This window comes from Prunus avium, chromosome 3 (assembly GCF_965620075.1).
Source record: "Prunus avium chromosome 3, drPruAviu1.hap1.1, whole genome shotgun sequence".
Taxonomy (NCBI): Eukaryota; Viridiplantae; Streptophyta; class Magnoliopsida; order Rosales; family Rosaceae; genus Prunus; species Prunus avium.
Window position 1 is genome coordinate 2,494,476 of NC_142286.1, and position 64,405 is coordinate 2,558,880.

The following is a 64,405-nucleotide window of genomic DNA, read 5'->3' on the forward strand; positions in this document are numbered from 1 at the left end:
ATTAGTGCTTTGTTTGGAATTATGCTTTGTTTTTAATTATGCTTTATTTTGTGTGTGGTGTTTTTTTGGAATTATGCTTGTTTTTATTATTATGCTCTTATGTATGGTTTGTTTTGTGTGTTGTTTGCAATAAATTAAGGTGTGTTTTTAATTAATCTTTGTGTTGATGCTCAAAGGTTTTTAATAAATAGTCATATTATTTAATGCTTTGTTTATTGAATAAAAAGGAAACAATACAACAAATTAAAGGATAATACAACAATACAACAAATTAAAGGATAATACAACAATACAACAATACAACATATGGCAAAGGTGTTTCAATACAACCTACAACCTAATGGTTTTCATCATTTAACCAATCCGTATTGCTAGGTCCGTCGTCTTGGAAAAGTTTTCTTCTCATCACATCCCTTCGTCTTAGCTTCCAATAGGCCTTTGTTTCAGGAGACATATGGCTCGTATCCATGGCCATGATTTTCATCTCTCTATCATCCATGTCTTTTTCTTGTGCCTGTTGTTGTTGAATTGCAAATGCTTCCTCTCGTGCCATGTCCAATGCATCTCTTTTCAAGTCTCTCTCAATTCTTAGTGAGGTGTTCTTAGCTATTTGCTCCAATAATTGTACACATTCATTGTTTGAAGTGCCACCTCTCTTGGCCTTTGCCGCCTTTCTCCCAATAGGTCTTGGCGGACGTGGGAGTGGTGACTCTGTTTCCATTGGGGAGTCCAATGGCGAATCGGTTGATGGCGAATCGTGGAGCGGCGTCTCATTCAACACAACTGGCGGACCGGTGGGAATAATTTTGAATCTCGAACAATCCTTCACAACTTCCCAACATTGGAAATGCACAAAACTTTTTTTGCCTTGCCCCATGGCACCGAACCACATTTGTGCTTGTATGATCTATTAAAAATAAATAATTGGAAGTGCAAGAAAAAAAAATTATTATGCAAGAAAATATAAACTATTTTGAAATGCAAGAATAAAATTGATTATGCAAGAAAATATAGACAAATTGGAAATGCAAAAAGAAAAAAAAAAGATTATGCAAGAAAAAGAAATAGAATATGCAACAAAAAAAAGTTACATTAAATTGATTAAAATGGCAATTATAAAGATTTTACCTCATCGGATAGATTTTGACCGCTTCGAATGTTCTCCCTTGCTTTTGTCAACGCATTTCTCCATTTCCCTAACTCTTTATTTAGAAGTTTCCATCTACTAGACAAGGCCATTTCGGTCAGAATGGAACCCGATCTTTGACAAAATTCTCCATGAATTTTGCTCCACATATCATGGAACTTCATCTCATTGCCCGTGATAGGGTCATGACTAACGTTCACCCAAGATTGACACAACGCAATATCTTCCTGAGTTGCCCACGAGCCTCCGGTTTCGACAGAGGATGCCATTTGTTTTTATTTTTTATTTTTATACAAATGGAAAGTAGTAGAAAAATTTGAGTGGAGAGTAAAAAATATTGGAAGGAGAAGAGTTTGTATGGAGAATTGGTGTGGAAAGTGAAAAATGTGAGTGGAGAGTAAAAAATATTGGAGGGAGAAGAGTTTGTATGGAGAATTGGTGTGGAAAGTGAATAATGTGAGTGGAGAGTAAAATATATTGGATGGAGAAGAAATTGTATGAAGATTTGGTGTGGAAAGTGAATAAAATGGATAGGTATTTATAGGGGAAAAATACAGACTTTTTTGATATTTTTTTAAAAAAATTTCAGATTTTTTTCGATTTTTTTTGCAATTTTTTTAGCCCAAAAAACGAGGACCGTTGGATTCCTGCCAAAAAACCCATCGGAGAGCCCCGGTTGCGACACCTGGCGCATGCGCTGAAGTCAAATTTTTTTTACTGTTGGCGCGTGTAACTCACGCGCCAACGGTAAATTTTTTTTTGAATTGCCACGAGCTGACGTCAGCCCTGATGTCACAGCCCTCGGGCTGAAGCCCAGGCGAAACTTGCCCTTGGGCTTGCCCGGGCTGGTGGGACCCACGCCAAACCGGGCTGCAGGCTGCAGCGCTGGAGCTGCCTTGTGCTGTTGAGGGGGCCCTTTTGCCCGGGTTTGGACCTGCGGTGGAGTTGCTCCTATACTCCGTATTTTTTTTCAAATTAATAGCATAGCCGCGCGGCTATACTATTCAAATATAAACATTAGGTCAGATATCTTCTTCTTCCCAGCATCGCCTTCTCCTTCCTCTCTCTCTCTCGATCTCTCTCTCTCTCCGTCTTTCTTCCTAACAAGCAGCGGATCCTGCGCGCTTCAACCGCCCTTCATCCACGCCTCAACGGAAAAACGCCCGCCCAGACCCTCCTAGAGCTGCCTAGGGCGCCTAGAGCCGCCTAGACCCTCCTAGAGCCGCCTAGAGCTGCCTAGACCCTCCTAGAGCCGCCTAGAGCCATCTAGGGCAGCCTAGGCCGCCTAGAACCGCCTAGGGCCGCCTAGAGCCGCCTAGGGTTCAGGGTTTTGTGTATAGAACTCTATGGTTGCAGGACAGTCCGACCGAGGACGTACTAGTATCTTATATGATGTTTTTGATTACTTTGAACAAGGAGGAAGAGTTTTTGTTCATTGTTGTCAAGGGGTATCTCGGTCCACCTCATTGGTGATTGCGTATCTTATGTGGAGGGAAGGACAAAGTTTTGATGATGCATTTCAGTATGTGGAAGCAGCAAGAGGCATTGCTGATCCGAATATGGGTTTTGCTTGTCGGTTGTTACAGTGCCAAAAGAGGGTCCATGCTTTTCCTCTTAGCCCGAGTTCACTATTGAGGATGTACAGAATTGCTCCACATTCACCCTATGATCCTTTGCATCTTGTCCCAAAAATGTTGAATGATCCATCACCTTCTGCTCTGGATTCTAGAGGTGCATTTATTGTTCATATACCGTCTGCCATATATGTTTGGATTGGTAAGAATTGTGAGGCCATCATGGAAAGGGATGCAAGAGGGGCTGTTTGTCAGATTGTATGATGTTAGTTCATACAGCTAAAAATAATTCATCAGCATCCTCTTCTTCTTCACCTCTATATCTATCACCAGATTCCATATCTTCTTAATCGAGCACTAGTTCGAAGTACTTTTCAGAATCCTCTATGGATTCTCCATCAGCAGCTTCATGCTCTCTTCCAGTCTCTTCAACATTGTCAAATGATTCTGACATGTCTCTCCTCTCATCTAAATCTTCTGATCAACCCATGTCTAACAGTGCAGAAAACGTTGTTTCCAATTGTAGTTCACAGTCCTATTCTCGATCAACCTCGTTACCATCTAAAAAGTTATCTCCTCTTGCAGAGCGCAGAGGTAGTTTGTCTCTCAAGTTGCCTGTGATGAGTGATAAGATGAGGCTGATGAGTACTTCCTCAAAATTTCTTTCCACTAAAGAAGATGGTGTTAGGATAAACGACAGTACTTGTTCTGTAGGTCACATAGATGATATTGACAAGGTATTAGAGCCAAAGGATGGTGTTCAAAATGGAGGGGAAGATTCAAGACAACAGTGCAACATATGCCAGAAGGAACCTTCTTTTATCAAACATTCTGCTGAACCTTGGAAAAATTGCTCTTTGGAAGAAGGTGCAGGATCCTCTGCCTCAAAGGAGACTGGGGAAAGTTGTCCAGCACAATGTAATTTTATGCAACCTTTTGTATGCCGCTGGCCCAGTTTAGAGAAGATTGCTACATTTGGTGTGAGGGAACTAGATTCTAAATCTGCTTTCACTATTTACTCACCAAATACAGGTGTTGGAAAAAGTGAAGACAGTGTTTTGTATCTTTGGGTAGGAAGATTTTTTCGCTGTGGTAATTTTCCGATTCAATTAGATAGTGGCAGAGAGAGAACTGATGTAGAAGAGACTGACTGGGATCAAGTTAGCTGTGATGTCCTTATCCAAATGGGTTTCTGTTACTATCTTCTATATGATTGTTGAGTTTTGACAGCTTTCAGTGTTTTTTTTGGTGGAGTTTGTCATCTGTAATTGTTTGCTGTTGGAGTTTAGATTTATTGTGACTTATTTTGCTACCAAACTCAGTAGTCATTACTCTTATTTATTAAACCGTTGTCATTACTCAGCAGTGACTAGTTATATTTCTGGAAGTACTAATGTGTTCATTTATGGCTTGTTTGGGGTTTAAGGTATCTATGTCGATTTCTTTGCGTTCATCCATTCTGTATTTCTTCAAAGTATCACTTTCTATTGGATTAAAGCCTGTGGAATGCACGCTTGTCAATTGTTGGTAAATCCGACAGGGTTTCTAACTGTGACCACTGAATGCTGTATCTGAACAGATTGTTAAAGAAAATGAAGAACAAGAGGAGTTTCTCGAATTGTTGAGTCCAACATTTTAGCGCCAGTGCAAATGAGGAGAGATCTATAGTCCCATTGCTCAAATCAATTTTCTGTTTCTTCACATGGCTTAATTTGCAGTCCAACATTTTTAGGCATCAGGATAAACTCCAGTGGCAAACACCATTGAGGTAATGAAGTTGATGGTAACCATTGTTGAACTAATTTCCTCCATATATATGACATGCTAATGCAGTATTTTTAGGAACTGCGAGTGGGATAGTAACTCTAGATGGCTATTCTGTTTAGACAAATGCACCGGTTATCATTATGCCACATCCTGGAAGGGTACCTCTTGGTGTACCGGAACTGACTTAAATTGGTTCCAAATTGAAAGATAATGAGCTTTTTGTTGGAGTGGAATTAGGATTACACTGTTTTCACAGTCATGTGGCAGGTCACTAGTGAATCAACCTTCCTAGTCTGATGATCTTGTACTGAAATACTAACTAAAAGGGTGCATGCAACCTTAGGCCATTTCACTTGATTTTGTTCCATCTCCTGCATTTAAACATGTTTTTGCTTATGCACTTTTTATCTTTGAAGTTGCTGAATCACTTGCTATAAGGAACCAGACCTTATTTGCTATTATTTTGGGCCAGCTGCAGTAGGTGCCCCTTGAAAAGTCTATTAATGTCTCCATTTATATTAAAAATCCCCAATTAGAAGTGAATTTTAATTGGATGGTAGTGTCTGATACCGCTAGCAAATCATCAAAACCCAAACCAAGTAATATAAAAAGAGTTGAGGTAAATGGAAAAAGTTCCATTTGAAAATGCTTCAAAATATTTTCCTTGATGTCATCTTTCCTAAGTAAATTAAAAAAAGAGAAGATAGAGTTTTCAAATACGATTTTGAATAGCTGGATCCATATTAATTCCAATCAGGATTGTTGACCTTTATTTTCCCTGACGAGTCTTCAGTTTGCTGTGTTCTTCAAATCCTGACATAATGTGTTTTGGACTTTGCTGTGTACAGGAGGAGGAGGATGATGCTGGTCTCTAACTGCCTCGTTTGTTGCTAATCAACTGGTTGTACAGTGCTGTAACACCCTGGTAACTCATAATCAGATTTTTCTTGTATATTCACTAATACAAGGACCAATTCCTGAATGCCTTTTCAGGCCAAGCAATTTATATTAAACGTTCCATTCTTAATGCTCTCTCTCTCTCTCTCTCTCACGATGTACGCGGGCTTAGATTTCAATAGCATTCCCAACTTAAAAAGAATGATAAGTGAAAATGGTTGTAAGTTGTAACAGTTTGATTCCATTGAGCACTCTCATCAAAATCAGGGAGAATATTTGATTAATCAGTTTTGTCTGGTTTAGGATGCGTTAATGGATTTGATCAATACAATTTATAATTAAATTGAGCTATTAAGATCCATGTTTAGTCAGTCCAAGATCTAAATCCCAGTCATATGAATGAAATAAATCTTATAACCCAGCTAGCTGTTCTCTTCTATACGGATTATCATTTGTGAAATAAGGAATTCTCATATTCAAAAGCAGCCTTATAATGATCTATTAGTCATGTAATTATTGAAGATAAATCTTGAAACAGAGGATGATAATTAATGAGATAAAAACAACAATCCTAGTTGTGGGGTAAAGATATTATCCGTCAATCGGTATTCACGACCAGTTCACTTCAGGCTTTTCAAATAAAATTATTGATCAGTCTTCTTGACGGCATCAATGGCAATCGCCAAAATTAAGTACATGTAAAAAGGCCACAAAGTTCTGTTTGCTGAAGGGGGAAAGCACTTTTGTGGATTTGCTTTTTAGTCTTGTCTTTTGCCTCTAGGCATTGCCACTAAACTCGTCTCTAACAAGGATGACATGGGTGGAAGCTTAGTCAAACTTTACAAGAGCATTGAAAATCTCAGTGACACATACTACAACCTGCTACTAACAAGGAGGAGGCCTTGCTGAAACCTACGACACTTTCTGCTGAGCTAATGTCCTTCGGATTTTGACCACCGATGATCCAAAGTCCCGCCGAACAGTTCTGTTGTGCAACCAGTTGTTGGTATGTCTCAGACAACCCTAAGCTATTTGTCCACGCTGCAGAGGAACTATAGTCCCACAAGATGAATATTGCTTCACCATCAGCAACTATAAGGCAACCCTTGAGATGACAAAAAGAAATTGGAAATGTAGCTTAGTTGATGGAAATGTTATATTGGTAATAAAGACACATTTATTCACTCATCTGTAACCCTACATATAGCTGAAGTAAACTTGCTCATCTACACTGCTCCACAAGGATAAATGTGGACTTTATGAAGCACTGATTCTCTATGGCATTTGCACTGTTTTGTTTTTCGTTTTTCTGTTGATTTTATGTTTTGGGCCTCCATTTCTTCGATTCTTTTCGGCATGATCAAATCTCAAACCAGTTGGCAGGAGACCAACTTTTATAACAGTTCTCTGTTTTTCCCCCCATTTGGGCAGTTTTATGAGTTCTTAGGATTCAGTAGCATTGATTCAGTTTGAATTGCTGTTGATGGTTTCTAAGGCTTGTCTAAGCTTATACATAGGTCTTTCTAAGGCTATTTAGACATATTATACGCCTGTCGTCCTTCTCTGTCCTCTTTGCACACAAAGTTACAAGCAAGCAAATAAGTTTTCTTTTCACTCTTCTACACCTTGCAACTCAAACCCTTGTCATGTCACACAAATTCTTACTTCAATTTCTAAACACACCAAATGTAGTTTTGTTTCTGAAGTGGCAGTTTGCAAGCTTATAAAAGCTTTTTGATGTCTTGCATTACAGCTCCTCCTATTTTTCACACCAGATTAATTCATCCATACTCATGCGAACATGTGACAAAATTACATGTTCTAGTGATCTATTATCTTCTCTCTCTTTACCTATCAAATTTCTCTCCTCTTACTTGATCTATGAAGTTCATCATCCATTCCAAACAATATACTCCTAGTCCATGTAATTATGGATCAGTCTTCTTGACGTCATCAATGACAATCGTCAATGACAATCACCACATCTCACTCAACCCCTAAAAAAGCCATTTTTGAATAATTTTGAATCTAGGATACTTCTTTTATGAAGCTTATAAAATAGGTCTTTGAAGGCTTAAGCACATGCTCATTCTTCTCTGTCCTTAATATCCCCTCAATGGCTACCACCAACAGCGCTAGCGTGAGTTTGAAGCTTCTGATTGACACAAAAAAATAGGCCCATTTTAATACAATGTTTAAGGCCATTTTACAAAACCCAACCCGTTAGTTATATTAAAAATTAGGTCAGATATCTTCTTCTTCCCAGCGTCGCCTTCTCCTTCCTCTCCGTCTCGATCTCTCCCTCTCTCTGTCTTTCTTCCTAACAAGCAGCAGATCTTGCGCGCTTCAACCGCCCTTCGTCCACGCCTCAACGGCAAAAGGGCCCCCTAGACCCACCTAGGCCGCCTAGAGCCGCCTAGGGCCACCTAGGGCCGCCTAGAGCCTTCTAGAACCGCCTAGGGCCGCCTAGAGCCTCCTAGAACCGCCTAGGGCCGTCTAGAGCCGCCTAGAACCGCCTAGGGCAGCCTAGAGCCGCCTAGAACCGCCTAGGGCCGCCTAGAGCCGCTTAGGCTGCCTAGTGGAAATAAATACATATTTATTCACTCATCTGTAGATTATATTCCCCATGTATAGGTAATGACAGATTTGTATATGTAGAGTTGCTTTGTGGTCGACTGGCCCTCTTGATCCGTTCACCATTGCCATTTTTGAAAATTTGAATTTAGGATACTTTTTTTGTGAAGGTCTGTCCTTAATATCCCCTCAATGACTACCACCAACAGCGCTAGCGTGAGTTTGAAGCTTCTGATTGACACAAAAAGCCACAAAGTTCTGTTTGCTGAAGCAAGCGATGAAGTTGTTGATTTCCTTTTCAGTTTTCTGTCTTTGCATGTTGCAACTGTTACTAGGCTCCTCTCAACTGATGGTATGGTTGGTTGCTTAGGCAACCTTTACCAGATTGCCGAAACCCTTAGTGTCAACTCATACTTGCCACGCAATCTTAAGGACACCCTGCTCAAACCCAAAACAACAATTTCTGCTGCCAATATCCTTCAATTGCCATTGCCGACCAACAATGACTAGAATCTTTCTAAATTGTTCTACATTTGTGTGAGGTGCAGTAACCGTATTTCTGAGAGCTATGGAATCCCTTGTCCACAGTGCAGATCATGTAACATTTCCACCCCGGTGTCTTATATGTTTCTCCTCCTACTGGAGCAACCTCCAGCAATATTAAGGCAAGCTATGTCAAGGGTGGTGTTATTTACATGATAATGGATAATTTGGAAGTGAAGCCAATGACCACCAAATCAAGTGTTGCAGTGCTTCAAAAGTTCAATATGAAGGGGATCGATGCACTTCAAGTTAAGGAGGTTTCATGTCCTATACATTTCTCTAACTCTTATCAGTGGCTTGTTGATCTATTTAGAGAGCTAAATGTCTTACGTGTATATTTCTCTCTTGTAGGGTTTGAAGTTGGTGAAGGCATCATTGGAGTCAAATACCGCTCTTACCAATGTGTTCCTTGGAAAGAAACAGCACAAACTTTTCAACTTTGGTACTCTAGCGACATTGAGCTTTTGGGGTTTCATTTTGGTTTGTGGATTGGGATTTCTATTCTATTACTTTGGATCATGTAAACTTTGGTCCATTGATTCTATTGGTTTCATTCATTATATCTCGAATCAAACGGTCATCCGCCATCGCAACAATCATTCAGCTTTATCGTTGATCCAGAACAAATAAGGAGGCCAATTTTGTACTGAGGGAGGTTGAAGAAATCAAGCTCATCTATATATACTGATTCAAAACATCTGAAGAAACGGATGAATTGTCGAAGCCTATCCTCCTGATTGACACAAAGAGCCATCTGAGTGCAGCCGTTTCTCTACGATTGCATTTTAACTTTAATTTCACAACATATCAAATGCAGCTACTGCGTATATTTTAGAATTGAACTCAAACAATTTGGCCTGGTTTGTGTAGATTTATATTAAATGAGTATTGCCAACCGGCTATACTATTAATTGGAATAAAAATTTACATTAAAAACCGTACAGCCGCTCGGCTATACTCCGTTTTTATTTTTTTCTTGAAGTTATTAATAGTATAGCCGAGCGGCTATACTCCGTGTTTTTAAAACGTTTTGAATAGAATATATTAAAAGAATATGACGGCTGTATTAAAGAGTATAGCCGCCCCGCTATACTCGGGTCCCTTTTTTAATAATAAATACTACAGCCGAGCGGCTATACGTGGTTCATTGAACACCACAACAGCCTTATTGATGAATTAGTCGAGAATGGGATCACACCCTATTAGGCCTCATCATTTGGCCCGCGGGCTCATGGGCCGATGGGGGCTCGCCCGGCCCGGCCCGTTATGGGCTTTGAGATGGCCCGGCCCGCCTTGGGCTAGGCTAGGCTTGGGCTTGAGTGTTTGAAACCCGGCCTGGCCCATAGGCCCGGCCCGATTAGGCCCAAGAAAGCCCGGCCCGGCCCGCCCACAAAAGTCCGGCCCGTTAGGCCCGCATACATATATAATTATGTATAAATAAGAGTTAGGATTAGGATTATATCACTTAAATCACATATATAATTTGTTTCATTTCATTTACTTTTCTTTACTCATTCCTAGTTTATAATTGGATGATTAGCACATTAATTTAATTTGTGTCAATTATTAATACAACAATTATATATATATATAAATAAGATGAACAACGTATCATATCACAAAATATAATCATATCACGAAACAAAATCGTAGCACCAAATATAATTATGCTTTTCTTGAGCACATCATCAAACATTTGCATATTTATTCATACCATCCTTTAAAATAAAATAAAAAATTTATACTTATTATTTTTAAAAATTATTTCTTAAAAGGTATTACGGTCTAATTATGTAATAACCTCAAAAATAATACTTGGTTTTATTATTTTTGTAGAAAATCTTATTAAGTTGTGTGACTTTATTAGGTGTTTTATGAATTTGGTTTGATGTGAAAATATTGGAATTAAGTGAGTTTAATCTCAAATTTGGACTAAAATACCCTTATGATTAAGTTTATGATTATTTTCGATTGAAGTAGGCCCGTTTTGGCCCGACCCGGCCCGATGGGCTTTCTCAAGCCCGCCCCATGGGTCGGTCTTGGGCTTTGAATTTTCTAAAAAAACCCGGCCCGGCCCGCTATTTTCTCTCTCCTCTTTAAAACCCGGCCCGGCCCGGCCCATTGACGAGCCCTACACCCTATGTGACCTTATTGCACTTTGACCTACCACATGGTTTGGAAGACAAGTACTTAGGACCTTTGAACCGTTCCTTTGTGGATAAGTACTTACACTGAAATCTGTTTTAGAACATTCGGAGATAAGGTCAAAAATTGGATCACGATCAACGAGCAGTTGATCATAGCCAAATTTGGATATGACTTTGGAATTGCTGCGCCAGGAAGGTGTTCTATTTCAGCAGGGTTTCCATGCATAGCGCCGGCAATTCAGCCACTGAACCTTACATTGTGAGCCATAACCTTCTCCTAGCCCATGCCACTGTTGTTGAGCTTTACAGAGAGAAGTTTCAAGAGAAACAAGGTGGACAAAGTGGACTTAGTCTTGTAGGACGGTATGTTGAGCCTTACTCAGAATCCGCAGAAGACAGAGCTTCAATGCTGACTGAAAACAAAAAACGGAGATCCTATTGGTCCTCAGGCTAAAGGAAACTCGATCCTCTACATTATTTATCCACAAGGTGTGAAGAAACTATTGGAAATAATGCACATCCACATTATTTATCCACATTATTTATCCACTTGATGATGCACATCCTCATAGAATTGAAAATAATCTGAGGCATCCCCTTCTTCATAAAAAAAATAATCTGAGGCATTTGTACTGGATGAACAGGGCAATGAAGAATGGAGTGAACTTGAAAGGATATTTCCACTGGGCTCTGTTTGATGACTATGAATGGGGTGATGGCTATACCTTAAGATTCGGGCTTTACTACATCGATTACAAAAACAATCTCACGCGCATTCCCAAAGAGTCTGCTAAGTGGCTCCCTAAATTCCTCGAAGGGTGAGAGAAGAGAATAGAGATCAAGCTCTAGATGCATGTTGATGAAGACCAAGTTCCAATGTTGAGTTTCATTGGCACAATGCCCTGTACTATGATACACAATGTTGAGTTTCACTGCAATAAAGGCAACGTACGTTTGAGCGCTTCAATTAACAACTATAATTAGGCAATACAAAAATAACATTGGCATACAATTATTATTAAGGAATATATATAGCCGCATATAGTTCCCCTGTCTTCCTCACCACTAGTTCAATATGGCAGCAACCTCCAACGTTTGTGTGAGCTTGAAGCTCCTAATAGACACTAAGAACCACAAAATTTTGTTTGCTGAAGTGAGCAAAGAAGTTGTTGATTTTTTCTTCTCTTTGCTGTCTTTGCATGTTGGCACCATCATTAGGCTACTCCCTGAGGATGGCATGGTTGGTTGCTTATGCAAAGCTCTACGAGAGCCTTGAAAATCTTAGTTACACATACTTGCAACCAAATCTCAAAAAGAAATCCAGTGAAGCTCTATGGTTTTTTGTTTGATGGTCAAAATAAACTATGGAAGAAGCCCAAAATGGAAGCTAAAAAAAATGCAGATAAAATCTTAATTAAACCAACACAAGGAGTTCGAAAAGGCAAAGCCTAGTTTCAAAGAAATGAATGACAAATAATAATTGTTTTCCCGTGATTTTCATCATCAACGTCAACCATTAATTCGAAAAAATAAATACCATGCCAGTAGTTTATTATGCTAACCCTCCGCCTTCTTGGTCCATGTGAATCGTGATTCTTCAGTTCCGATCAATAGAGGTTTAATCTCCATTGATCACGTGATTCTTCAGCTTCGAACTTTGGTCTCTTAAATTCCTAGTGTTTAATTTCCATAAATTGTGCACACGTTATTATACTATCTCCACTCCAGTAAATTATGTTGCTCTGATGCAAGCACCTAGTAGCACTGTTGAAACGGCGACGTCCAGCGAGGGAGGGTATGTGAAGGGTGTTGTTACATATATGATCATGGACAATTTGGAAGTGAAGCCTATATATGTCTACCATTTCTGGTATAACCATGCTTAAGGGGTTAATCTTGGCATGGAGGAGGTCTGAATTCCTTTATATATATATCATCTATATACTTCCATATTTTAATTACTAATTTTCTATTAATAATTTCAGACCAAAAAATTTCTTATTAATAATCAATTAACCAATTAGACCAGTTAGTCAATGCAGTGTGTCCGTCCCTTTCTCAAATTTGATATCATCCTATACATGTAGAATATAGTTTAGAATATCGTTTTGTCAAGGAAAAAAAAACCAATTAGAATTCTTTTTCTTTTTTGAACTAAGATTCGTATTGCTTTAGCAAAATGTCGTTTTGGGAGACTTCTTTAATTTGGATTTCAATTAATGAACTGCCTATTTTTGTTCCTGCAACTAGTTGATTATTTTGATTGATGAGCTAGCTAGCGCATGCACGCTTCAAATTAAATGAAAGGTCACGCATGTAATGGCAAGTTCTAACGTTTAAAAAATAGGTCAACATTTGCTTAGATAATGGCAAGTTATAATTAATATGGAATAACTTGAATCTTCAAATCCCTTCACCGTAGGGTTTGGAAAATGCCATGCACGCATTCCCATTTTTTAATTTTTAGCAGATTTGTTGCATATTTTTATGATTAAATAGGGTTTTCTCTTCTGTACGCCTATAAATTACAGGTCTTCCTCCTAAGCCTCAAACATTGCATCAATATGGCAACCTCCAACACCACAAGCGTGAGCTTGAAGCTCCTGATCGACACAGAGGGTCGCAAAGTTTTGTTTGCAGAAGCAAGCAAGGATGTTGTTGATTTTCTCTTCACTCTCCTGTCTCTGCCTGTTGGGACTGTGATCAGGTTCCTCTCTAAGGACTAAATGGTTGGTAGCTTGGGCAAACTTTATGAGAGTGTTGAAAATATTAGCCACATATATTTGCAACCCAATCTCAACAAGGACACATTGCTGAAACCAAAGGCAGCAGTTGCTGGTTCCAATATCCTTCTTTTGCTGACCAACGACATTGACTCGAATGCAAAACAGTTCTACATTTGTACAAACTGCAATCGCCGTTTTTACGATGTGTCTGGAACCTTTTGCCCATGTTGCAGGTATGCCATGTCCACTCAGGTGACTTATGTTTGCCCAAAAGCTTCTTCTACTGTGGCGGCGGCGAGGGAGGGTATGTCAAGGGCGTAGTGACATACATGATCATGGATAACTTGGAGGTGAAGCCAATGTCCACCATTTCAAGTATTGCCATGCTGAACCAGTTCAATGTGAAGGAGGTTGGTGCTCTTGAGGAGAAGGTGGTTGATCTTGGCATGGATGAGGTTTGAATTATTCCTCCCACATTTCCGACGTTTCTATATATACATTATTAGTTTTGTCAATCTTACTTTACCATACTATCGGGCAACTTAGGTTCACTAGCATCATCAATTTTGTTTGTACCCTTTGAAGTTATAATATATAGTTTTTTTAGTCATTTTGCTTCTTGCATGTCATAATGTCATTTTCTTCGCTTCTTGCATGGACTCTAGCTCATGACTACCTAACTTAAAGCTTATAATTTGACATATATTGTATGTTTTGTTTTTTCTCTTGGTAGGGTTTGAAGCTATTGAAGGCATCGTTGGAGTCTAGTACAGTCCTTACTAATGTGTTCCTGGGTAATAAGAAGGCCTAAACATTTGTGCTTAGTGAAATGACATTCGTATTTTATGATGTCAATTTGGAGGTTTCCTTATTTTGGATTTATGTAATTACTATTTCGGATTTCAATATTTTCTCATTTCCCTTTGAATGAAGAAATTGTTTGCTTAATTTGATTGGTTAGCCTTCACCCCCAAGGTTCGAGAATGAATATCCTGCAACATCTCGTCACCCATGAATAAAAAATGAAATGTCAAGCTAGGTTATCCCATAAAGATAATTAAATAATCTATCCCAAAAAAGAAGTGGATTTCCCCCAAAATGACAATTAAAAAACGTAAAATTTCTATAAGGTCCATCCAAATGACAATTAAAAAACGTTTCAGTTTCTCAAAAGTAGTGGGTCTACAAATAAGAAGGTCCTTAATAATCTTGTTTACTTCTCCATATATATATATAGTTGCGCTGCGCATGTCCTCTATCTCACTCACTCTGCCTCAATGGCCCCCTCCAAATCCAAACCCAAAACCAAATCAATCTCTACTTCTCCAGCTAGTTTGAAGCTCCTCATCGACAAAAAGCATAAAAAAGTTCTCTTCTCCGAAGCTGGCAAGGACTTTGTTGACTTTCTCTTCACCCTTCTATCTCTACCTGTCGGCACTATGATCAGGCTCCTCTCTAAGAAACGCATGGTCGGTTGTTTAGGCAAACTCTACGGCAGCTTAGAACACCTAACACATACTTGCAACCCAACCTCAACAATGATCATGTTTGGGGTCATTCTCAATTTGGACTATAGGGTTTCAATTTCATCAATTTACACCCTAATGTTTTAAGATTCGATCAATTTACACATTCCGTTACTTTGACTGTCTACGCTTATGTTAAATGGGTGATGTGGCAAGTGAGGGACCCACATTTGTGCTAATGTGTCAATAAAAATTATATAAAAAAAAAAATCCTTAAAACATCAATATTATTTTTAAAAGCTTTTAAAACATAACTATAAAATAAAAAAATAAAAAACATTCTCTGCCTCAGCCACCTTCTCCAACCCACAACCCTTCGCCGACCTACTCTCTTCTTCTCTCCTTCTCTTCCTCCCTCTACCCCTCTCTTCGTCAACAACCCAACATTCATGAGGCTCTTGATTGTTAAACCCAAAATTGCGATTCGACCGTTCACTCTTTCGCTATACAAACTGAATCCAAAATACACCTTCAACTACTCGACGCTGGCTCCTTAAGTGGCACCGGTGGAAGATGGAAATTGGACCTGGACTCGCTTTTCGACTTCATGGTCTTCTAGGGCTCCACTTTCTTGCCGGTTACGCTTTGGTAACGGTGTCGGACTTGGCTCAGAAGAGTTCTCCGAGGGGGTGTTTCCGAGTCGGTGGCTCGGATGGTGAAGGAAAAGAGGGGTTTGGGAGTGTGTGGTTTGGTTAATGAGGATGCAAGAGGGAATGGGTTCAAGAGTTGCAGAGATTCAACTGTTGACGAAGTGGGTTTTTTGTGTATATTATGATGGGATTGGATGCTACAAGAATGGATTTTTATTTGTCTTTCTGGGTTGGATTTGGTTGACTTATGTAATCATTTGTATGGACAGAAGAAGTAAAGGCTTCAACCAACCTCAGTCATTGGGTATGGAAATTTCATTTGTAGAGCATGTTTGATATGCTTCTAGCGGCTAGATCAATTTTGTGGGTGTGTGATCACTACTACAAAAAATGAAATAGACGATGGGGATCTACCGTCGTTGTAATGCTTTGAAAACCGTCGTTAAATCGACCGCCATCTTTTTGGGTGTCAAACTACGACAGCTTTTCACCGTCGTTGTTTATCTGTAAAGACGACGGTTTTTAAAGAAAATCGTCGTTGTTTAGAGGTAAAGATCGTTAATTATAGGAGGAATGACGATGGTTTTATTAAAACCATCGTGGATTGTAGGTTAAGATGACGGTTTTTTATGAAAACCGTCGTGGATTGTAGGTTAAGACGACAGTTGTTTTATAAAAACCGTCGTTAATTATCTATAAAGCCAACGGTTGGTTTATAAAAACCATCGTTAATTATCTGTAAAGACCATGATTTATTATGAAAACCGTCGTCTAATAAATTCCCAAACTGCTACATTTTAGTTCTTTTTTATTTCATATGATGCTATACAACGATTTTAACTGGAAAACCAACCATAATGCTTTATTAATGAATATATACACTCAAAAATAGTTACTTTCATAAAAAATGAAGATTCAATAGTTATTACATAGTTAACCAATCTTTATTCTACAACAAACATAATTCCTACCAATTAAATATAAATATTCAATTGATACATATGGTAATTAAGTAGTACAATCTTTTCCTAATAGGACCTACGTACTCCTTATCGAAGCCTTCCTCATCCAAACATACAAATGATGCACAACTGAAGTCTCCTCCATCATTCCTGTAAATAAATCAAAATGACAGAGAGAGAAAAAAACCTAAGATTATAAACATATAAAATTAGGTGGAAGAGAAATTTTACCATTGGACCATATTTCCATAGAAAACTTGTAAAATGAGCATAAAAAATACCATCGAGAACCTGCAAAAGGAAAAATATATAAATAAAATGATGGTGAAAAGAGAAGGTAACAAATTTTCAACAACAAAAAAGCATACGACTCACATAGAAAACCTGCAAAAGAAAAAGTTATAAATCTGAAAGCTTCCTCCTCATCTCCTGAGAACCAAATCAGAAAATCTAAAAAGAAACCAGAAATAAAAAAAATATGTAAACAAACCAGACAAATTAAGAGAGACAGAAAATATGAAATCAGGGAGACAAAGAACATACCAGAAACGCAAAGAGACTAATCCAAAATTCACTAGCAAGATATAGAAGGGTATTGAGAGATTAGGTGACTTTCAAATCAAACCTTTCATGAGGGTGTTTTAGAGAGCTCAGGAGGGTTTCAAGGAGGAAGAGATAAGGTTTTCAGAGACGGGGGAAAATCTGAAAGTCGAGCGCGAATTCACTTAAGCGGCCTTTCTTTAGCGTGTTTTAAAAGACGACGCTTATTAATGAGAGATAAGGTTTTCAAAGACGGGGGAAAATTTGAAAATTTGTCGAGCGCGAATTCACTTAAGCGGCCTTTTTTTAACGTGTTTTAAACGACGACGCTTTTTAAAAAAAAACTGTCTTCTTTACATATAATAAAAAACCGTCATCTTTACATATAATAGACGACAGTTCTTTCAAAAAAACCGTCGTCTTTACAAAGAAAAGGCCACTTGATTTTTAAAAGACAACGCTTGTCACTAACAAGCGTCGTCTTTTAAAAATCAAGTGACCTTTTTTTTGTTCAGCGTATTTTAAAAGACGACGCTTGTAACAAGCGTCGTCTTTTAAAAATCAATCTAACGATAGTAGTATATAAGATGATATATCATGACGGTTTTAAAAACACCGTCGTCTTTTAAAACATAACGAAGGTTTTAAGATGCACCGTCGTCTACTTTGTGTCGTGGTTTAACTATTTTGTAGTAGTGGATTAGATCAGTTCTATAGTGGTTGTAAAGGTTTCCTTTCTTTTTCTTGTGGGAAATTTTGAGTGAATGACTTGGGTATGTATGTTTGTTGCCTGTATTCCGTTTTATGTTTTAGGGTTTAACTAGATCTTCATTCTTGACTGTCGATGAAGAGAGAGGGAGAGGGACAAAGAGAAGGAGAGAAGAAGAGAAGGAGAGAAGGAGAGAGTGGGTTGGGGAAGAGCGGATCTGTGGGGGTTGGGTCAAGGTCAAGAAGGGACTGTTGGGGTAGGTCGGAGAACGTGGCTGGGGGAGAGAGTTGGTTTTTTTTTGGGTTTGTTTTAGTTATGTTTCAAAAATATTAGTTTTTAAAAAGAAGAATATTAATGTTTTATTATTTTAAGGATTTTTTAATAATTTTTATTGACACATCTGTACAACAGTGGATCCCTCACTTGCCACATCATCCATTTAATAGAAGACTAGATGGTCAAAGTAACAGAATGTGTAAATTGATTGAATCTTAAAACATTGAGGTGTAAATTGATGAAATTGAAACCCTAAAGTCAAATTGAGAATGACCCAAAACTTGAAGGTGGTGTTTTGACGTTAGCCCTAAAATATTTAATTCTAATTATTCACTAAAGAAATAATAATTAAAATGTAATTACTAATGAAAGTCTTTAAATAAGGCTAAGATATTATTTAATTAATAAAAAAGAAAATTCTACAGAAATAAAATATTTTAAAAGTATAGCCGTGCGGCTAAGCGTAAAATAGAATATTTTAAAAGTATAGCCGCGCGGCTATACCGTTTAAGTAGCATAATATGAATTTCTCTTTTTTAATTACTTTAATTAGTAGTTATGTTTTAGTGATTATTTACTTAGTGAATTATTAGTATTTAAATATTTTATTAAAGAAAAAATAGAAAAATTTAATTACTATTGATTAAGTAAAATAATTCATGAAGTTAATTAAAATATTTAATACTAATTATTCACTAAAGAAATAATAATTAAAATATTATTACCAATTTAACTAATTAAATAAGGCTAAGAGCATATTTAATTACTAAAAATAAAATTGAAAAAAATTAATTAACTTATAAAATTGAATTGAAACACAGGAAAAGATGATACAATACAGAGCTAAACAGAACGTACTAGCTAGAATGGCAGCTATCAGGTTTCAAATCTATATCCTGGCTTTCTGCGCAGGCCTTGTTATTCAAAGCAGCTACTGCAATGGCCATTCTGGGCTTCAGAAAAAACGTGCAGCCCTGTTCGTCTTTGGTGATTCACCATATGACGCCGGAAATAATAACTACATAAACACTACCACTGAATTCCAGGCAAATTGGTTGCCATATGGTGAAACATTCTTCAGGTACGCAACTGGTAGATTTTCTGATGGGCGTACAATCCCAGATGTCATTGGTAAGAATAATGCAGGGAGTACTGTTGTTATTTTCCACATCACACTTGTTTCAGTCATTTCCTGAAAGTTGAAACACCTTAATTTGGTGCAGCTGAATATGCTCACACTTTTGTTTTCTCAATAATTTGATGGGTTTTTATGTTTTATGATTCATGTTCTTTTGTTATTTTAGTTTAATAGAATTACCATAATTAACCCAAAAACAAAATACATACATGTGCATAATTTTTTTTTCTTGTTAAATTATGATAAAAGGGTCTCAATTTAATGGGTAAATTACTCAAATGGTCCTCAAATTTGTACTCAATTTACATTTTGGTCTATAAACTAAATTATTCGTTCAAATGGTCCACCAACTCTTTAATAATTGGCGCTTTGGTCATATCGTTACATTTTCTGTTAAACTTAGTCATGTGAGCAGCACATGCTACATTTGTGGGGGTAAATAAGACTTTTGACCTATGTATCACCTATTTATCACCACTGTATCACCTATGTATCACCACTGTATCACCTATGTATCACCACTTTATCACTTATTTGGGGAACATAGGACGGTTATGGACGGTTTTACCCTTACATTTGACGGCAATATTAACATAATTTAACAGTAGAATCAATGGAGCGATTAATATAGAGTTGATGGACCATTTGAATGAATAATTTAATTGAATGACCAAAATGTAAATCGGGTATAAATTTGAGGACCATTTGAGTAATTTACCCCAATTTAATTTATGCCCCTAGGCCACTCAAAAGTCAGGGCTGGCCCTGAAAGCCTTCAATTTGGTGTAATTACATGTGCTGCTGTGCATGCTATATACATGGTGAATAAGCAAATTACTTTTACTTTTGGCTTGAATATTCGTCCTTCACTATTGTTTTCAATCACTTTACGTATGTGGTTAGCGCAGCAACTTTGTTTTCAATCACTTTACGTATGTGGTTAGCGCAGCAACTTTATTGTACTGCACAATTTTCCGATGGTTTCTTTTTCCACAAGCAAATCAACAAGACCCATATATAGGCGTGAAACAGAAGAGAAGATTATACAAAGCAAACCAGAACCAGAATGGCAAGTTCAAGGCTTCATATATTCGTCCTGGCTTTCTGTGCAAGCCTTCTTTTTCCAAGCAACTGCAGCCATGGCGATTCCAGGCTTCAGGAGAAACGTGCAGCGTTGTTCATCTTTGGTGATTCACTATTTGATGTTGGAAATAATAACTACATTAATACTACCATTAGCTTTAAGGCAAATAACTGGCCATACGGAGAAACCTTCTTCAAGTACCCGACTGGTAGAGCTTCCGATGGCCGTCTAATCCCTGATTTCATTGGTAAGATGTTGTAAACAATACTAAAAGTTTTATATATGTTCTTCAACACTAGTGATCATGCACATCTCTGATTGCTCAATTTTCCATTAATGATGCAGCTGAGTATGTAAAATTGCCATTCATACCACCATATTTACAACCTGGCTTCAACAACTACACTTATGGGGTGAACTTTGCATCTGCTGGGGGTGGTGCTCTATCTGAAACTCATCAAGGATTTGTATGTGATCCGCCTTATATATCAGAATTTTGATTTTAGGTTTGGAAAAGCATGTTGCATTGTCCATATACGGGGCTGTACAAGGTGTGAAACCAAAGTTGAGGGCACCCTTTGGAAGCCATGACTTGCTGACTTGGTCAATCTCTTCTGAGGAAGGAATTATTGTCGCAATTTAAATTCTACATGAAAAACCATACATTCTGTTTGGTGGACTCTGCCCCCAAACAGAAGAGACTTCAAAATGTATACATTTATCTTAAAATATTGTACATGTAATGAAGCAACTTCATGTATACATTGTATATTCTCTCTCTCTTTATTAGCATAACTATAATTTCTTGTTTTCAGGTGAAAGACCTTAAAACTCAAGTGAGTTATTTCAAGAACGTCGAGAAGCAGTTGAGGCACAAACTAGGTGATGCCGGAGCCTACACATTTCTATCAGAAGCTGTTTACTTGATTAGCATTGGAAGCAATGATTATTATACCCCAGTCCTAACAAATTCAAGTTTGTTTGCGTCCCACTCACATGAAGAATATGTTGGCATGGTGGTTGGCAACCTGACAGATGTGATCAAAGTAAATACATTTCTGTCTGCTTTCTCAAGAATATACAACACGCATGACATGTTTCGATACTATTCTTCTTCTTTCTAAATTTCGGATGAGTTACTTTATACACATTATTTCAGGAAATATACAAGAAAGGAGGAAGGAAATTCGGGTTTGCAAACGGGGTTCCTCTCGGTTGTATACCTTCCATGAGAATACTTAAACCAGAAAACATAGGTGACTGCGCGGAGGAAGTTACTGCCCTGGTGAAACTACACAGCAGAGTAGTTGCTAAAGCCCTCCTAAAGCTGAAGAGCCAACTGCATGGATTCAGATATTCAAATGCAAACTTCTACACTCCCTTAACTGATACAATTAATAACCCATCAAAATATGGTATAGACAGAGCACCTTCTCCTTTAGTTTAAGCTTCTGTTATTTGTTTTAATGTTCCTTTTGTTATTGTCGTTATGTTGTAAAGGTTTCAAGGAAGGAAAGATGGCATGCTGTGGTTCTGGTCCATACAGAGGAATTATGAGCTGTGGTGGGAAGAATGGTTCAGAGTTTCAGTTATGTGACAATGTTACTGAATATGTCTTTTTTGACTCTGCCCACCCAACAGAGAGGGTTTACCAGAAAATATCCAAGTTATGGTGGAGTGGAAGTCCCAATGTGACTAAGACGAGCAATAATCTAAAGGAGCTGTTTGAAGTTTAGTTTCATAAGCAATTCTGCATTTTGCAGACAATTTCTTTTTCAAAATAAATTAAAGTTCGATACATCATCTTTGCAATTAAGTATTTGCAACTTAATATACGTACTTGATGCTTTATGTCATATAAATCTTGGCACCAAAATAAATGAAGAAAAAGTTGTACTAAATCCTGTAAGTCAGAACTAACTGCCTATACTTTAGTGGGCAAATAGACATCAAGCAACTGATGAAGGGGTCTTTTCATATTCTATTTTCAGGTGATTTTTATAATGTTCCATACAGGTCAAGATCATCATGAATGGGGGAATTTGGAAACTTTAGGGGCGTGTTTGATGGGGATGACTAGACTAGACTAACAAAATGCCTAGATTTCATGTGCATTCAAGGCATAATATGGATATGTTGCCTAACTTGGAGGAAAAATGGGGACTATCTATAAGAGGTTGATGACTAAAACTTATCCCCCCTAATCTCTTTGAAAATGGTAGGATCGCGAGGGATAAGTTTTAGTTATCAACCTCTTATGATAGTCTTCATTCATCCTCCGAGTTAGACAACAATATCCATATTATGCCTTGATTGCCTACATGAAATGTAGCCACTTTACTATTCTAGGCTAGTCTAATCTTTCCCCACAAACGAGGCCTAAAATACCAAAACTATTGCCTACACTAGCCAAAACTAACAATACCAACAACACTAGCCTTTGTGAAGAATTACAACTCAATTAATGTATGTTTGGAAACCAAGAAAAAGAGAGAAAACCAAGTGAAGCAGGTTTCAATTTCTTGCTTCTATTAACCTAAACAAAGACGTACATCAGATTCGGTTATATTGACTACAGGTTAAGCACAACTAGCTTTACAGATCTCAATCTCTAGCCATGAACTAACTCTGGTTTAGTTAGTTGAATTACATTGACTTTGACTTCTAGAAGCATTGGCTGCTTTTCAACGAGAAGATTCTTTGAAGGAAGGCTGCTGATGAAACTGTAGCTGAAATTGCAAATTTTCCATTTATTGACTTTTAGTTCCCAAACTTTGCTGCAGCTATTTTTTTAATAATTGGATTATGAATGGTCAACTTAGCAAAAATTTTGTGTATGTGATTGAAGCTAATAATATCTGAAAACGTCTTATCCAAGTTGATAATAAAGACAAAAATTTCTAACCGTATCATGCTAAGCATCAACCTACTCTCATTTGTGTCATATTTTTTTTTTCTTAGTTCACTTTCCTTGTCTTTTCTTTATGTTATCTGGACCAGGAAGTGATTTCCTTATTAAATTGAATTGAAACAGAGAAAAAGACGATATAATGCAAAGTTATACAGAACATACTGGAATGGCATCTTTCAGGTTTCAAACTTGGCTTTCTGTGCAGGCCTTGTTATTCAAAGCAGCTGCAATGGCTATTCTGGGCTTCAGAAAAAACATGTAGCCATGTTCATCTTTGGTGATTCACTCTATGATCCTGGAAATAATAACTACATAAATACCACAAAAGATTTCCAGGCAAATTGGTTGCCATATGGTGAAACATTCTTCAGGTACCCAACTGGTAGATTTTCTGATGGGCGTTTAATCCCAGATTTCATTGGTAAGAACCATCTTGTGAGTAATATTGTTTCTTTCAGTCATTTCTTCAAACACCTTTGCTGCTAACTGACAGCAACTGATAATACAAACACATGATACAACTAACTATTAAATTTACATTCATGTTTCAGCTGAGTATGCCAAGTTGCCAATTATACCAGCATTTTTACAACCTGGGTTGAAAGACTATACTTATGGGGTGAACTTTGCTTCTGGTGGAGCTGGTGCTCTAGTTGAAAGCCATCAAGGATTTGTATATGCTCTGGCTTATTATATGTTTTCCCTTGTTATGACTTCAAGTCACAGTTGCAGCATCTGAATATGTATTTTCGGTAATTCGTGTGCTTTTCATTAGCATGATTTGATTATGCGATCTGTTGTTTTCAGGTGATAGACCTTAAAACTCAACGAAGTCAATTCAAGAAGGTGGAGAAGCAGTTGAGGCAGAAACTAGGTGAAGCAGAAGCCTACACATTGCTGTCCAAAGCTGTCTACTTAATCAGCATTGGAGGCAATGACTATTTTTCCCCATTAGCAACCAATACCAGCCATGAAGAATATGTTGGCTGGGTTATTGGCAACCTGACAAATTGGATCAAAGTAATCTTATCTTCTTTTTTACACATACATATCATGCGAAAATTTCTAATTTGAGTTTCTTCTTTTTACTATAACTTGTTACAATTTGTGTACAACTTTGTGTCTTCTGATTATGAATCCGGAAAGATCTTTTGGAGGAGTGATTTGATATACATTTTGTCAGGATGTATACAAGAAAGGAGGCAGGAAATTTGGATTTTCAAGCTTGGCCCCTCTTGCTTCTGTGCCAAGCATGAGAGTGATTCAACCAGGAAACACAGGCCCTTCAGGGGAAGAAGTTACAGCACTTGTGAAAGTACACAATAGACTACTTTCCAAAGTCCTCACAAAGCTGAAGAAAGAGCTCCAAGGATTCAAATACTCAAAGCTTAATCTCTACACTTACGCTAAAGAAAGAGTTAATCATCCATCAAAATATGGTATGCATAGCCACAGGGGCGGATCCACAGAGGAGCAAGGGTAGTCAATTGACCCCTGCAATCTCTGAAATCCTCCATTAGAGCAGCCAATCTTGACCCTTGCAAGGTGTTCGACGAAATGCCCCAAAGAGGCAACTTGTGTGCAGCTGGAGAAGAAGGGCAGTGCAGCTGCCTTGTGCCCAGCGCGCAGCGCGCGCCTTCCTTTTTTTTTTGTTCGCTGGACGTCAAAACGACGTCGTTCTAATTAAGTTTTTTTTTGGGTCGCTCAACATCAAAACGACGTCGTTTCTTCACAGGTTTTTTGAAAAAAGAAAAAAAAAGAAAACGCAGCTTGCTGCTGCTTTCCCCCCGATAATTCCCCCCCTTTCATACAAAAGTAATTCATTAGCTTCATTGAAGGGAAATAACCAAATTTACTTACAAAATAATAATTAAAAAAACCTCATCTCCCTCCTCTCTCTCTCATCAGAGTTTTCAAAACAGGTTAGTTCATTGAAATTGATTGAGCTTTCAACTGGCCGTATCCTATCCATCATCGAAAGAAGTTAGATCGTGAAATATCAAATATAGATTTCAAGGGTTGAAATTTTTGAGAAGTTTTCAGTTGGGTTATTATAAGAGTTTTCAGTTGGGTTTAGATTTTAGTTCTGTTCTATTTTTTTTCCTCCTCCTTATTCACTTTCTGTTATGTTCTTCTTTTTCTTTTTCTTTTTTTTTTTTTTTTTGGTCTTCTCTTTCAGTTGAGTTCTATTTTTTTTCCTCCTTATTCACTTTCTGTTCTGTTCTTCTTTTTTTTTTTTTTTTTTTTTTTTTTTTGTTTTTTTGGTCTTCTCTTTCAGTTGGGTTGAGATTTCAGTTATGTTCTATTTTTTTTCCTCCTCCTTATTCACTTTATGTTCTGTTCTTCTTTTTCTTTTTTTGTTTTTGTTTTGGTCTTCTCTTTCAGTTGGGTTGAGAAACGCAACGCAAGTGGGAGGAAAATGATGGTGCTGAAAAAGCGAGGACGCGTGAGTGTGCAGCGCTAACTGAGGAGATGGCTTCCTTGAAAGCTGAAGTGGCAGACTTGCAGAAGTGGCTCTCCTGTTCCAAGTTCCAATCAGCATGTAGAAATATTACAAAAGAGAAATATGGACCATTGAAACTGAGAATGTATCTTTTTTTTTTACTAAGTTGTAACTTGGATTTATTTGTGTTTATTTTAATTAAGTTGTGTACTTATTTGTTTTTGTGAGATTGATATACACATAAACTTTGTAAGATGATGAAGCTTTCAATTTTAACTTTTTTATGATAATATTATTTGTTGTTTATTGGGTTTTTAAAAATGAATTGAGGCAATTTTGAGTATTTGAGTTAATTTTATATTTATATTAAATGTGTTTAATGATAAATTAATGTGAGATAGAAAGAAAAAAAAAAGACAGAGAAGAATGAAAAACAAAAGATTTGTCTAAAAAAAAATTGTGAGATTTTAAACGTTGACCCCCGAAGAGGAAATTCCTGGATCCGCCACTGCATAGCCATGAAACCTTCTCCTTTAAGTTATAGTTTCTCTTATTTGGTTTTGTCATAAGCTGATAAGTCATGTCTCCTTTTTAATATTCTTTTCGGTATTACTGTGTCGTAAAGGTTTCAAGGAAGGAAAGACGGCGTGCTGTGGCTCTGGTCCATACGGAGGAATTTATACCTGTGGAGGGAAGAGAGGTGTGACTGGGTATAAGTTATGTGGCAATGTTACTGAGTATGTCTTTTTTGACTCCTTCCATCCAACTGAAAGGGTTTACCAGCAAATGTCTAAGTTATGGTGGAGACATAACTTGGAGGAGCTATTTGAAGTTTAGGCAAAGTATGGCTTGATAGTTTTGTAAGAAATTGAGCAATTTGCAGACACAATTTCCGTTTCCAAGCGAATTAAAAGTTTGATGGAGTCATGGACACATGGGCAAGTCTCCAAGTTATGGTGGAGCCATACTCCCAATGTCCCAGGGCCTTCTTCTAATTTGAAAGAGCTATTTGAAGTTCAAAAACCTATGGATTAGTTAGTTTCAATAAGCAAGCACCTGTGAATTTGCAGAGACAATCTCTGTTTAAAAATAAATTATGGTATATATCATCTTTGTATTAATGTATTCACAACTCAAAAATAGATGTGATAGATGTTTTCTGCACTCCAATTCTTGACACCAAAAGAACCAAAGAATAAATTCTACTCAATCATGTAAGGGATCTTATGGGGGGAAGATAGAAGCAAAGCCAAGAACTAGGTGCTCTGTTAAGTAGGGGCAATCGACATTATGCAAATGGTGAAGGTGGTCTATTTTGGTTGCTTGTTTCTCAATTTGCTTTGTTATATTTCCCTAGTTCCGGAAAATTGCCGGCGATCCTACTGATGTGTACAATATTCCATAGAGGTTAAGGTCATAATGAGTGAAGGAAAGTAATAATTTTGGAAAATGACCCAAGTGGAGAGATTCAGGGACCATCTCAGGAACTCTCTCTAAAAAGTAGCGGGATTCAAGTTTTCTTGGCCGTGTATTCTTTCCCTATAAAAACAAGGTCACTGGTGATTTTCTCTAACAGCTCATTTTGATAACCCTTCAATCATGTTAACCTCCAGTTGTAAAAGTTTACATGGTCAAGTAAATGATCCAATAAACAGTTGACATGGTCAAATTAATCGAGGCTATTTCGTCCTAAACATGGTACAATTAGCCAAAATAGTAAGTTTTCCTGTCACGGGTAAAAATAGTTGGGCAACCCTTAATGAGCCATTTTGTGTATAAACTCCAAATAATAAATGATTGCTGGTACCGTCTACGTCAAGCATGAAAAATATTTTATCAAGAAAATAACTCTTGGTGGATGAGAAATGGTGAAAATTTGTGTAAGAATTTTAGAATGAAAGTGGTCGAGTTTTAGATCCTCCAATTTGTATTTAGAGGTTCTAGTGTCTTTTCAAAGTTGTTATTTGCTGACAAAAGTTAATGGCCATTGGGTCATCTTAGAAACCAGCTCTTCTCTCAATTTAAAGGTTGCAATATTTTAAACATACAGAACTGAAACAGAGGAGAAGATTGTTGGTTTGATTGTTAGTCCTTCAAACATTATTTTCAATCATGTTTACATATATGTGGTTAGCCTTCTATTGTGGAATTACAACACACTATGAAGATATGACATCAAACTTACTCAAAAACTTCCCCCTTCAATTATGGAAAGCCTTCTTCTTCGATGGGCCATTCTTAATCAAAATCTCACCTTTGCCAGCTTAGATATCAATACAAAAAGAAATCAATCATCAGAAAATATCTCAACTTCAAAACAATATTGGAGAAAATCTGAGATGTGTTTTATATGGATTGCTAAAATTTCAGAAAAGCTGGTGACCTGATGTTCCGCAAGAAACATTAACTAATCTCACAGCCTCTCAAAGTGGAGTACATATGCATCGTCGTAGTGATTTCATTCAAGAACAACTTTTGCGCCAAGAGCTTTGAGCTTCTCTATTAGTTGCTCTCCTTCTTCCTTTGATAATCCTTTCTTTAGCACAGATGGCGCCTTCTCCACTAAATCCTTTGCTTCCTTGAGGCCTAAGTCAGTGAAGCTCCTTAGGATTGCTCTAGCCTCAACTCGCTTAACTTCGGAGTTCCTATAACTCCGAAACCAGTGAGCTCCCAAAAGGCCTCGTGCTAGATGGAGGCGGGCATGTACATATAAGGCACATCACCCCCTCTCTGTTGGTCGATGTGGAATCTTACACTTTCAACCCATGGCATTAGCTCGCAAGCTCTAACTCAGACAGAAACCAAAATTTGGATTCAAATGAGAATGACCAATTTCTTCAAGAAACCATACTCATGAAGAAATCAGTATTGAATCTGACCTAGATATAAATTAGAGAATGTTTTAATTAGCTAGATGCATATTAGTATTTCAAATGCAGTTTTTCAAAAAGAGATCCATTTGGAAAACTCATAGATGAAAATAAGATGGTTCTCTCTTGAGGAAGAAGAAGAGAAAGATGGCAAGCAAAACTTTCCAAAAAACTTCCACCCAAAAGAGACAACTCCAAAAGAGGAATTCTTTGGCCTTTACACCCACAAATTTCCTAGGTCAGAATCGACACATGGCAGCAGAGAGGGAATGGAGAATAGGACAAAAAAGTTGGTTATCCAGCTGGAAATCCTACAGAGCAAGGATGACTAGTCATACGAGAAACAGATGACTAGTCATCATTTTATGAAATCAATTTAATGCAATGTGATGCAATGCACAATTTACCTTTGTCAATTTGCTTGAACCTCCATAGGATAGTTGTTAGTTAAGAACACCTAGAGAAGCTATTCTTAATCTAAACTTGAGCTTGATAAAAACAATAAAAATCATATTACAAAATTTTCAAGGGAAGCTAAAAGAAATACTCAAAATGCATACATTACCAATCTTAAGTTAAAGTGGTCGAAAAGACAAGTTTTCTGGGTTTAAGAGAGTTAAGCAATTCGAGTTTAATATTTAGGGTTCACAGTATTGCTAATTGAAACTTCAGTCTATCGAGCACATAATGCGATTCACTAATATGTAGTACTGACTTCTTCAAACTATGATCTCCTGTCCATATGAAAATGGTTACTTATTAGGTTTGCATCAACTATTTCTCTCTATGATGTAAATAATCACTTTAAACCAACCTTGTTTCAGGTGATATGCCTTCTTGTGAGAATGTGAAGGTAAAGAGTCCCACATTGGAAAGTTGAGAAACTTAAGAATGGCTTATAAGGAGTTGGGCAACCATTCCCCCCCCCCCCCCCCCCCCCCCAAATTGCCAATTAGTTTTGGAGTAGAACCTCAACTTCCTTCATGGTATCAAAGCGGGTTGCCCAAGTGTTAAAGCTCAAAGGCCTCACGTGCTCCGCATCACCCAAAATGTGTTGTCCACGTGATAGACTTGAAACCTTATAAATTCCTCCATATGCACCACTTCCACCGCATGGCGCCTCCCCTTCCACGAAACCTTATAACTGTGGAGGAAAGAGAATTGCCAAATAGTATAATTTATCAAGAATGTTACTGAATATGTCTTCTATGACTCTGCTCATCCAACCGACAGGGTCTACGAACAGTTTGCCAAGCAAATATGGAGTGGAAATTCCATCACCACACCTTACAATCTGAAAGCACTATTTGAAAATTAGCTAAGTAAGATTATTTTCACGGATTTTTTTCTCTTTGATCTTAAATTTTTGTGAGAGTTATAATAAGAATGTTAGAGTGTACCTTTTGTGAATATTGGAAATTATGATTTCCACACAAAAAATTTATACCCTTGGATGAAGATATATATATATATATATATATATTTGAGCGTTTTCACTTGTATACTGTCAACTTCATGGGTTCTGACAATGTTGAACCAGGTTGTTATCATATCAACTGCAAGATTGTAAACCTGATTAGTATTTATTGTCTTGTTTTGCCAAATGGTTATTATTTTAGGTTTGCTCAACCAGCTGTTTGTGGATCATGACAGTATTTTACTAGTCATGTTCAACCAGAAACCAGGATATCATTATCTCATAGTTTATTAGCCATGTGTGTTCAGAAAAGAGGGAGAAATTATGAAAAAGGATGTCATCATATATGGGGCCCATCCATGAGATTATATATAATATATATGATCACTAAGCAAAGAAATTTTACTTTCTATAAAAAAAATTTAAAAAAAATCTCATGTTATTTAAGTATTGTTGTTGTTCTGATATATGAATTAAGTTCTAAACAGGCATTTTTTGGATGGTGGGGGGGAGGGAGACAATAGTGAATGGGTCTGTCTGTATGCCTCACTGACAGACTGACTTACTCTAACCATGAACTAACTCTGGTTTAGTTAGCTGAATTACATTGACTTTGACTTCTAGAAGCATTGGCTGCTTTTCAATGAGAAGATTCTTTGGAGGAAGGCAGCTGATGAAACTGAAGCTGAAATTGCAAATTTTCCATTTATTGACTTTTAGTTCCCAAACTTTGCCGCAGCTATTTTTTATTTTTTAATTGGATTATAATATATTATTTTGTGATTTAATTGAAGCTAATGAAGACAAAAATTTCTAACTGTATCATGCTAAGCATCAACCTCCTCTCATTTCTGTCATCTTTTTCTATTTTAGTTCACTTTCCTTGACTTTTCTTTATGTTATCTGGACCAGGAAGTAATTTCCTTATTAAATTGAATTGAAACAGAGAAAAAGATGATATAATGCAAAGTTATACCGAACATACTGGAATGGCATCTTTCAGGTTTCAAATCTATATCTTGGCTTTATGTGCAGGCCTTGTTATTCAAAGCAGCTGCCATGGCCATTCTGGGCTTCAGAAAAAACATGTAGCCCTGTTCATCTTTGGTGATTCACTCTATGATCCTGGAAATAATAACTACATAAATACCACAAAAGATTTCCAGGCAAATTGGTTGCCATATGGTGAAACATTCTTCAGGTACCCAACTGGTAGATTTTCTGATGGGCGTTTAATCCCAGATTTCATTGGTAAGAACCATCTTGTGAGTGATATTGTTTGTGATAATACAAACACATGATACAACTAACTATTAGATTTACATTCATGTTTCAGCTGAGTATGCCAAGTTGCCAATTATACCAGCATATTTACAACCTGGGTTGAAAGACTATACTTATGGGGTGAACTTTGCTTCTGCTGGAGCTGGTGCTCTAGTTGAAAGCCATCAAGGATTTGTATATGCTCTGGCTTATTATATGTTTTCCCTTGTTATGACTTCTAGTTACAGTTGCAGCATCTCAATATGTATTTTCGGTAATTCGAGTGCTTTTCGTTAGCATGATTTGATTATGTGATCTATTGTTTTCAGGTGATAGACCTTAAAACTCAACGAAGTCAATTCAAGAAGGTGGAGAAGCAGTTGAGGCAGAAACTAGGTGAAGCAGAAGCCTACACATTGCTGTCCAAAGCTGTCTACTTAATCAGCATTGGAGGCAATGACTATCTTTCCCCATTAGCTACCAATACCAGCCATGAAGAATATGTTGGCTGGGTTATTGGCAACCTGACAAGTTGGATCGAAGTAATCTTATCTTCTTTTTCACACATACATACCACGCGAAAATTTTTAATTTGAGTTTCTTCTTTCTTCTATAACTTGTTACAATTTGTGTACAATTTTGTGTCTTCTGATTATGAATCCGGAAAGATCTTTTGGAGGAGTGATTTGATATACATTTTGTCAGGATGTATACAAGAAAGGAGGCAGGAAATTTGGATTTTCAAGCTTGGCCCCTCTTGCTTCTGTGCCAAGCATGAGAGTGATTCAACCAGGGAACACAGGCCCTTCAGGGGAAGAAGTTACAGCACTTGTGAAACTACACAATAGACTGCTTTCCAAAGTCCTCACAAAGCTGAAGAAAGAGCTCCAAGGATTCAAATACTCAAAGCTTAATATCTACACTTACGCTAAAGAAAGAATTAATCATCCATCAAAATATGGTATGCATAGCCATCCATGACACCTTCTCCTTTAAGTTATAGTTTCTCTTATTTGGTTTTGTCATAAGCTGATAAGTCATGTCTCCTTTTTAATATTCTTTTTCGTTATTACTGTGTCGTAAAGGTTTCAAGGAAGGAAAGGCGGCGTGCTGTGGCTCTGGTCCATACAGAGGAATTAATACCTGTGGAGGGAAGAGAGGTGTGACTGAGTATAAGTTATGTAACAATGTTACTGAGTACGTCTTCTTTGACTCTGCCCATGGAACTGACAGGTTATACGAGCAAATGTCCAAGTTATGGTGGAGCCATAACTTGAAGGAGCTATTTGAAGTTTAGGCAAAATATGGCTTGATAGTTTCATAAGAAATTGAGCAATTTGGAGACACAATTTCCGTTTTGAAGCAAATTAAAAGTTTGATGGAGCCATGGGCACATGGGCAAGTGTTCAAGTTAGGGGGGAGCCATACTTCCTATGTCCCATGGCCTTCTTTTAATTTGAAATGATCCAATAAACCCTTGGTATAAAATGATCGAATAAACAGTTGCCACGGTGACGTAAATGGAGCGTATTTCGGCCTAAACATGGTCCAATTAGCCAAAATAGTAAGTTATGAGCCATTTTGTGTATAAACTCCCAATAATAAATGATTGCTGGTACCGTCTACGTCAAGCATGAAAAATTATCAAGAAAATAACTCTTGGTGGATGAGAAATGGTGAAAATTTGTGTACGAATTTTTGAATGAAAGTGGACGAGTTTTAGATCCTCCAATTTGTCGTAAGTTACCCTTTTTTAGAGGTTCTAGTGTCTTTTCAAAGTTGTTATTTGCTGACAAAAGTTAATGACCATTGGATCATCTTAGAAACCAGCTCTTCTCTCAATTTAAAGGTTGCAATATTTTAAACATACTGAACTGAAACAGAGGAGAAGATTGTTGGTTTAATTGTTAGTCCTTCAAACATTATTTTCAATTATGTTTACATATATGTGGTTAGCTCAGCAACTACGTTGGAGAGTTGGGCTACAGTAACTGTGGTTTGATCATAGAAGTTAACATTCGTTTCCCTTTCAACAAGTAAATCTCGAAAACCTATTTATGCATTTGAAGCAGAGACAAAGTAAACCAGATTGCTAGCTAGAATGGTAACTTCAAGGTTGCAAATATATATCCTGGCTTTTTGTGCAAGCCTTCTCCTTGCAAGTAGCTCTAGCCATGGCCATTCTAGGCAACATAAAAAGCATGAAGCCATGTTCATCTTTGGTGATTCAGTATTTGATGTAGGAAACAATAACTATATGAATTCTACAACTTCTTTCCAGGCAATTTTCTTTCCATATGGAGAAACCTTCTTCAGTTACCCAACTGGTAGATTCTCCGATGGCCGTCTAATCCCAGATTTCATTGGTATGACCCTTTAAAAATTATTAATGTTATGCTCTTCAAAACACTAGTGATTATGCATAACTGAATGTTAACTTTCCATCAATGCTGCAGCTGAGTATGCAAAGTTGCCATATTCACCACCATTTTTGCAGCCTGGGTTGAACAATTATACTTATGGGGTGAACTTTGCATCTGCTGGAGCTGGTTCTATAGCTGAAACTCATCAAGGATATGTATGTGATCTTGCTTCTATATTTGCTTTCTAAATTTGTATTTTAGGCTTGAAAAAGTAAGCTGCTTGTCTATATTTGCAGTTGTCCAACAGCTAGTCATCATGACAAGGCCGATGCTGCCCTTTGGCAGCCATAGCCTGCTCAGACTTCGCCAAACTCATCCAAGGAAGAACTTATTGTCGAAATCATTGATTGTACACGAATGATTTGATCGTGTGATTTCTTGGTTTCAGGTGATAGACCTTAAAACTCAACTATGTCAGTTCAAGAAGGTGGTGAAACAGCTGAGGCACAAACTAGGCCATGCAGAGGTGTTCGGTTCATTTTTACACATGATTTTTCATGTTATTCACCCACTAATTTGAGTTAGTTCTTGACATTTTATACCTTTTTACTTCCTTTTTGTGTTTTCTTAGATTTTACCTTGGTTGGAATGAAAATGAGCTAAAAGTGCATTATTGGTTATAAACTTTGTTTTTGTTCATTTTCGTAGGTCAACTTCTTGGCCTGGGATCAACATGCTCTGGTACTCGGATGAGGTCATGATCTTCATCAGACTTGTTCCAATGGATGTTAACTACAACATATCCAAATTTGAGCTCCATTGGACAAGTATTGCCTATCCAACCAATCCAGCATGTTACCACAGCTTTGGAAATCCGATTTTGGCCAGCTTTTACCTCCTTTGTGTCATCTTAATTTCTTGTTACCATAACTCTTGGTAACAAGGAATTACCTTTGTAAAAGGGATATTTTCTGAAACAAAGAGTATCTTGGTGAAGACAATAACAAAAGAACCCATCATGACAAGGGGACAAAGGCAAAGGCTTTAACAAAAGAATAAGTTTTATATTAAAAGTGAGCTGGAAAGAAGGGGCAGAAGTCAAAAGGGATTGCAATCAGATTTGGGGGTATCATTCAGTTTTGGGAGAAAGGGAGAGGAGCTGGTACGTGGAGACTTTGAGCAGATTTTGGGGAGAGCTTGAAGGAAGGAGAACGAGGTGCAGCCAAGGAAGAAAGGAGAAGACTTCCACCATTGAAGACTTCAAGCTTTCATCATTTCCAAATCTGTAAACTCTTTCTAGTTATATTTCGAATTTGTGTTTGAAATGATTATGAGGAACTAAACTCCATAGCTAGGGCTTAGGTTGAAGCCCTAAACATGATTACCTTATTGTTTTGATGCTTGAGTGTATGAATTTCTAGATATTGTTGATGAATTCCAATTCACCAAATTAATCTATCCTTGATGTATGTTCTTCTTTGATTGATCACCTTTGAAAGCATGCTTCTTGAGATTGTTGGGATTATGTGTATCCTCATGTTATCCTAAGCAATAAATGGATGAAGTAAGAATCATCCATGTGAATTGGTTTCTTGAATACCTAATGTAAACACCATGCTATTAGGGTTCTTGTGATGTTCATATTCTCTTTGAACTCAATGGGTTTTTCTTGTAATTGAATCAAAGTACTAAGCACACCTAGATTCGATTATAGGGAAGGCACAAGTATTGTAGCACTCATACTGCACTTTACGTACATTAGAGAGAATCAATGCGTCTTGAGCCACCCGTACTGGTCTTGATTGCGAACACTTCAACAACACGTTTAGAGTTCATCACTTGAGTATCCATGAACATTGGTAGAATTGTTTAGGGTGGATTCCGAAACCCTAGTGTTTGTTACATTTTAATGTCACAATTTGATAATTCATCTCTGCCTTTCTCATTTAAATTCAAAGTCCATTTACTTTCATGCAATAGAAATAGGTCACTTGAAACAAATCAAAACCCCCCCAAATGTGTGTGTGAGTTGTGAGTTCGACACGTGGTGTGTCTTTGATACTGAATTTTATTTGTTTCCGTAATTGTTTTGGACTTTTGGTCCGTGCTGTGTTCTTGCATTTTCTGTTCTGAATCCAACCGTATAAAGAACGTGAATTTTCGACGTACGGTTGGAAAGTTATAGGCAAAACACTGGACAGAGGTCGAAACTGAAAAACAGAGAAACGAATCTGCCCAAAAACGACCGGTCGTTACTGTTCACGACCGGTCGCTCATCACACGTTTATTGAAATTTCGACTCTGCCGAAAAACGACCGGTCGTCACTGTTCACGCGACAGGTCGTCACTGTTCACTGTTTACGGCACTGTTCATGTCACTGTTCACTGTTCACGGCACTGTTTACAGGTGATAAACAGGTGATAAAATGGCGATAGAAAATGATGTTTGTGTTTTTCTTTAGTTTTCTTGTGTTGTTTCATTTCTTTTGCACTTCTTTACTTATTTTTAGTTTCCATTTTGCATTTGCGTATTTGTGGTGTGTCAATTAAGTGTTCTTTATGTACTCAAATTAGAACTTATAGGGAGCCGACAAGTTCTTCGTGGGATCGACCCCGTACTTACATAATCTGTACTTCATTAGATTCATGCACTTGCGGGTATTTTTAATTGGTTGTTTGCACATTAATTTGTGTCCTTTTAGGAATGCAACAAGAGGCCAAAACATTTTTGTCGAAAGCTGTTTACTTGATTAGCATTGGAAACAATGACTATTTTGCCCCCTTCACATCAAATTCCAGTTTGTTTGAGTCCCACTCACACAAAGAATTTGTTGGCTTGGTCATTGGCAACCTTAAGAAAGTAATCAAAGTAATATATGTGGGAGCAAATTTCCTCCCACGGGAATATTCGCCTAAAGATTCCTTCGTCTTCTCCGCCTCTCTTTCTCCCTGCAAAACGAATAACAATAAGAGGACCACACCCGAGGGGTGTTGGCCAAAGGCCCTCCGATGCCTAAGTCAGTTCAATCGATCTGAAGAGAAACGATAGCTAAAATAGGGTACGGAGTTACATGTGTTCATGGGGTAAACCGGGCGGCCAGAGCCTTATGTAAAAGAGGGAGAGAAAGGAGGTGGCTAGGGTTTCTGAAAGATAATTTATGCAGAGTTTCAGTAGGAGTTTAGACGTACCTCAACCCTTGTGTGTAGCCATCCTTTTATAGAGGTCTTGGGAGCTAGGGTTTCAGAGGAATAATTCCGTAGATGGAAGGGAATTATTCCTCCCCAATTTGGCAAAATTTGACTAATTAGGGATTTGATTTATTTGATTTAAATCAAATCCATAATCAGGATAGCAATCAAATCAATACCTAATTTAATTAGGTAACTCCTCCATTAATTGAGAATATTCGTAGGAATCAAATCAATCCTCAACCTAATTAGGTAACATTCTATTTAATTGGGTAACCCCCAATTAAATTGAATAATTCCCAATTAGGTCAAATAATCCCCAAATGGAAGGAATTATTTGACCTAGGGTTATGAATTAATTCGGTTCCCACAAATGCCCCCCAGCTTCTGCATGGCGCGTGGTGGCATGTAGGAGATGTAAATCATCTGTTGGGCTGTCCAGCTGTAACTGGGCTTCCTTCTTGGATTTGGGCTCCTGAGTGGAGGAGGTATATGACTTGCACTTGGAGTTCGGTTCCCAGTAGGAATGGGCTTTCGATTCTTTCTTGACCTAGGATGCCGAACATGTATAAATGCAGGGCTTATCTTCACTCTTCTTCACATCGCAAACTTAACTTCTCTACTTTCTAGCTTGAGAGAGATCTTGGAGAATTTGTACTGCTTGTCGAAGAGATGAGTCGCCGTGCATCCCAAGGTAAGTCGAGCACGTGTATTTCTTTTTCTTCTTTTTTGCTTCGAGGATCAGCTAGGGGAAGTCCGGCTAGTTGTCGTCGTGACAGGCGACGGCTGATAGTGGGCGGCAATCGTGGTAGAGCAGGTGCGCGCAGGTGGACCAGCTATTGCCTATCGTCGCAGGTCTGGGCTGAAGCATGCTTGGCCTCATGCGTTGAGGGCCTGTCAGCTGGGCAAGTATCGGGAGGAAGTTGGTGGTCTGCCCCCTGCCTAGGATGTTGAGAGATGGAAGCAGAATGGTCAAGATTCTGATTATCTGCCCAAAGTAAGGCTGACGTCAAGTCTTCTAGAAATGGAGTTGAGACTTCGCGTGCGAATGACGTGTCTCTATTGAGGAAGAAGCCAAAGTCCAATTCTGCTGGGAAGACTCAAGTGGGGTCTGTTCCATCATCATCCGAGCCTCCTGCTGACAAGCTTGAAAATCATGATCTGCTTCGTGAGGTAGTTCGTGCCCGATCCCGTTCTGCCGAGCGTCAAAGAGATGCAGATATTCCTCTTCGTAGTTCGAGTCGTCTGTATCAGTCAAAGGATGGAGATCGAAGCGGGAGGTCTGCTCATGGCTCGGTTGTTGAGACACGGGCAGTCAAGAGTGGAGTTGATTCTGCCTCATGGACTTCTTTGGAGGTGAGGTTGGCAGAGGCTAAGAAGATGAGAGAGTCATCTGCCCGAGCGAAAGGTTCTTCTGTAACGTCAGCTGTTGGTCCCAAGGTTGACAAGCCCAACCCCACAGGAGGTGCATGCGTGTCTGATCTGCTCAAGACGAACTTTCTGTCAAGCCCGTCCACTTGTGCTGAATTGGTTAACCACGTCTGTTAAGCCGGCGAACTTGGCACCCTCTCGAGTCTTTCCTTGGAAAAACAAAGGGAAGCGACACTCCATTTGCTTTAAATAAAAAAAAGGATTAGTTTTTCCTGCTGAAAATATCTGAAACTCGTCTGATGTTGCCCCCTCTTCTGCTGGTGACTTGGTTAGTCGAAAAGATGCCTACTTCCGTCTTGAGCGCAAGAATGCTGACGTCTCATTTGGTTATGACAAGCTTCTTGCTAAGTTTGGCGCCTATAACAAGTCTGCATTAGAGATGGAGACATTGCGATACTCTGTTCTGACTTGCTTCATGTGCAAAGTGAGCAGGTTAATGCTGTGAACATGGCAGGAGCTGAAGAGCAGGCAGCCGAAGAGGCGGTAGCTGAAGAGGATGAAGCAGATGAGGATGCAGCAGATGAGGTAGTGGCAGACGTCGCGTATCAAGCAGGTGGAGCTGCTGAGAATGTGGCTGATCAAGAGAATGCCGAAGAGGCTGTAGATCAAGGATCTCCTGCTGGCGTCTCAGAGTAAATGAAGACTCCTTTATTTCTTTTCACCTTGTAGTCTGCTTTCTTGTTTAGAATAATTGGTCTTATTCGAACATCTTCCTTTTGTTGAACTTGGCCGGTTGGTCAGCTTGCTATGGAAATTTCAGTTATTTTTTCAACTTCAATTGGCATATTGACTTGGGGACTGTTTGAGTAACCAGCCTGTATTTTGATTGCGCATCTTCTTTTGGAGATTTATGATTGCCAGGGTCCCCCTTAAGGGACTCCGTGCGTGTTCTGCGCATCCCGTAAGATGTTTTCCCTTAGGAAATTAACGAGGGCCAGGGTCCCCCTTGAGGGACTCCGGGCGTAGGAAATTGGCGAGGGCCAGGGTCCCCCTTAAGGGACTCTGGGCGTGTTCTGCACATCCCGTAAGATGTTTTCCCTTAGGAAATTGGCGAGGGCCAGGGTCCCCCTTAAGGGACTCCGGGCGTGTTCTGCCTATGTCCAAAGACATGTCGATGAGAGTGGCCCGTATAGCGTACGTCTGGAGACGTGTCGATGAGAGTGGCCCATTTGGCCTACGTTTGGAGACGTGTCGATAAGAGTGGCCCGTTTGGCCTACGTTTGGAGACGTGTCGATAAGAGTGGCCCGTTTGGCCTACGTCCGGAGACGTGTCGATGAGAGTGGCCCGTTTGGCCTACGTCCGGAGACGTGTCGATGAGTGTGGCCCGTTTGGCCTACGTCCGGAGACGTGTCGATGAGTGTGGCCCGTTTGGCCTACGTCCGGAGACGTGTCGATGAGAGTGGCCCGTTTGGCCTACGTCCGGAGACGTGTCGATGAGAGTGGCCCGTTTGGCCTACGTCCGGAGACGTGTCGATGAGTGTGGCCCGTTTGGCCTACGTCCGGAGACGTGTCGATGAGTGGCCCGTTTGGCCTACGTCCGGAGACGTGTCGATGAGAGTGGCCCGTTTGGCCTACATCCGGAGACGTGTCGATGAGAGTGGCCCGTTTGGCCTACGTCCGGAGACGTGTCGATGAGTGGCCCGTTTGGCCTACGTCCGGAGACGTGCCGATGAGAGTGGCCCGTTTGGCCTACGTCCGGAGACGTGTCGATGAGAGTGGCCCGTTTGGCCTACGTCCGGAGACGTGTCGATGGCATTTGTGAACACTCCATTAGAAAGAAAAGTTTGAACTTGTATTGATGTCTATTTGACTACATTGCTTTATTGAACAAAAGAGATGAGTTGCAGGGGTAACATCAAAAGTAACTTGTCTTCAATGGAGGTGAGGGAGGCTTGGCCGCCTGCTTGGAGCTGAGCTGATAGGCGAGGAGCTTCGTGGATAGTACCTCCGGAGGAAAAGTTGCTTGCTTGATCTTTCTCTGCTGCTCCTCGGTGGTCAGCTCGGGCTCTTAGAGTCAGCTATGATCGTACTGATCCGTATGACTTTTTTCGTGGAGGCTCATTGGCAACTGCGTCACGATCCTCAATTTGCTGGATAGCTCTCCTTGCAATGAATTTCGTGCAATGGCCGTCTCTGACCAGCTCTTCAAGGTGCTTTTTCCAGGCGAAGCAGTCCTTTGTGTAATGACCGTGCCCTTCATGGAATTCGCAGTATCTACTAGTATCCTTCTTGGCTGGGTTTCCCTTCAAAGGCGATGGTTTCTTCAACCAAGGCATGTTCTTTACTTGGGCTAGGATCTGGTGTATCGGGATAGTGAACTCGGTATAGTTCTCGGCTGCTGGGGCACCTCCCTGAGGCTGTAATCCGTGCTTGCCTCCATCTTTGTCATTTATCCCGCCGTTCCTTTGGCTTGCCTGCTCAACCGGTTGATCGGCTTGCTTGGCAGCCTTCTTTGCGGCAATCCGGTCATCATCCCAAAGTGCGTAGCGCTCTGCTGTCACGAAGACTTCTTCCAGTGTTTGGCAGGGAGAGATGGTCAGCTCGCGATACAGCTCACACTCAGTTGGCAAGCCTCTCTTGAAGGCAGAGGATGCGATCCGGTCGTCACATCCTACAATGTTGGCCTTTTCTGCTTTGAATCTCTTAATGTAGTCTCGAAGGGATTCGTCAGACTTCTTACGTAGGTTGAACAGGTGGTCGGGATTCTTCTTGATTGTCCGGTAAGAGGTGTATTCTTTGGCGAAGACGTATGCTAGCTCCTTGAAGCTGCTGATCGACCCGGATGGTAGGGTGTGGAACCAATCCTGAGCTGTTCCCCGCAGGGTCATTACAAACACCTTGCACATCAACGCGTCGTCGGCCTTGTGGAGGATCATGACACTTTTGAAGTGTTTTAGGTGGCTCTCGGGATCGGAGTCCCCCTTAAAGGGTGTAAACGAAGGCGTCGAGAACCGCTTCGGGGGAGCCGCCTGCTCAATTTCGACAGTGAAAGGCGTGGAGTTAGCTTGATCCATCTCCTTGCGTAGGGCATCTTCGAAGTTCCCGCCGGCTTTCAGGTCTCGTAGTTGGTCATTCACAAGCTTCTTGACGTCCTCTGCACGCATTGCTGGTTGGACACGTTGGCGACCCTCGCGATTTGGACGACGCTGATTGACCTCCTCATTGATTCGCAAGGTTCGAGCTTCTCGGCTGCATTGCCTAGGCGGCGTGTTGGTGGACTGCGCTTGCGAGTGATTCTCCTCAGCTTGTCGACGAGAATCGGTCCTTCGAGAGTGAGCAGCGGAGCGCCTTTCCTCGCGGTTCTCACTGTGAAGGTTGTCAGGTTGACCTCCTTGGGAGCCTAGCCTTTGAAGAATGTTCCTCGACGAGTGAACAGCAGAGCGCCTTTCTTCACAATCCTCATTCCGATGGTCGTCAGGCTGATCTCTCTGGGAGCCTAGCCCTTGAGGAGCATTCCTCTGCGGGCCTAGGCGGTCGCGGAGGTGGAGTCGTGGGCCCTGCCTTCCTCGCACGTCGCTCTGAGTGTGGCTTGCGGATGCTTGTGACATGTTGGCGAGCTGATCACGTTGTTGTCCCTCTCCCTGTCTGCTCATGCCTGCTTGACCTGCTCAGCGCCCGTCGATCTGCTTGTTGGCGTAGTCGTCCATCCTTCTCTCTTCGCCCAGTGGTCCAAGGCCAAGGTTTTGAGCTAGATTGATTTGGTTGAGGAGCTGCCTCATCAAATTGCTTTGGTCGTCCATTCTCAGAGCTAGCTGGTCAACTCTCAAATTGAGGTCTGCTTGACTTCGTGGATCGGGAGGAGAGAAGTGTGTGGAGCCCAACTGCATACGGGCTAGGGTTTCCTGGGAGGTGTACGCGGGAGCGTGCGTCGAGCGTGGAGGCAACGGAGGGAACGCTTGAAGTTGCTCCAAGATTGGGCCTAGGTCGGCGGTGGTAACGAGCCCACCTTGATGGGAGGTTCCACCATGCTCGGCGGTGGAGCCACGAGGGTGGCTAGATCCGGCCAAGGGGCCTTGGGCGACTGCGGTAGCCGGCGCGGTGGTGAGAGGTGGTGGCGCCACCATGTCGATCGTGGGATCATGGGTGGAGTGGCTTTGGGCCGTCGCGGATTGAGCCATGGCGGCGGCTTTGCCTCTCGTCATCTTGCTTCCAACCATGGTTGTTTGGAAGGCTTCGGTGGATTGGAAAATAGGAGGAACGGATTCCTTGAGCACGCTTTGAGTATATCTTGTGCTCTCAATGAAAGCACCAATTTGTGGGAGCAAATTTCCTCCCACGGGAATATTCGCCTAAAGATTCCTTCGTCTTCTCCGCCTCTCTTTCTCCCTGCAAAACGAATAACAATAAGAGGACCACACCCGGGGGGTGTTGGCCAAAGGCCCTCCGATGCCTAAGTCAGTTCAATCGATCTGAAGAGAAACGATAGCTAAAATAGGGTACGGAGTTATATGTGTTCATGGGGTAAACCGGGCGGCCAGAGCCTTATGTAAAAGAGGGAGAGAAAGGAGGTGGCTAGGGTTTCTGAAAGATAATTTATGCAGAGTTTCAGTAGGAGTTTAGACGTACCTCAACCCTTGTGTGTAGCCATCCTTTTATAGAGGTCTTGGGAGCTAGGGTTTCAGAGGAATAATTCCGTAGATAGAAGGGAATTATTCCTCCCCAATTTGGCGAAATTTGACTAATTAGGGATTTGATTTATTTGATTTAAATCAAATCCATAATCAGGATAGCAATCAAATCAATACCTAATTTAATTAGGTAACTCCTCCATTAATTGAGAATATTCGTAGGAATCAAATCAATCCTCAACCTAATTAGGTAACATTCTATTTAATTGGGTAACCCCCAATTAAATTGAATAATTCCCAATTAGGTCAAATAATCCCCAAATGGAAGGAATTATTTGACCTAGGGTTATGAATTAATTCGGTTCCCACAATATACACTGTCTTCTTCTTCCAACATATACGGTGGAATTGATAGCTGTGGAGGAAAGAGAGGTGTGACAGAGTATGAATTATGTGACAATGTTTCTGAGTATGTGTTTTTTGACTCTGGCCATCCAACTGAAAGGGTTTACCAGCACGTGTCCAAGTTATGGTGGAGCCATACTCCCAATGTCACAGGGCCTTACATTAATCTAAAAGAGCTGCTTGAAGTTTAGACAAAAATGTGGATTGATTAGTTTTTTAACCAACTTAGAATTTTGCAGACACAACTTCTGTTTCAAAATAAGTTTATGGTTTGATATATCATCTTTCTAGTATGTATGCTTTGAGTCTTTATCAATTATAGTCAAAATTTAACCCCCAGATTCATAAGGGAGTGTTGACAGATTAGTCCAAATAAAAGGCTCAAAGAACAAAACTGTCCCTGGCCCAAAAAAGTGGACAAACCGATCCACGTCTTGAAATTTAACCCCCATTGCACATATACCTTATATATTTACACTTAAGAATGTTTCAAGGAAGGAAGAGTGGCCTGTATAGAGGAATTATGAGCTGTGGAGGGAAGAGAGGTGCCACGGAGTATCAACTGTATGACAATGTTACTGAAAGGGCTTACCAGCAAGTGTCCAAGCTATGGTGGAGCCATGACTTGAAGGAGCTATTTCAAGTTTAGACAAAATGTCTTGATTGATAGTTCCATAAGCAATTCAGCATTTTGCAGTCACATTTTCTGTTTCAAAGAGTATATGAAAGCTCGATATCATCGTTGTATTTACGTATTGACACCTTAAATACATGTGTTTGATGTTTTCTGTATTCTAGTTGTCTTTCTTCGCCCTTGGCTGTACTCTTTATAATTAGATCCTTTATTTATACAGAAATGGTCGTGTAATGTGTAATTAATGTGATCTGAAACCTCTTGAAGGTGTATCAAATTCCTCTTATTTAAGCACTACTATTACTATATCTTGTTATTTGAAAGTTTAATTGGTGCATTTGAGGAGGAAATTAAGACATTTTCATTCCTCCATATATGCACAAACCGCGTTTTTCATGTTAAACATTTTCTAAAAATTTTTCTATATACAACCAGGACACCTAAGTTCTTCACAATTTCTAACCAAATCCAATTGGAAAAACTTTCCTTTTATCAAAGGAGAAAATCTCCACCACCCCATGTACCTTGAAATCAGGAGGTCAACGAATTTTCTCAGAAACCAACCAAGATCTGTTAACCAAGTCTCCTCAACGTTCCTATATAAAAATCCCTCTCCCTTCTCTCCTTAAACCCATCCTTTGCCTTTCAATTTCTCAAACCCTAAACCTTCTCTCTCTCTCTCGACCAAAACCAAAAAAAAAAAAAAAAACACACACACCCTTCTCTCTCTCTACAATGGCTCGGTCCACCAATGTGGTTCTTGTTCTGATGGCTGCTCTTTTGGTGGCCTCAACAAGGGCACAATCCCCTACATCTTCACCAACCAAGTCACCTGTAGCTTCTCCATCGAGCACCACAACATCAGCTGCTCCTTCTCCATCTAGCCCTCCACCTAAGGCTGCGTCTTCTCCTTCTCCATCGAGCACTCCACCTAAGGCTGCCGCTCCCTCTCCATCCACCACTTCACCGGCTGCTAGCGAGCCCACTGCCGACTCCCCGCCTTCTCCTCCCTCATCTTCCCCTGTCATTTCTCCGGTGATTTCTCCCTCTTCAGGAGAGGCTCCCGCACCCGCCCCTAGCAGTGCCGCTTTGAATAGGTTTGCAGTCACCGGATCTGTAGCCGCTGGGGTTTTCGCTGCTGTCTTGGTTATGTAGAGCACAATCAAACTATAACTCTGTTATGGTGGCCTATGGATTTTCAAGACAAGTCATTACTTTACGTGATATTTGTTGTTTGTTATATTTAAATTTATACAAATTAAATTTGCTTATTTGTATTAAATTTAATCACCTTCCCCAAAGACAATAAAATTAAATTTTGCAATACATCTGTGATCTGGGTCTTGTTCAAATTAATTAGCCAAAACCACACTAGCTACTCTCCTAAACCTAAACCCTAAGGCCTAGCGGTTCTTTGTTCACCCGCTCATGTAATGATAAAATATTGTCCTTCAACTTTGATAATACGCAATTGCTCCCCAAGTAAGGTTTTTGAGTTCGAGTCATACCATCCGTGTAGCGTGTGAAAAAAAAAAAAAAAAAAAAAAGATAATACGCATCCACCATTTCCATTTCTGGTCACTAATTAGCTAGCTAGCTAATCGTATCTAATTATTAGTTTCCTTGTGCATACAGCCCAGATATATAGAAAAATCAAGACCATTGATTTTTATTCTATATCTTGTTCTGATGTCCCATTCAGAAGTTTATTTTTGTCACCGACCCAGTGATGGTTTTTGCATGGCCATAACATTCATAAGTAGCGCAACTGCCCATACAAGTATTGGTTGAATCCAATTAATTCAAAGAAACATAAATGGGAGGTCTTTTTGCGTAGTCAATTGCCTAGCTTCCTTTGGATTCCAATGGAGGTAACGCATACATACGTGTGTATATATATATACATGCCGAAAATCGCCTTCGCCTTCGTCTTTACTTGTATTTTCTATACTTATATACATCTCAAAACCTTATTAGATTGACAAATTCTAAGGTTGGTGGTGAGGGCCTGAGGCTGACATGAGAAACTCAACTTCTCAGACAACGTGTTGCATATTTTTCTTCCTTGTTCTCTTGTTCCTTCACCTCCATAATGTTGAAGGTAAGATAAAGTCATGAAAATATATAGTCTTATATTTGTTTTTTTTACTAGATCGTTTTTTTTTTTTTCCAAGGAATAATTCGCCCTGCAGGAGTACGAGAAGGATCTTCAGCAACTGGCCAGCATGACATCCATGTGAGTATAAAAAAAAAAAAAGTAATTTTAATTCATGTTTAAAAATATGAATTAATATTGTCAAACACAGGACCAAGGAGAAGAGTTTGGGGTAGACTATACTCCAAGTACACATCCTCCAGTCCTACCTCCTCCAATATTAATGCAAAAATCAGATGATGAGTTTGGGGTAGACAACTATGCTCCCCTAAGGACACATCCTCCAGTCCAGCCCCCTCCAATATTAATGCATAACTCAGATGATGAAGATGATGAGTTCAGTGTGGATTATGCTCCTCCAAGGACACATCCTCTACTCCAACCCCCTCCGATGCATAACTCAGGTGGCGAAGATGATGAGTTCAGTGTGGATTATGCTCCTCCAAGGACACATCCTCCACTCAGGTGGCGAAGATGAGATTGGGGTAGATTATTCTCCTCCAAGGACACTTTCTCCCAAGGAACCCCCAACACATTAATACATGAGTCAAGAATGATTGTGCAAGACAAGAAGAATTTCTACAACCATATATAGATGAATGATGAATTACTAGAATAAATTTCTAAGGAACTTTATGGATCCCTCATGATTCATGAAAGTATATAATAATCATCTTTTTCTTCTGTTATATAATTTCTTGATATTTCTTGATATTTCTTGATATAGTAAAAATTAGAGGATGCTTCTCTGTTCTTTCCTATACACTTCTCACATACATATATCTAATTGATTCACATTGAAGCAAGTAAGGGGAGTTACAGACCTCCATTCAACCAGAGGCTTTGCAGCTGGATTATATTTATTTCTACTTTTTAAAAAAAGTAGTAAACTGGAGCTTTATGCTTCTTGAGTTTAAAGGGAGGCGCAATTTATTTCTCCTGAGATTAGATCTCTCAACATATGTACTAATTAATATGAATGCAAATTCATGGGCATGGTCTCGATATAGGAAGAAATCCCTCTTTAAGAATTTGTTCACACTGTCACACATAGTGTTACTCATTCAATTAGCAAACCATGCGATTGATATTTAATGAACTTAGGTGTATTATAACATGAGTGGATTGATAACACCATAAAACGATGTGGCTGTCACACTGCCGACTCACATATGTACATGGTAGTTACTTGTCCAGGCAAAGCCACAAAGGAAGGAAGGAAACTTATGTTGTACATAATCAATTTATCAACCCTAAGACGATGTTGGTGGGTAATTGGCCATAAATTAAGGATCTATTTAAATTTGGTTCGTTTGTTAAGCACATTGATTAATAGGATTGATTTCTTTTCTCAACTGATTATTAGTTATTCTATGGACAACTCATATTATAGATCCTTTAATTATACAGTCGTGTAATGTATTATGGATGCATAACAAGGAATCAAATTTTTGTGTTGGCCAAAGCATTCTCAGAATATTGATCAGCCTCTAACTGCCAAAACCATCCTCCCAAGACGCAAACCGTGCTTTGCTAGAGTTGGTAAAACGATTTTTAGAAAAACTTACCTATCTCGGTTATATATACTGATTTTCTATGTAATTGGTACACGTGATGAGAGAGATATAGGTGTAGACAACCGTCATACCTAAGTTTTTCTCCACAATCTCCAAAATCCCTTGAGATTCGGAAGGTTAAAGAAGTTTCTCAGAAACCAACGAAGATCTGTCAACCAAGTCTCCTCAACGTTCCTCTATAAAAATCCATCTCCCTTCTCTCCTTAAACCCATCCTTCGCCTCTCTGCCTCTCAAACCCTAAACCTTCTCTCTCTCTCTCCCTCTTATACCCTAACCTTCCCTCCCTCTCTCTCTCTCTACAATGGCTCGCTCCATCCATGTGGTTCTGGTTCTAATGGCTGCACTCTTAGTGGCCTCAACAAGGGCCCAATCCCCTGCATCATCGCCGTCCACATCTGCTGCATCCTCCCCATTGAGCACTCCACCAACAGCTGTTCCTTCTCCACCGAGCACTCCACCAATGGCTGCATCTTCTCCTTCTCCATTGAGCACTCCACCAATGGCTACATCTTCTCCTTCTCCATTGAGCACTCCACCTGCCGCCACTCCTTCTTCATCGAGCAGTACTCCACCAGCCACCGCTCCCTCTCCATCGAGCACTTCACCGGAGGCAGCTCCTTCTAACGAGCCCGTTGCCGACTCTCCCCCTTCTCCTCCCTCGTCTTCCCCTGTCATCTCTCCAGAGGTTTCTCCCTCTTCCGACATCTCTGTTGAGACTCCTGTACCTGCCCCTAGCGGTGCCGATTTGAATAGGTTCACTGTTGCTGGATCTTTGGCCGTTGGGACTTTCGTTGCTGTCTTGGTTATGTAAAGGACAATACACTACAATGGGTGGCCTATGGATTTTAAAAAATACTGCTTGACCCTTTGCAAACTTTGCAAACACATTAGGGTCGAACATTTGATTATACAGAAATGAGTTTGTACACACGCTTAAATTATGATTTGGAATAATGTACTTTGCAAACTTTAAATTCTCCCTTTATTAGATTAATTTAATTTAATTCTTTACTTCATATGAAAATTTATAGCACACACTAATAAAAAGAGTGGCAACAGTCATCATTATTTGGTGACATTTGTGGCCGTGACAAAATGCATTAGTCACCTTTTTTAACTTTTTTGGTGACTAAAGCCTTTAGTAATCCACACAACAGTCACCAAATAATGGTAACTATTGCCACTTTTATTTGTAGTGACACAGTGATTGATATGAGAATATAAAGAGACTTTTCTTTATAATTACTACTTCAATTGGCTACATGGCATGATCACATCAACTGCCACATAAGATGATCGGCTAATGTGGTCAATCATGTGTGTCAAACCAATACTGAGTTTTTATAAATGTTAAACATGTAGAGTTTTTCAATTTAAAACCAATATTGAGTTTTTCTTTTAATATTATTATAGGATAAAAGGACAATAAAGGACATAGTCGGGTCATCTCCGCTAGGATTTTATTAGGCTCTGCTCTGCCATAGTAAATTGATCCTAGCTCCAGTTTGATTAGGGCTCTGAATGTTTCAGATACCAACATGCATGGTGCGTACGTAGTCTATTTACATACATCTCCGGTTTGTACTGGCTTATGAATTCATTTTTCCCTTTATTTTTCTGTTAGACTAAAAGCAAGGTTATTACTTTTTTCTCCAAAACCCGTATGCAGCAGATGTGGTGGAGTGCACGCTGATAATACTAGTTAAACATGCTTTTCTCCAGTGATGACTCTCAATGTTAAGGAAGTTATTTTGAAGATATTCACCGGTGGATGCACGCTGATAATAGATTGTATCTAATTCATGTATTGGATTTCATTTGTATCTCATTTATAGTTAGAGATGTAATCGTTAAAGCATAATTAAGTTAATGTATTTTGTTAGTTTTCAATGGTTGCTGTATAAATTCTCTCATTTTCAGTTTGTGTTGTTCATGATGAACCATTTCCTTTTATGAAATTCATGAGCAGGGTGTAACAAACAAATGCATAGCTTAATACAAGAACACTTATTAAATTCATGATGAACCATTTGCCTCCATGAAATTCATGAGTGGGAATATGTACACAACAGCTGTCCAAACTCATTAGCTTAATACCTAAAAGATGATATCAAAAAGTTCAAAATCAATATATGATAACTCTCTTCAAAGTCGATTTCCATATGTGTAACCCAGCTGCCTATTTCAAGGATTTGCGCAAATATCTATCCATCTTTAAGGTTTCTTTCTGCCATTATTTAAATTCCTTTTCCTATATATGGATGATGCATTCAGATTGAAAATGTTTATTACAATTGTAAGCATAAGATTTCATTGTACCAAAAAAAGAAGAACAAACAGGGAAAATTTGGACTGTCCAAAATGCTGCCAAACTAAAGAGAACAATCGCTTGATAAAGTTGAAAGGACAATTGAAAAATAAGCTCTTGTCTTGTCTTGATAAAGTAAAATCCCTCCCAAGCTTCAAATCTTCTTTTGGCTAACCTTTCAGGAAAAAAATTTGACTAATGAGCAACGGGCTCGCAGGCATCTTATTACTGAACCTTTATGTAACATCTGTAATTGGCCTACTGAAACTATTCTGCATTTACTGCGTGACTGCTCAAGAGCTAAAAGAGTTTGGAAGCTGTTCGTGAACACCAGTCATACTAATCCCTTCTTCCAAGCTGAGCTGCACCCTTGGCTCTTGAACAACCTCTGCTCCAAAAACCATTTTGCCCAGATCCCTTGGAGACTGCTGTTTGTCTTCATTTGCTGGTACATTTGGAAGTGGAGGAATGATTTTATCTTTAACAATGCAGCAGACTTGCCTTTTAATGCTCGTGAGTTGATCATTAATGCGGCTAGAGATTGGGTTAAGGCTACAACTAATTCCCTTCCTGGAGCTGGCAGAGTTCAAATTATGCTAGCTTGGATTCCCCCAGATATTGGGGTTCTCAAGCTAAACGTGGATGGTTCACGTAAAGGCAACACCGGTGGCATTGGTGCTGGTGGCGTCATCAGAGATCATGCTGGTCACTGGGTTGCTGGCTACTCTGCAAATTTGGGGCAAGGGCAAATCCTTGAAGCTGAGTTATGGGGCTTATTCTTTGGTTTGAAATTAGCTGTTGAAAAACATTTAACTGATGTTATTGTTGAGATGGACTCAGCTACTGCTGTGATGCTTATGCACAAGACTGAGATCGACAGTTGCCATCCTACTGGGGGTTTGGTTAGAAACTGCAAGGGACTAATGAATCAAATTGGAAGGATTAGGCTGAATCATATTTATAGGGAGAGGAACTCCGTCGCTGATCGTCTGGCTGCTTGGAGTCACAATATGGATCTTGGTTTCTGGTTTTTTGACGACAGTCCTGTTTGGCTGGGTCCTCTGTTGCTTGATGACGCCGCAGGGGCTTCTACAGCCCGCTTGATTTCTGTTTTGTAGTTTTTGTCTTTTGGGGTTTTCACCCCCCTGTTTTCATCAACAACAAAAAAAAGTGAAAGGCCACATGTCCGCTTGATACACCATTTGCCGTTCAAAGTGAGTGCAGCATTACATGAACTAAATTTGTAAATTTCAACAACAAGGCAAAACAAAAAATATTATTCTCCGTTTTGCTTCCATTTTGCAGTTGAGCTCTTCGTAATCCTTTTCCCTGAATCTTGGCATATTGTGCTTCCCATAACCTCCACCTAAATATTGATATCAGGCACCCTAAATATAAGAACAGAAAAATGAAACATGAAAATCATAAAATATAGATGAATAAAAGCAAAAAAGTGTTTCAGGAAATATATGTATTACCTAAAAATGATCTTCAGTAGGATAAACTCTATTTCCTATCTCATACCCTTTGGACATGTAGTTTGGATTACCTTTTTGAGTGAACCCCAATAACAAGGCCATATTTTCCTATCATAAATAAATTATATTAAACAAATCAATAATGATTCCAATAAAACAATACTAATAGAACAAAGCAGCCAAAAAAAAAAAAAAAAAACACAAACTTACATTACAACCACTAAATGTAGGATATTGGTTGTCACCCATATAAACTTGAGTTTGGGAGTCCTGAATTATAAAGAGCATGAATTTCAATGATCATAATTGTTAACTAAATACATTACTAACAAAAATATCAATGTATTAATGTTATACCTTCATAATAATATTGCTCTCTTGCGTTGCAACTACATTACCACATCCGTAAGTGAGTGAATCACCAATAGGGCAAACTGCATCACTTATTACCGGTTGAAAATCCTGCCACAAATACAAATATAACATGTAACATATTGTAATACATTTATAAGTACATAATCGACAAAGTTGTCATTTTACTTGCTAACTTTTATTTCCTACCTGGGTAAGGTCTTTCTGAGATTTGCGTTTTTTCTCTTTTTGTTGTTTTCTTTTAATAGCTTGCTCTGTCATTGATTGTTTCCTTTTAGAAGGTGGTCGGCCTTTACTTCTAACCGAATTCTTCATACGCCGCCCTACTCCTTGCATCTGCCCAAAACACATTTCTTAAACGACCATCTTGATCTAAATCAATAGCATAGAAGAAATTTGTGTTCTTAGATTGCATATTCAAAAAATAATTTTGAATTGCAGTGGCATCTCCTTCCCCAAGCTGTAATCGCCTAACCTTTTCAATGTAGTTTCTACAATCCTTTTCTAAAAATGGCATATTCTCATGCCCCCCCACTTCTACCACAACTGAATTATAACTCTTGTTCAGCCTTATCCCAGCTTTATCATTCATTTCAAGCTTCCTTTTAATATATGGGGTTATCTCTCGATAGCACTTCCAAAAACGAGATTTGGTTGGACTCAAGTCATGATTATGGTCAAGCTTAATAGAGTTGACTCGCCAGCTTCCACTCAAGCGTAAACCTGCCCTAATTTGAGCCTTGCAATTATTCTTTATACTTGGATGTGGCTTTAGGGTACTACTTGAATTACTTTTGCAGGTCCCTGAACGAGCACATGCAAGAGTAATATATCTCAACTCTCCATCATCTCCTTTTGTTGATGACCTCTTTATCACTGTGAAGCCAGATTGTTTCCCATATTCTCTATAATATTGAATTAACTCATAAATATTGTCAAACACCATTCCAACCATCGGCTCTTGTATTTTTTCTTTCACATATGTTCTATTGTCCATGGCAATCTCATCATCTCCATTATTTTCAATTTTAATCCCATCAGATTCCAGTTCAACAACTTCATCTTCATCAATAATTTCTAAACTTGCAGAAATATTTGAATATTCTTCCATTCCTACATCATATAGGACATGAGCTTATGATACATAAGCATATAATACCAAAATTTCAATACTACGGTCAATCAGTTCATCTAATGACTAAAAAGAGAAGAAGAGAGAATTATAAACAAATTAACGTATCAAAAACATTAAACTAAAAAAAGAAACAACATAAGCCAAAAAAGAAACAGAAAGTTATATCTCAATGGTATACTACAGTCAAGTTATTACAGGTTCTTAAGAAAAGCATGTTTAACTAGTAAAAAAAAAACTTAATTTGAATATTGATTGAAACAAATAAATTAACGATTCAGCAACCGTGTATGAGAAGAAAGCATTCATCCAAAAAAAAAAAAAAACAAGGTAAGCAAAACCAAAAAAAAAAGTTATAACGAAGGTTTACTAACCTAAAACCGTGGAGGAAGGAGTAGAGTGGAGGAACAGGGTCAGAATCTGGCGGAGTGGTGGCAAAAGTCCGTGGTAAGCACCTGCGATGGGGAGGACTGGTGGAGGAAGGTTAAGCTAAACAGAAAAAGAATCTTAACCGTGAAGGAAGGAGTAGAGCGGTGGAATGGAGTCAAAAGTCTGGCGGAACAACGTCAGAAGTCTGGCGGAGCGGTGACAGAAGTCCGACGAAGCACCTGCGATGGGGAGGAGTGGTGGCAGGAGTCCGGCGAAGCACTGCGATGGGGAGGAGAGGAAGGAGGGAGAGAGAGAATTAGGGGAGGCAAAGAGACGCGTGAAAAGTGGTCGTAGGGTTTAGTTTAGTTTTTTTTTTAATTTATAAATTTTTAACTAAAGAAAAATATAGAAAATATTATCTCCTTAAAAAAAAAACTAATATAATTTTAATGAGGTGGTTGTCCACATCAGCTGCCATGTAAGATGGTATTAAAATGTGGTAGATTTATGTGGTAAGCATAGCATTACCCATAGTATTAATGTGTATAATATGAATATTGGTAACACCACAAACCTTACACTAATAAATTTCTCCAAATTTAGGACCTTTACATTGGCACGTGTTTACTTAACATCAATGGTATGGGAATAAATGGAATAGTATAAACAAAGAATGGGAATCTAATCAACTAGGAGGGGTATAGTTGATCGGATTCCCATTTCTTGGGGTATTTGATTAAGGAATTTTAAGTGAGACCTACATATTTAATGATTCCCGTAAGTAAACGCATAGGAAGTTGGGAATGAAAATCATCATTCCCTTTCTTCTCATTCTCATTACTTATAAGTAAATGTGCCATAAGATTTGTGGGGATGCGATTAAGGGAAAAAAGGAATGGGAATCATATCGACTACCCCTTAGTTGATCTAATTTCTGGTTTTGAGAGAATGTGATCACAGATTTTGAGGTGGGGTCTCCACTTATTTTTTTCATTCCTTATTGCAAGTAAACGCAAGGGAAGTTAGGAATGGAAATCATTCTCTTTCCCCCCATATCCATTACTGATACGTAAACATACCCATTAATGAAACCATAAAATAAATTATAAACTTAAGAGTTTTATCAACATACACGTGGTTTGCTATAGTTGGGCAAAATAAATTATAAATTTAGATTTTTTCCCAAGTTGGTGACAATGGTGCGCCATTTTAGTTACGTTCTTGGTGTCAGTTGACGGTTTCTAATAACAAAAAACATTCCTTATATACATCAAAGGAGAGAATCTCCACCGCCCAGAACTCCCTTGAAATTCGGAGGTCAAACAAGTTTCTCATAATCCAACGAAGATCTGTTAACCAAGTTCCTCACTTTTCTTGTATAAAAAGCAACTCTTCTCTCCTCAATTGACATCAGCCCAGCATTTGCCTCTTGGTCTTCTCTCTACCTTTTGAGAGAAGTGCCAAATTCAGAAAAACAAACAAACAAAAAAACCCTAACATTCTCTCTACAATGGCTCGCTCCAGCGCCGTGGTTTTGGTGATCATGGCTGCTCTGTTGGTGGCCTCAACAAGGGCGCAATCCCCTGCATCGTCACCGTCCAAGTCCCATGCAGCTTCTCCATCGAGCACTCCACCATCAGCAGCTCCTTCTCCGTCTAGCCATCCACCTAAGGCTGCATCTTCTGCTTCTCCATCAAGCTCTCCTAAGGCTGCATCTTCTTCTCCATCAAGCTCTCCACCTTCTCGTTCTCCAGTGAGCACTCCACCTTCTTCTTCTCCTAAGAGCACCACACCTGCGGCCACTCCTTCTCCATCGAGCACTACACCAACTACCGCTCCCTCTCCATTGAGCACTTCACCGACGGCTGCTCCTTCTAGCGAGCCAGCTGCCGACTCTCCGCCTTCTCCTCCCTCGATTTCTCCCTCTTCGGACGTCTCTGGAGATGCTCCTGCACCGGCCCCTAGCGGTGCCGTTTCGAATAGGTTCGCCGTCGCCGGATCTCTTGCCAATGGGGTTTTCGCTGCTGTCCTGGTTATGTAGAGGGGAACGGACTAAACCCTAAGCCTTAAATCATAAACTATGTTTCCATTGTCTATTTATTGTATTTTATTTAAATTTTATGTTGATATGAATGTTTCTTGTTTGTTGTTCATTATATTCAAATTTGTAGCACACTGAAATGATAAAGATACATTCTTTTGTGTAATTACGATTTCAATAGTTTTTCTGTTACATAACTATTTTAATGATTATAATTATCAAATTTGCCTCTGCAATATTCGTCATTTGAGAATTTGAATTTAATGTGTCAAAGTTGGGAAATTATAGAGAAGATTAAGAGGAGAGAATGAGAGTTGCACAGCATTTTCTGGTTTCAACTTGTTTCTTCTTTCTGTTTCTTCTAATTCATTTATACAACTAATTGCTTACAATAATTATACAACAAGAGACGGACTCCATAAGACAAGAATACCAAAGTCCTCCATGAAACAAGGACTACATAAGACAAGAAAGAAAGACTTTCTTGAACAAAGTGTTCCGTGAGACAAAGTGAGGGGTTTGGTCTTTGTGTTGTCTTTGTGTTTCACAAGATGACAAAATGTAATCTATTATGTCATAGGATTCCTATCATATGCTAACATAATATTGTGGTTATGAATACATATATCTCTGGGCGAGACAAAGTGTTGCATGGCATGAGATGATGAGGAATTTTTTTTCCTATCATCGGTTATATACAACCATGTGTATATATCTCTTTACGAACAATAACTTGTTTAAACAAGACTAGTTTTCTGTCCAGGCTGATGTAAAACTTTAGGCCGTTAGAACTTTTGGACGCGGGTATCATCATTACATTATGTTGAGTTGTTGATTAATGATGCCAGCATGCGAACATGACCCAAGGTGCAAGTTTATTATCTTTTGGTTAATTTTCAATCACATACCTTTACATGCATAAGGGCAAATCACACACGTAACTTGTGAAAACCAGAACCCAACTTCTAATTTATTCAGTCCAACATGGAAAACTCTAACTTTCAGATCTACTGATTTTTTGCGCAAGCCTTCTTATTATTCCAACGATTTGCCTAGATAACCTTAACCAGCCAAATGAACCTGCTGGCATTGTTCATCTTGGGGGATTCAATATTTGATGCTGGGAACAATAACTACATTAACACAACTGCTGATTCCCAAGCAAATTACTTGTCGTACGGGACGACTTTCTTTAATTACCCAACTGGAAGATTTTCTGATGGTCGTTTGATCCCAGATTTCATAGGTGAAAATAAAATACCACTCTAAATGTGTTTTTCGTTTTGTGTCCATAACATAACCGTTTTCGTTTTTTATTTGAAATCCTTTTAACAGGTGATTGATCTTAAAAGTCAGATTATTAATTTCAAGAATGTGACGAAATTTCTGAGGGAGAAACTGGGTGAAGTAAGGGTGAATGCATTTGTTTCAGGTGCCATTTACTTACTTAGCATCGGAGCGAATGATTACGTAGCCAATTTTGAGACAAAGTCCAGCATATTCAAGTCCCATTCTAAACAAGAATACGTAGATATAGTGATAGGCAACCTAACAGATGCAATGCCCCTTATTTTTTAAGAAACATTAATAAGGAGCTTAACGAAAGTTCGTCGGGAGATGTGTTTTTGCTTTTTTTTTTTTTTTTTTATAAAAGATACATAATTAGTTTCTTTACTTTTGCTTTTAGGCCAACTTCTTTAATTTAATATATGTAATTAAGTAAAATCTTAGTACTTAAAGGGTAATTACAACTAATCAAAGTAATTCAATTTTTCTACTTTTTTCCTTTAATATTCATTAAGTAAATAATAACTAAAGCATGGTTCTAATCAAAGTAATTAAAAAAGAGAAATCCATATTATGCTACTTAAATGGTATAGCCGCGCGGCTATACTTTTAAAACATTCTATTTATAGAGTATAGCCGAGCGGCTATAATGTTAAAATATTCTATTTTTGGAGTATAAATATTATATTTATGGAGTATAGCAGCGTGGCTAGACCTAGGGCTGGCAATGGGTCGTGTTCGTGTCGGGTTCGTGTCAACCCATTTATTTCCCGTGTCAATTTCGGGTCAACCCGCTATGACCCATTTAATAATCGTGCGGGTTTCGGGTCGACCCATATATTTCCCGTGCGGGTTTCGGGTTAACCTATTAACCCGCTAACGGCGCTAAGTAATAGCAAATTTAAAAAAATAAAAAATTCTAAATGTTGATAATTTAATCAAGTAATTATATTTTTTTATATATAAAATAGTTATTTCATTTTGCCTCTCTCTCTTTAAAACATTAAAACCTAAACCCTAGATACATAATTAACTCAAATTATAAGGAACAATTACTAACAAATATAAGTAACGGGTTCATAAATAATAACATGCATGTTACGAAACTCACAACTGAAAAAATTTAAATTAAAAAAAACAGAGAGAGTAGAGAAAATATAAGGAAAAGAAAGAAAAAAAAGATAGAGAGAGGAGAGAAGAGATAAGGAAAAGAAAAAAAAATATAGAGAGAGAGAGAGAGAGAGAGAGAGAGAGAGAGAGAGAGAGAGGAGAGAAGATTGAAGGAAAGAAAGAAAGAAAAAAGAGAGATGAGAGAAAACTAAAGAGAAGGAAAAGAAAGAAAAAAAAAAGGAGAGAAGAGGAAAGGAAAAGAGAGAAAAAAAAAGAGAGGAGAAAGAAGAAAGAAAAAAAAATAGGAGAAGAGAGACGGGAAAATAAAGGAAAACACAAAAGAAAAAGAAACATTATAAATATCAAAAGGCATACCAAAAAATCACAAAGTTGTATGTAGCATGGTGGATAAGACGTTTGAGAGAAATGAGGGTGGTAGGGGTTCGAAACCCCTTGTGTGTGTGTTGAAGTCTCCATTTCTCTTCATTTTTTAGCGGGTTGTACACGGGTTGACACGACCCGTGACACGACCCATTTAATAAACGGGTTAGATAGGTATTATAGCGGGTTAGCGGGTTGACCCGAAACCCACCCGTTTATTAAACGGGTCAGAACGGGTTGATCCGAAATTGACCTGTTTTTTTATCGTGCGGGTTTCGAGTCGTGTATTGGGTCGTGTCCGAAATTGCCACCCCTAGCTAGACCTTTAAAGTATTCTATTTTGAAGTATTGCCGTACGGCTATACCTTTAAAATATTCTATTTATAGAGTATAGCCGTGCAGCTATACTCTTTAAATATAGGGAGTTTCACTAAAACACCCAAAATAGGGGCTGAAATTATAAAAAAACTCAACACCCAAAACACTTTATAAACACACCCAAAACCCATCATTACACACACTCAAAACCCATTTATAAACACACCCAAAAAATATACAATTGTTGATTTTGGGGTTGATTTTGGGTGTGTTTCTATGTTTAAATAGTGTGTGGGTTTTTTTATAAATACATGTCTAGGATTGGGTTTATTTATAATAATCTATTAAATATATTCCAGATTGCACCAACAATAAAAATATGGATTTCTTTGTAAGGTTATCTTTTGAGGTGCCTTTTGTAAAAATCCCACATCCAAATCTGCACTCCTATAAAGGTGTTTATGACTGCTGTGGTTTGAAAGGGTGCAATTAGTATTATAAATATTGAATATCCAATAGCCAAAAACTCACTTACAAGATTTCCAATATACAAAAATAATACATATTTTTACTTTGCATTTATAGACAGTTGAATCTTGGGAAATAGACATCCATTGAACTTAAAGTACTGAGAAGGGATGACATTCTATCTTTAGGACATTGCCAATATGCAAGACTCTATTTGAAAATAAAGTCAGTGTTCTTTATCTTTCGATGTTATTCAATTCTGCAGTTGGTATAATCATTCTTGTATAAACACATTACTTATTGTATTAATATAATGATTCTATACCCTTTAAATATATTATATTTTAATTATTATTTAATATATTATCTTTTAATGTATTTGGCCTTCATAAACTGAAGGAACTGGTCCTGGAGGTGTCTGATCATCTTGAAAGGGTTCACATTGAAACCCCAAGCCTTCAAACTCTATTTATAGATTATATTCTCTGGGGTTATACGCAACCATGTACCATTAACATGGATGCATGCCATGATCTTAAAAGACTTGACTTTGCATTTAGTGTTGACACAGGATTTCCATTCCACAAATTGTACTCTAATTTCTCATCCCCAGTGACACTAAATATCGCATTTTGCTCGTGGATAAACAGGGAACTCATCTCTAGCTGCCCTTTAATGGAGGAAATCATTCTCATCCGTTGTGCCGGATTCAACAATTTGCACATATTTGGGCTTGATAAGCTCAAGCAAGTGGTCCTGTTGCTGCCTCCGGCTGCTCAACTTGAGAAGATTCACACTGAAGCACCTACCCTTCAAATTCTGTCCATATATTCTGCATCTCGGAGTATGAACCTATGTACCATTGATGTGGAAGAATGCAATCATCTTAAAACACTTTCCATTGAAGCTGAGCTCATCACACGGTTGCCTTTCGATAAACTCGTCTCTAGTTTTCCCTTCCTTACAGAATTACACATTGCCTGCAAATGGATAGGAAGGCTTATGATTTCGAGTCACAAGCTAAGGAGGTTGAAGCTACACAAGTGTAACAAGCTTGTGGAGGTTCAGATTGATAGTCCGAATTTGCTTTCGCTTGAGTACGATGGCAAAGTATTTCCTTCTACTTTGATAAACATAAATGCTCCTTGTCCATGGCACCTAAAGTTTCAGCTCTTCTTGGACACTTGCTTCGGCTCTCTTTGGTCCATAAAGTTGAAGGAACTGCTACAAAAGTCAAGTGGAGCTGTGTATCTGAATATAAGGTTTGAATTTGACGCAGCACAAGCAATAAAGGTTTCAAACGAAAACCTTGAGTAACAAGGGAACTGGATTCCACCAGAAAATTAAGAGAAACTCTCTTTGATTAATTGTATTAAAATCTGAAGTGTCCAAAAACGTTAGACGAACCCGTCTAAATACAACTCTCAACCCTTGTAACTGCTAGGGGAGTTATTACAGATAACTGAAAAACAGAATTAATTCGGAGACTTAACTACGTAACTCCGAAACTGAAAAAAACAGAATTTATTTTGGGAATTAACTATGTAACTCCGAAACGGAAAAAACAGAATTTATTTGGAATTAACTTCGAACTTTGACTGCAGTTTTGAACGGCCAAACGACTTCAGAACGCCAAAATCCATCATACATCACAGCAAAGCTGTGAGTTTGACTCGTGGCATCGTTCCCTTTCCGAAAAGGTATTTTGCGCCCTAATCGGAGCTCGGACGACAATTCTGCAAATTCCCACCACGTCCTTTTCCTTGCTCAACCCCGATAAAACCTGCCACGATAAAATCTGCCATCTGTTCTACATCAGTCCCTTCCACCTCCGAAGAACTCGACCCCGAGTTATGATCTGGATAAAGAACCTCATCTTCACGGAACTCATATAAATCTGCAACATTAAAAATATTGGAAATTCCCATGGAATCTGGTAACTCAATAACATAGGCATTATCATTGATCCGTTTGAGCACTTTGTAAGGACCATATTTCTTCGGTTTAAGCTTGCTGTAAGTGCCAACTGGAAATCTCTCCTTCCTCAAAAATATCATCACAGAATCGCCTTCTTGAAACACTTTAACACGTCGATGCCTATCCGCAGCAGCTTTGTACTTAGCATTTGTTTGCTCAAGTTTCTGCTTGACCTCATCTCGAACGGCTACCACTTCCTCAGCCAAATTTTTCGCTGCCACACTGGTTTGCTGGCCTCTAGGCAGTTTCACCAAATCTACAACATGGTTAGGTATAGCAGTATAAACAATGGAAAATGGAGACCTCCCAGTAGCACTATGGACTGCACTGTTGTATGCAAACTCCACCTGCGGTAACGCATAATCCCATTGTTTCGGCTTCTCTCCACAGACGCTTCGCACCATATTGCCCAATGTTCGGTTTGTAACCTCAGTCTGGCCATCAGTTTGGGGATGGGCAGTGCTGCTTCGATTCAAAGTAGTCCCAAAAAGTCTCCACAAAGTGATCCAAAAATGGCTCAAGAACTTGGTGTCACGATCAGATGTAATGGATGTAGGAACCCCATGCAAGCGAACAACCTCCCTGAAAAACAGTTTGGCTATATTTGATGCATCGGCAGTCTTTTTGCAGGCTATGAAATGCGCCATTTTTGAGAACCGATCAACCACCACAAATACAGAGTCCACTCCCCTTTGTGTTCGGGGCAATCCGAGGACAAAATCCATAGCAAGATCCTGCCAAATATCGTTAGGAACTGGTAATGGCATATATAATCCAGTGTTTTGTACCTGCCCCTTCGAAGTTTGACAAATGTAGCACTTGCGCACAATAGTTCCAACATCACGTTTGAGCTGTGGCCAATAAAATCTCTCCTCCATCAATGCAATTGTTTTGTCACGGCCTAGGTGGCCACTCAATCCTCCACCATGCAAGTCCCGAATGAGCTTCTCCCTCAAAGAGGAAACTGGAATACACAGCTGGTTGCCTTTGAACAAATAACCTTCATTAAGAAAGTAATCTACCATTGGCTCTTGATTGGTGCACTTTGTCCAAATTTCCCGGAAATCGTCATCTCCTGCATATAATTCCTTCAGACATTCAAACCCCACAACTTCCTGAGTCAGCGTGACTAATAATGAAGCTCTTCTACTCAGTGCATCCGCCACACGATTTGTCTTGCCGGAAGTATGCTTGATAACGAACGAAAACTTCTGCAAAAAAGTCATCCATCTAGCATGCATTTTATCAATATTTTTCTGGCTGTTAATATACTTCAATGCTTGATGATCTGTAAACAAAACAAACTCCTTCTGGATAAGATAGTGCTCCCACTGCTTCAAAGCTCGAACAACCGCATAGAACTCTTGGTCATAAGTACTCCACTTTTGACGTGCATCGCTCAACTTTTCAGAAAAGAATGCAATTGGCCGCTTGTCTTGTGAAAGCACAGCTCCGACTCCCACACCGCTGGCATCACATTCAACTTCGAAAACTTTCTCAAAGTTTGGAAGAGCTAGAACCGGTGCGGTGCAAAGATTTTCTTTTATTTCTGCAAAGCTTCTCTCTTGCTCCTCTCCCCAGCTGAACCGGCCCTTCTTCAAACACTCTGTGATAGGTGCAGCAACGGTGCTAAAATGCTTCACAAATCTTCTGTAAAAGGTGGCCAAGCCATGGAAACTTCGAACTTCAGAAACTGTCTTTGGAGCTGGCCACTCAAGGATTGCCTTGATCTTCTCGTCATCTACCTGGATACCATTCTCACCAACAACAAAACCCAAGAACAGTAGCTTATTTGTGCAGAAAGTACATTTTTTTAGGTTCACATACAGCTTATTTTCTCTCAAAACATCTAAAACTTGTCTCAAATGCACAAGATGTTCTTCTTTTGTGGTACTGTAAATTAAAATGTCATCGAAATAAACAACGACAAAAGAACCAATAAATGGTCGAAGAACCTGATTCATGAGTCGCATGAAAGTGCTAGGCGCATTTGACAATCCGAATGGCATCACCAACCATTCAAATAATCCGTCCTTGCTCTTGAACGCTGTTTTCCATTCGTCTCCAGGTCGTATGCGAATCTGGTGGTAACCGCTTCGCAAATCTATCTTGGAAAACACCCTTGAGCCGCCAAGAACGTCCAGCATATCTTCTAACCGTGGAATGGGAAACCTGTACTTGACTGTTATCTTGTTGATTGCCCGGCTATCAACACACATTCGCCAAGTCTTGTCTTTCTTTGGAACCAGCAAAACAGGAACTGCGCAGGGACTCAAACTCTCCCGGATAAATCCTTTCCGCAGTAATTCTTCAATCTGTTCTCTTAGGATGTCATTCTCCTTGGGGCTCATCCGATAATGGGGCAGATTCGGAAGGCTAGCTCCAGGCACCAAGTCAATTTGGTGCTGTATGTCTCGCATAGGTGGCAGCTCGTTTGGCAGATTTTCAGAAAGTAATTCCTGAAATTGATCCAAAATCTTCTGCACATCTTGAGGAATGTCACCTTCTCCTCTGCCAATTTTCAACAACCCCTTCAACACCAAGGGACAAAAACACTCCGCTTCTTTGACAGCCTCGTTCAACTCCTGCTCGTTGCTAATTAGGGTTAGGAAACTAGAACTCTTCGTCTTGGGCTCAACAGGTTGCTTTGAGGGCTGTGTAGTTGCCATTGCAATTTTCCGGTTGTTCCAAGAAAACAGAATGACATTATCTCGTCCCTTGAAAGTCGCATCCACATCAAATTGCCAAGGTCGCCCTAACAAAATATGGCATGCATCCATGTCAATAACATCACATAATACTTCATCCCTGTAATGCTTACCAATAGACAGTGGCACTCGGCAAGTCTCAGCTACACGAACCGAAGGGCCTTTTTTAACCCACCCTAGTGAGTAAGGGCTGACATGAGGCTCCGTAGATAGCTGCAAATACTCCACCAATTTCTTTGACACAAAATTCTCGCAACTTCCATTGTCGACGATCACATCACACACCTTGTTTTTAATTGAGCAGAGGGAAGGTGACATTCCTCAAGATGTGCAGAAGATTTTGGATCAATTTCAGGAATTACTTTCTGAAAATCTGCCAAACGAGCTGCCACCTATGCGAGACATACAGCACCAAATTGACTTGGTGCCTGGAGCTAGATTCCACCAAATTGACCTGGTGCCTGGAGCTAGATTCCACCACAGCTCTGATACCACTTGACGCAGCACAAGCAATAAAGGTTTCAAACGAAAACCTTGAGTAACAAGGGAACTGGATTCCACCAGAAAATTAAGAGAAACTCTCTTTGATTAATTGTATTAAAATCTGAAGTGTCCAAAAACGTTAGACGAACCCGTCTAAATACAACTCTCAACCCTTGTAACTGCTAAGGGAGTTATTACAGATAACTGAAAAACAGAATTAATTCGGAGACTTAACTACGTAACTCCGAAACTGAAAAAAACAGAATTTATTTTGGGAATTAACTATGTAACTCCGAAACGGAAAAAACAGAATTTATTTGGAATTAACTTCGAACTTTGACTGCAGTTTTGAACGGCCAAACGACTTCAGAACGCCAAAATCCATCATACATCACAGCAAAGCTGTGAGTTTGACTCGTGGCATCGTTCCCTTTCCGAAAAGGTATTTTGCGCCCTAATCGGAGCTCGGACGACAATTCTGCAAATTCCCACCACGTCCTTTTCCTTGCTCAACCCCGATAAAACCTGCCACGATAAAATCTGCC

At 39.1% G+C, this 64,405-nt stretch overlaps 7 protein-coding genes, 1 long non-coding RNA gene and 3 pseudogenes across 11 annotated transcripts; all 11 read left to right on the forward strand.

The window, feature by feature from the left end:
* The first annotated feature begins 1,299 nt into the window (after positions 1-1,299).
* LOC110761637 (protein-tyrosine-phosphatase MKP1 pseudogene) lies at positions 1,300-3,941 on the forward strand (annotated as a pseudogene).
* Positions 3,942-8,660: 4,719 nt separating this feature from the next.
* LOC148295440 (beta-glucosidase 32-like) lies at positions 8,661-11,103 on the forward strand (annotated as a pseudogene).
* A 2,110-nt stretch (positions 11,104-13,213) lies between these two features.
* Positions 13,214-14,186, forward strand: LOC148295441 (uncharacterized; annotated as a pseudogene).
* A 5,963-nt stretch (positions 14,187-20,149) lies between these two features.
* LOC110761695 (GDSL esterase/lipase 2-like) lies at positions 20,150-22,072 on the forward strand. The gene is made up of 5 exons (XM_021964239.2): positions 20,150-20,447; positions 20,546-20,667; positions 21,016-21,246; positions 21,360-21,615; positions 21,701-22,072. The coding sequence occupies exons 1-5, from the start codon at positions 20,183-20,185 to the stop codon at positions 21,934-21,936; spliced, it is 1,110 nt and encodes a 369-aa protein (XP_021819931.2). The 5' UTR covers positions 20,150-20,182; the 3' UTR covers positions 21,937-22,072.
* A 1,082-nt stretch (positions 22,073-23,154) lies between these two features.
* Positions 23,155-26,529, forward strand: LOC110761638 (GDSL esterase/lipase 2-like). Its single transcript, XM_088250230.1, has 5 exons — positions 23,155-23,532; positions 23,663-23,784; positions 23,919-24,131; positions 24,295-24,550; positions 26,180-26,529. The coding sequence occupies exons 1-5, from the start codon at positions 23,376-23,378 to the stop codon at positions 26,389-26,391; spliced, it is 960 nt and encodes a 319-aa protein (XP_088106356.1). The 5' UTR covers positions 23,155-23,375; the 3' UTR covers positions 26,392-26,529.
* Positions 24,566-25,743, forward strand: LOC148295442 (uncharacterized). The gene is made up of 2 exons (XR_015834464.1): positions 24,566-25,033; positions 25,497-25,743. It is a non-coding gene; the product is annotated as an uncharacterized LOC148295442 (long non-coding RNA).
* Positions 26,530-30,739: 4,210 nt separating the features above from the next.
* On the forward strand, positions 30,740-32,824 carry LOC110772990 (GDSL esterase/lipase 2-like). The gene is made up of 5 exons (XM_088250229.1): positions 30,740-31,092; positions 31,178-31,299; positions 31,434-31,646; positions 31,810-32,065; positions 32,190-32,824. The coding sequence occupies exons 1-5, from the start codon at positions 30,804-30,806 to the stop codon at positions 32,399-32,401; spliced, it is 1,092 nt and encodes a 363-aa protein (XP_088106355.1). The 5' UTR covers positions 30,740-30,803; the 3' UTR covers positions 32,402-32,824.
* Positions 32,825-44,355: 11,531 nt separating this feature from the next.
* On the forward strand, positions 44,356-44,850 carry LOC148295443 (uncharacterized). Its single transcript, XM_088249897.1, has one exon. The coding sequence runs from the start codon at positions 44,431-44,433 to the stop codon at positions 44,848-44,850; it is 420 nt and encodes a 139-aa protein (XP_088106023.1). The 5' UTR covers positions 44,356-44,430.
* A 783-nt stretch (positions 44,851-45,633) lies between these two features.
* Positions 45,634-46,490, forward strand: LOC148295444 (uncharacterized). Of its 2 annotated transcripts, XM_088251225.1 has the most exons (4): positions 45,634-45,796; positions 45,870-45,931; positions 46,002-46,254; positions 46,316-46,490. In XM_088251225.1, exons 1-4 carry the CDS (start codon positions 45,715-45,717, stop codon positions 46,387-46,389), a joined length of 471 nt encoding a protein of 156 aa, XP_088107351.1. In that variant the 5' UTR covers positions 45,634-45,714; the 3' UTR covers positions 46,390-46,490. The 2 variants fall into 2 exon arrangements, 1 of the variants encoding a protein (XP_088107351.1); XR_015834780.1 differs by having other exon boundaries at positions 45,888-45,931; positions 46,002-46,490.
* A 1,239-nt stretch (positions 46,491-47,729) lies between these two features.
* On the forward strand, positions 47,730-48,239 carry LOC148295445 (uncharacterized). 3 transcript variants are annotated; one of them, XM_088250142.1, is made up of 2 exons: positions 47,730-47,930; positions 48,039-48,239. In XM_088250142.1, exons 1-2 carry the CDS (start codon positions 47,730-47,732, stop codon positions 48,237-48,239), a joined length of 402 nt encoding a protein of 133 aa, XP_088106268.1. The 3 variants fall into 3 exon arrangements, with proteins under 3 accessions (XP_088106268.1, XP_088106267.1, XP_088106266.1); XM_088250141.1 differs by having other exon boundaries at positions 47,730-47,830; positions 47,936-48,239; XM_088250140.1 differs by having other exon boundaries at positions 47,730-48,239.
* Positions 48,240-54,501: 6,262 nt separating this feature from the next.
* On the forward strand, positions 54,502-55,212 carry LOC110764818 (uncharacterized). The gene has a single exon (XM_021967853.2). It carries the CDS (start codon positions 54,598-54,600, stop codon positions 55,126-55,128), a length of 531 nt encoding a protein of 176 aa, XP_021823545.1. The 5' UTR covers positions 54,502-54,597; the 3' UTR covers positions 55,129-55,212.
* The last annotated feature ends 9,193 nt before the right edge of the window (positions 55,213-64,405 follow it).

Bases quoted from the DNA above. Each gene is read 5' to 3' on its own strand.
- LOC110761695 (XM_021964239.2), top strand. From the start codon at position 20,183: ATGGCAAGTTCAAGGCTTCATATATTCGTCCTGGCTTTCTGTGCAAGC. The intron at 20,668-21,015 runs GTATGTGATCCG...TCTTGTTTTCAG, and splicing joins CTGAAACTCATCAAGGATTT to GTGAAAGACCTTAAAACTCA. The intron at 21,247-21,359 runs GTAAATACATTT...ACATTATTTCAG, and splicing joins ACCTGACAGATGTGATCAAA to GAAATATACAAGAAAGGAGG.
- LOC110761638 (XM_088250230.1), top strand. From the start codon at position 23,376: ATGTTCATCTTTGGTGATTCACTCTATGATCCTGGAAATAATAACTAC. The intron at 23,533-23,662 runs GTAAGAACCATC...TTCATGTTTCAG, and splicing joins TTTAATCCCAGATTTCATTG to CTGAGTATGCCAAGTTGCCA. The intron at 24,132-24,294 runs GTAATCTTATCT...ACATTTTGTCAG, and splicing joins ACCTGACAAATTGGATCAAA to GATGTATACAAGAAAGGAGG.
- LOC110772990 (XM_088250229.1), top strand. From the start codon at position 30,804: ATGCAAAGTTATACCGAACATACTGGAATGGCATCTTTCAGGTTTCAA. The intron at 31,300-31,433 runs GTATATGCTCTG...TATTGTTTTCAG, and splicing joins TTGAAAGCCATCAAGGATTT to GTGATAGACCTTAAAACTCA. The intron at 32,066-32,189 runs GTATGCATAGCC...TGTGTCGTAAAG, and splicing joins TAATCATCCATCAAAATATG to GTTTCAAGGAAGGAAAGGCG.
- LOC148295443 (XM_088249897.1), top strand. From the start codon at position 44,431: ATGGCTCGGTCCACCAATGTGGTTCTTGTTCTGATGGCTGCTCTTTTG.
- LOC148295444 (XM_088251225.1), top strand. From the start codon at position 45,715: ATGAGAAACTCAACTTCTCAGACAACGTGTTGCATATTTTTCTTCCTT. The intron at 45,932-46,001 runs GTGAGTATAAAA...TGTCAAACACAG, and splicing joins CTGGCCAGCATGACATCCAT to GACCAAGGAGAAGAGTTTGG. The intron at 46,255-46,315 runs GTGGCGAAGATG...TCCTCCACTCAG, and splicing joins CCCTCCGATGCATAACTCAG to GTGGCGAAGATGAGATTGGG.
- LOC148295445 (XM_088250140.1), top strand. From the start codon at position 47,730: ATGGCTCGCTCCATCCATGTGGTTCTGGTTCTAATGGCTGCACTCTTA.
- LOC110764818 (XM_021967853.2), top strand. From the start codon at position 54,598: ATGGCTCGCTCCAGCGCCGTGGTTTTGGTGATCATGGCTGCTCTGTTG.